General features: G+C 37.7%; 1 protein-coding gene across 8 annotated transcripts; it reads right to left on the reverse strand.

Annotated features, from left to right (window-relative positions):
• Positions 1–19,160: 19,160 nt before the first annotated feature.
• SH3GLB1 (SH3 domain containing GRB2 like, endophilin B1) lies at positions 19,161–59,471 on the reverse strand. 8 transcript variants are annotated; one of them, XM_039255733.1, is made up of 11 exons: positions 59,100–59,471; positions 47,503–47,644; positions 44,524–44,652; positions 42,289–42,422; positions 40,852–40,944; positions 37,255–37,341; positions 35,630–35,653; positions 31,442–31,531; positions 30,959–31,062; positions 24,145–24,370; positions 19,161–23,796 (listed from the first exon to the last, which is right to left on the reverse strand). In XM_039255733.1, the coding sequence occupies exons 1-11, from the start codon at positions 59,169–59,171 to the stop codon at positions 23,689–23,691; spliced, it is 1,209 nt and encodes a 402-aa protein (XP_039111664.1). In that variant the 5' UTR covers positions 59,172–59,471; the 3' UTR covers positions 19,161–23,688. The 8 variants fall into 8 exon arrangements, with proteins under 8 accessions (XP_039111664.1, XP_039111668.1, XP_039111665.1 ...); XM_039255737.1 differs by having other exon boundaries at positions 37,303–37,341; positions 59,100–59,468; XM_039255734.1 differs by having other exon boundaries at positions 30,962–31,062; positions 59,100–59,465.
• Positions 59,472–71,017: the final 11,546 nt, after the last annotated feature.

A 71,017-nucleotide genomic window follows, 5' to 3' on the forward strand; every position in this document is an offset into this window, starting at 1 on the left:
CTGACAGTACAGGAGCCAGATGTCACTTAGATTATGACCAGGAATTTGGTAACAAGGTTGGGCATCTTGAGCCACCAGAAAAGTAGATGCCCACCTACATGGTGTGATTTAGGGCTCCTGAAGTGATCCTTCTCACAAATACTTTCCCCAGAGCTTGCTAAGGAGCTCCAGATGCTACCCTTACCTTCTCCTTTAGCCTAGGGCAGAATTTCCTGAACTTTCTCAGTTCATGGTACATTTATTATTTTTTGTCATGGTTCTCCTAGGTCAAAAGAAATATATAACAGTTTTATTTATTAAGTAGTTAACATGAAATACTGTTACCTAATTTGTAGTCATTCCTGCAGAGTCTGGAAATGTCTCTATGTTTCCCTCCGGAATTTAAAATATCCCACAGTACCCCTGTGAGTTCACCGTGGAAAACTTGGTACATGTTTGTCATTATAGACTCAATGCACTGAAAGTCCCTGTTAAGATATAAATCATCCTATCAACCCTGAAAGCCAAATGTGTCTCTCTGGTTTGTTGGAGAGGGGTCTGAACCTAAAGAGAGGGAACACAGAATGGTTCAATTTGGATGAAGGGAATAGGAGATAAAGGCCAGGATATAAAGGGCTATGGGAGTCAGGAGTCAGACTTGTGAGGGGAAAAGGCTGCCTGCCCCGAGGAGAAAGAGAAAACAGTGAGTGTCCCACAAAGAGAGCCTACAGGGCCACAGGAGGTGAAGGCAAGGAGGCAGGTCATGAAGTAGATGCAAGTTATCTACCTCTTGGGGGGTCTGCAGCCCCCTGTGTGTGCCCAGTCAAGTGAGAGCCTCTCCCTGGTGGGAGAAGTCACTCTGAAGGGCTGGCTCACCCTCTTGAGGTGGACCAGTAATTTAGTGTTCCTGACATTCCAAAGTTGCCCCTCCTGGGTGTGCCTCCCCCATTCCTATGTAAGCTTCCAGGACAGGTAGGAGACACCATCTTGGTGTCCCATTCATTTTGTTTCCTTAAAGGAACATTTACCAGGGCGTTACCTTGAGTAAATGCTCAGGTGTTAGCGATGAATGAAATGTAATTTCTAATTTTATGAGCTTAGAGTTCCAACATCCATCTGGAAGACCTTTGGATCTTCCCTGTCTTCTTCCCTTTTGGCTGGGAGTATTTAGATTCACCAGGTGTTGGGAAAGTATGGGTCTCTTGACTAGCTCTGCTCCACATATTCTCTTTGCATTTTACCAATTGATTTCCAGATTCCATAGGGAGCACCTAAGAGAGAGCTACCAAATTCCAAAGGCTCTAAAATGGCAATTCCAAGATGCCCCCAATATTTATGTATCTCTAAGATAGAAAAGAATACTCTTAATTATAGTTGTCAGATTTCATTGATTTTAAGATATATCTTGTCTTTAGAAATGTTAAAATATTACAGAAAAGGTATGTGTCAGAGTAGAGAAAATATAGTAACATTGAGTAAGCATCTATCATGGTTAGGGACTCACCTACACACTCTTTATATATTATCTCATTTAATCCCTGCTTTCTGCAGGTAGAGACTCAATGACCAATCTCTGAATAACTAAGGCATATTCAGGTGGGTCTTTTTTGTTTGTTTTTTGTTTTTGCTATATTACTAATAGCTTGATCTCTTAAGTTTCTCAGAAAGTCAAGCATTTAGATAGGAATCTACTTATTTGGGAAATGATTCCAAATAATTCCCTGAGGGAGCTTGGAGAGTGCACGAGGAGAAGGAGAAACTCAATCAGGTGTGCGTTATCAACCTTGTATGGCAGGTTGTATTTTCCAAAGACAGCTGTAACAAGATCTTTTGCTCTGCATGTCCTTCTTATGATGTGACTTTTAAACTCAGGAGGTAGATACTATGCTTTTCCCTTTGAATCTGGGTGGGTTTATGATGTTAGAATAAGTGATATTATTAAAATTCTTAGACTAAGTCATTGAAGGTAATGCAACAAGGAGCGACTCAAACAGGTATGTGCACACTCATGTTCATACCAGCATCATCTGCAAGAGCTGAGAGGCAGAAGCAACCAAAGTGTCCATCAACTAATGAAGAGCTAAACAAAACACGGTATATATACAGCCTTAAGAAAGAAAGGAAATTCTGACACATGCTACAACATGAATGAATCTTGAGGACATTATGCTAAGTGGAATAAGCCAATCACAAAAAGGATAAATCTTTCTAATTCCACTTATATGGGGGTTCCTGGAGTAGTCAGATTCACAGCAACGAAAGTAGAATAGTGGTTGCCAGGGGCTGGAGAGTGGGGGAAAATAAGGAGTGATTAAGTGAGTGCAGAACTCATTTTTTTTTTGAGTTTTTTGAGTTTTGCAAGATGAGAATGTTCTAGAGATTGGTTAATAACAATGTAAATATATACTACTAAACTGTACACTCAAGAATGGTTAAGATGGAAAATTTTACATGTTTTTCTAACCACAACTAAAAAAAAAAAGTGTGATGTAGTTTCTGCCTTGTTTACTGGAAAACTTGCATTAGAGTATTGAGCCACCATGGAAACGGTCTAACTACTCAGAGGCCACCATGCGGTGAGGAAGTCCAAACTTGCTTATGTAGATATACCACATGAAGTTACCTGGCCAGTTCTGGCTTCTCCAGCCACCAGCTGACTGCAAGCTAAGAGGCCTTGAACCAGAGATGCCCAGCTAGGATCTTCCCAAATGCCTGACCTCTAGGAACCTTGACAGATATTAAAATAATTGTCCTTTTAAGCCATTAAATTTTGGCATAGTTTGTCTAATCAGACAATTTGCTTCAATCTCTCAGGTCAATACTGACTAGAGGCCGAAAGGGATCAAATAGTTCCTGCCCAATGCTGTGCCATGTCTGATGGTGTGGCCATGTAGAGGCAGAGCTCTTTGAGAGAAGGCCTATGTGTCCATCACTATAGTACTTAAAGCTCTCTGCCCCATCAAATATTTATGAACTATGACCTATAGGCTGGAGACTGTGCTAGAACTACATGATGTCTAAAATACATTCTTCACTCTCATGGAGTGTAATCTAGTGGAAGAGACAGCATTCAAAAAATGAATTATGGTAAGTTTGACAAAGCAAAAGAAGCAGGTGTATTTAGAAAGAATTAACAGAGAGACATAATTTAGACTGCAGGAGAGTCAGGGCAGGGTCTTTGAGAAAACGACATTAAAGTTGAGATTGGAAGGATGAGAAGACAATCATCTTCTACTGGAAGAATACAGTGAAGAGTAATCCAGGCATAGGAGACAGCACTTGTGAAGGTTTTGAAGCCCAAAGAAGTTACTGTGTATAATATATTCAATATATGTGTGTTTGCCTGGGCCTGCTCAGAGCTATAGGTGTGGTCTAGGTCTGCTCCACGAGTCTCCTCTCATCCTGTTTGAACTAATGCTAGCAGGGTGGGCTCTTCTCATGCTGACAAAAGCCCAAGAAGGCATACCTAACTGTGCAAACATATTATAAGCCACTGATTACGTGCTTTAAGCATCCCATTCGACAAAGCAGTTCACATGACCAAGCCCAGCATCATTGGGGCATCCATGGAGGAGAGGGAAAGGGGTACATCAACTTTTGGGGACAATCCTCTACATTTGTCAAATTCCCTGTATCCTCACCTATTATGACTATTGCCTGGGCTCTCCCTTTTGATCTATGAATGCTAATAATTTTATAGATTGTACTGACACCAACTAGACTTCTTCCTGACACTTCCAGGTAGGTCATGTCCCCTCTCCTGGCCCCTCCACCCATCTATCATAGCTCATGCCAATGCCTTGCTTGATTTTCCATCCTCATCAGTCTGCCCCACTCTGCAGCATTTAACTGTCTGTACCAGCTGCGTCCGGCTATGACAAGAAAATCTGATGAAAATGTAGGGTGCTGGCAAAAACCATTTCATGTAGATAAATTAAAATAAAATTGCCTAGGCTGATTAAAACCCTGAAGAAGAATTGAATTGGAACAGGGTAATAAAACTCACTTATCTTAGAGAGATGCCATGAAAATTAGCTAGTCAGTATTCATGATTTGAACACAAAAGAAAAATTGTTATTGATTTACATATAATGTCTCTGTTCTGTCTTCCAAAAGCCTCTTCAACTAATATATAACGGGATGGCAAAACCAAATGTTAAGCTTAGGACCCATTCATCATGGCTTTCTTTCTTTTTTTTTTTTTTTTCTCTTTTGGTCAATCAAAGAATACCATTAGCAGAGTCAAAGATAGCAGCTCTCTCGGCAGTGGGTGGAAAAAGGACAGAGAGCTGGCTCTGGACCTCGACATTTTAAAGAACTGCAGAGGAGATCATAAAACACCATTACATTCATAAAGTATGGTTCATTAGATTTTTGATGAAAAACTTCAAGAGGCATCTGTTTTCCCTTCTCTGTTCTCGCCCCACCCCCATCACCATTAGGGACCATTTTGGAGTAAATTATGGCCTCTTCCCAGGCCTGATTATTCTGGGCCTGCTTGGCTTGGCTGCTTTCTTTTTCCTGCCAAACAGCGTTCCTCCATCTCACAGCTTCTTAGCCTTAACCTCTGAGAGCACAGAAACAGAAATAAAGAGGAGGGACTCCTGCCAATCCATTATGCCTCTTGGTGGTGGTGCTGGTAAGAGGTTTGCTGGGAAAGGAGACTGGAATTATGGCCCTCATTAACAGACCACGCGGGGTGGGCCCTGCACTGCTGTTCAGCCCTATGTCACAGTTTAGGGGTAAAACCTCCTTCCTTCAAGCTTGTCTTACCAATGTCTACTGAGAAGGACTTTCCAGTAGGTTTTGGCTTTTTTTCAGAGTCTAATGATATTATGTTACAATGATAATGGTTATAATTATAAGAAGACATGTTCAGTTAGGCGCTGTGCAGAGTATTTCCGGTGTATTATCTCAATTAATGCCCATAAAGACCTAGAGTGAGAACTGTTATGGTGCTTATTTTATAGAGCAATAGCCAACTTGCCCGAGACCATGGCTCAGAGCAGCCATAGAAACTGTGAAGAAAAGAGAAAACTGTTTGTCCCAAGCCACTTCGTCATCTCTTACAGCTGTCCCACTGTCACCCTCTGTCCCTGAGGCACGAAAGCTAGTGTGGATGTAACACTCTTTCCCACCTTTGTGGAGGGATTCACCAGGGTTCCCTCCCAGCCACTCCCCACCTGCTTGCTTGTGTGACTTCCCTGCGCACATCATGGCAGCTGTCTGCATGATAGAGCCTCCATGGGTTTTCTCCCCAACCTTCAGACAGCAAATAAAGGCCCACTGAGGTAATGCAGCATACTTGTTAGTCTCACTGGTTTGGGATCCAGACTCCTGGGCTCCATTCTTGCCTCTATTACTGATCCCTTCTGTGAATTTGGGAAGTCATTTAGCTTCTCTGTGCCTCAGTTTGCTGAGGCTAATAATCATGCTTACTGTCTAAAGCTGCTCTGAGGGTCAAATGCATGTAATTTTAAGCACTTGGCAAGTGCTCAATAAATTCTAGCTGTTATTATGTCCTACTATATACTGTCCTAGGATTAAAGAGGCATGAAAAAAAAAATTGGGCTCAGATAAATTTCGGGGTCTTCAGCAACCTTACATTTTTCTGGACTGCTCTAGCTGTTAATACTATTTTAGGCACTTTTTTTGGTTAAATAGATTTTGGTGCACTGACTCGGAAGCCTTGTCACCATTTATTTTATTTATTTAAAAAAATTTTTTTAATGTTTTATTTATTTCTAAGAGAGAGAGAGAGACAGTGTGAGCAGGGGAGGGTCAGAGAGAGAGGGAGACACCGAATGCGAAACAGGCTCCAGGCTCTGAGCTAACCGTCAGCACAGAGCCCGAGGCGGGGCTCGAACCCACGAACCGTGAGATCATGACCTGAGCCGAAGTCGGATGCTTATCTGACTGAGCCACACAGGTGCCTCACCTTGTCACCATTTATAACATATCAGTGTGCTCTGAGTTTGAACAACTAACTTTCAAAGAGCCTTGGGAAAACTTACTTACTGGGATGACTGAGTAGACTGGAGAAGAGGCACCCATTTCCTAGGCTAATGATGAGGCTAGGAAGGGTTCCTGATGAAGAGACGAGCATTCCCAACCAGCTGCTGCATGTTCCAAAATGGTGGGCACCACAATGGGTTAAGAAACAAGAGGAAAGAGAAACCATTTCTTGGAATAGCATCCAACAGGCAGGAACCATCAAATTGTGGTTGAGTAGTATGTTTAGCTGCGTTTGAGAAGCCGCACTCTACCTTGCTCTTAGAATAAGTGTCTGCTCCTGCGCATTTTAAACATTGGTTAGGTTTAATGGTATAATAGTTGACTGGGGGGAATGAACCCTCAGTGTAGAAATTGAGTGCAAGGCTTTTGGAATCAGGGAGACTTGGGTCAAGTCCCAGGCTCTCTATTCTACCAGCTGGGTGATTTAAGAGCCTTTATTTCCCTTTTTGTAAAACAGAGATAAGAGTGGTACCCACCTCACATGTTAGAATGAGATAATGGGTGCAAGTCACTTTGAGCCCAGTGTCTGGCCTGCAGGAAGTGCTTAAATCATTGCAGCTATTATTATGTCATTGTTTTCTTAAGTTGCAAGGTCTCTGTTGATAGGACATTTGGGAGAGAGGAAGCGGGGAAGGGGGCAGGAAAGACCAGCAAAGGAATCCCCGCCCACTCCCAATCATGACTGTGGTTCCTGTGACCGCGATATGAAGCCACCACGAATGAAGCAAGTAACCACAGATGGAGGATCTCCCTACTGCAGCCAGATTGGTTTCTAAGATAGACACCTGGCTGCTAAGGGCTTAACAGGTTTCTGGGTCACTACCAATGTTTGTCCATTACTAACCTAAGGGGATATTTTTGCATTATTGCATTGGAATGTATGCACTATTGGTGGATCTATGTTCTCTAATCTAGGAAAATATGGATGTGACCAGAGGCCTCTCCGACTCTGAAGTAGTGAGCAGGCAGCCATGGCATGTCTGCAAACCCTGAAGTGTGGCATTATCACAGTAGTGAAGAAGTCACTATTCCAGCAAAACAACACACAAAGTTATCCAAGCCATCTAAAAATTTGTATACTAATTATTTTGCTGTATGATAGTGAAGCAGATACAGTAAGCTATTTAAAAAAAAAAAAAAACCCCAAAGCCAAAGAATAAAATGAAAAACAGCCTTGAAAATCCCCCAAGCAGACAAAACCAGTTTAGTTCTACAAGCGAAGCTTAATTTAGCTTACTTGGTAAGACAAACTTGACCTGGGTTATTTCTTGCTTGTGCCTCTGAAAATCATAAAAAAAGCTTAAACCATCTCCAAGGTTAATAAGAGGTAACCACGGACAGATTCCCTATCACTTAAGAAAATTCTAGTGGCACCTGAGAGGCTCAGTCAGTTAAGTGTCATACTCGATCTTGGCTTGGGTCATGAGCTCATGGTTCGTGAGTTGAGCTCCATGTCAGGCTCCTTGACATAGAGCCTGCTTGGAATTCTCTCTCCCTCTTTCTCTATTCCTATCCCACTTGTGCTTACTTTTTCTCTCTCACAAAATAAATAAATAAACTTAAAAAAATAAAGACAAAATAACTTTTTTATAGTTTATTTATTTTTGAGACAGAGACAGAGCATGAGTGGGGGAGGGGCAGAGAGAGGGAGACACAGAATCTGAAGCAGGCTCCAGGCTCTGAGCTGTCAGCACAGAGCCCGACGCAGGGCTTGAACCCACGAACCATGAGATTGTGACCTGAGCCGAAGTCAGAGGCTTAATCGACTGAGCCACCCAGGTGCCCTGACAAAATAAAAAGGAAAAAAAAATTCTCATATTATGACTAATCACTGTGAAGAATAAAAGTCCCTTCTTCCTCACTGTGTACGTTGCTTTATAATAATATACATTTCAGCCTCATTCCATGTTTTGGTTTGTGTCCCTCTGGCTTGCAAACTGCCTTTTTGTTGTGTGGGCACACTAAACTTTTACTAACTACTGACTTCCTCAGCGATTACTTGGCTTTACTACTGTTATTTCTGAACTTTTGACACTTTCCATGATTTCCATAGGGACCAATCATAGTTTTAGTTGTTCTCTTTGCTAGTTGCTTAGTATCTCTCTGTTCAGGATCACTGTTGACATAGTTTCCCACATTCTAGAAGTCATGCCTCCTGCTGCTACTGCTATTTCTCCTTTCGCCTCCCAGGAGGTATTCCCATCCCCCCCCCCGCCCCCCCTCCCCTCTCCTTGCCCAACACCATGAGCTCATGAGCTCCTGGGTGTCAGCTGTCTGGGAGCTGCAGGGCTAGAGTTTGCAGAAATTGGCCTTAAAATCAGCCACAACGGGCATCATGTTGGGAGTGAGAGAAAACGTGGAAATGGGCTGAGAAGAAAGACCTCGAGCACAGGCCCCAGTGCTTGACAGCCTCGGGAGTGAAGGAGCGGAGGGCTAGCTGGCATTACAGAGGGAGAAGAGAGAGGAGCTACAGTTTAAGGAAATGTACCGTCTCTGGAGACTCCGGACCTTGAAATAAGCACAGCAGGTTCACACTTAATGTTTCTAGTGAAGCTTCAGTGTTGTCACCTGCAGAGTGAGGACAGCAAGCCCCTCCGTCACAGTGCTGTTTCAGGAGTGAAGTCAGAGAATGCGTGCGAAGCACCCCACACGGTGACCAGCTTACTGTAAACGCCGATGAATGGCACCTGTTGTTTTCAGTAATGGCTTCTTGTCCTGCCAAATAGGGCATATGAGCCCCGTTGTGGAAGATAAGACTCTGACTAGAAAGAATAATGAGGATTATGTAGATTTGTTACCTTGATAAATGACAAATTTATAGAATAGATTCCATTATGGCTAAGTTTTGGAATAAACAACTTTAGTCCATGGGCTCTTTCCCCTGTTCTGATTATATTCTGAGCATTTTCACTTGCTCACCAAAAATAGTCTATTTAATTGATAGAGTAGGTAAAGTGGTATTACATTTCAGCTTAATTTAATAACTTAGAGTAACATGGGGGGCTGTCATTACTTTTTTTTTTTTTTACTGTTTCTGCAGATCAGTCAGCTTTAAGGCAAAAAACAGAAAGGCAGTTTTAGTTCTGCTTTATTTACATCAGTGGTTCTCAAACATGTGCATGAGAATCACCTGGAGAGCTCATTGAAACACTAGATGGCTAGGTGTTACCTGCAGATTCTGAGGCCTGTACTTTGAGAATTCCTGATTTAAGTCCAGGCTGATTTTTCTGCACTTTTAGCCTTGATGGTTAATGAAAGATCCCCACTTGGCTTGATGAACTTCATAGATATTTTTTTCATTGGTTAAGAATCAAAAGCCAAGAAAAGTGACTAGTCCCAGGAGGAAGGCAGGAAATAATAGGTCAGTGACCATATTTGGGGACACATATAAAAGATGGTTTTGGGGCCACTGGCTGGCTCAGTCAGTAGAGTTGCTGCTCTTGATCTTGGGGATGTGAGGTAAAGCCCCACATTGGGTATAGTAATTACTTAAAAAATAAAGTCTTTTAAAAAATTTAAAATAGGGGCACCTGGGTGGCTCTGTCGGTTGAGTGTCTGACTTCAGCTTAGGTCATGATCTCACAGTTTGCGGGTTCGAGCCCCATGTCGGGCTCTGTGCTGACAGCTAGCTCAGAGCCTGGAGCCTGCTTCGGATTCTGTCTCCCTCTCTCTCTGACCCTCCCCTGCTCACACTGTCTCTCTCTCTCTCTCAGAAATAAATAAAACATTAAAAATTAAAAAACAATTTTAAAATAAAATAATTGAAAAATGGTGTCCATATTATACACTGATTACGAGCTTGGGTTTTGGGATGGGAAGATGAGGAATGAGGCCCAGTTCTCCCACTCTCTGGTTCTGTGGCTCCCCAAACTTTGTTTCCTTGTCTGTAAAAATGGGGCCAAGGATATTTAGCTTCTTGCCAGGTTTAAAGAAGGAAATGCACATAAACGATTCAATAAATATTAGCAATTTTTTTCAAAGCAATGTAAAAATGCAACAATGGCCAAGACTGTGAGTGCCACTGGTCATGACGTGAGGGCTAGTTAGGCTCTGTCAGTCTACGTGGAGAGGGATTTTCAAAGGAATATGTCTCAAGTTGTCATTCAGTCTTTTCTAGCAAATTCACACTAAAGAGTTTTGTTTTCTTTATTAAATATTAATAAAACAACCCCATTGATTATCTGCCAATAGGTTGTGCATGATGTTTGAGTTAATTAATAAGTTGGGATTCAGCATCAGTTACTACTAAAACATGAACAGCTTTGCCTTTTTTAGAGTATCTTAGGATGCAAGAGCTAGGATGATAGAGTTCACCAGGCTCAATACTTTCATTTTACAGATAAGAAACATGTGGGTCGGGCTAGTTAAGTGAATGATTTGCCTGAGGGTACATAACCACAAACATAATTGTTACCAGACTTCCTATCTAAATGCTCTCAGAAGGAATAGCTAATGATGAATTCTTCTAAAACCACAAGTATTTTAGTCTCTTGCAATATGTAATTGGTTTATACCCACACACCCTGAGTGGAAGGTAAATCCATTTAGTTTCACAGGGTGACATTATGAAACAAATTTATCTTGACATTTCTCAGGAAGTTACATGGAATAAAGTTAGTCATTTTATGATTACATCATTGAAACTCGGAACTGCAACATGCAACTGGTAACACGTGCTTTCAGACATTTCAGGTCAAAAACGTCATGGGTCCTGGCTGTATTTGATGATAAAGAGCATTGGAACTTCAACATCTCCCTTTTCCATTCGCATATTTACACACTGGATTGTTTTCTGAGAAAAATCTTGACCCTTCCTCCAGTTGCTCCTTTTTGCATAGATGGAATGATATTCTGTACTTTCAGTTGGTTAATTTTTGGTAGAAATAAGTTCAACTCATTTTCTACACAATTGGTTAATGTTTAGGAATTTGTATTCCCTTTTCTCATCAGAGAACTTAACTTCAAACGTCAGCTGTCAAATCCTTATGAAAAGTTTGGTAATGAATAAAATATATGGAATTTTGTGTGATGGGTACACGTGTAGTTCATTCATTACTTTAGAAATTCTGAGAGTGATGATAATAATAGTAATAATAATAGACATTATTTATCATGTGCCAACTACCATGTGCCATGGCTCAAGCTTTTCATGCACTGTTTTTTTTTCTTTTTAAGTTTATTTGTTTTTGAGAGAGAGAGAGAGAGAGAGGGTGCACAAGCTGGGGAGGGACAGAGCAGGGAAGACACAGAATCCAAAGCAGGCTCCAGGCTCTGGGCTGTTAATACAGAGCCCCCAGTGCAGGGCTCAAACCCACGAACCACAAGATCATGAACTGCGTTGAAGTCAGATGCTTACCAACTGAACCACCCAGGCGCCCCTTTCATGCACTGTTCTATTTGATCCTTAGAATCAGTGGTTCTTCAACTTCAGCATGCACCAAATCACCAGAGGGCTTGTTAGAACACAAATTGTTTCTGATTCATTTGGAGTCTGAGAATTTGCATTTCTAATAAATTCCTAGGTGATGCTCATGTTCTTAGTTTGGGGATTATGTTTTGAGAACTACTGCTTGCTATTCACCTAAGAGGTATGTATTTCAATCTGTGTTTTACAGATGAAGAAACAAGAATTGAGGTTATGGAACTTGCTCTACACACAGCTAATAACGTGCAGAGGTGGGATTTGAAAATTTGCCTCTTTGATTCCAAAGTCTATATATAGTCTTCATTTCTGTGCTGTGGTTTTGCAATAAGACATTCTGTCTAGGAAGATCAGTATAGGACTCTATTGCTCCCAATACTGAGGTTCAAATACAGGCACACGTCAGACATTTTGCAGGGTTGGTTCTAGACCACTGTAATAAAGCAAATACTGTAATAAAGCAAGTTAAATAAATATTTTCATTTCCCAGTGCATATAAAAGTTATATTTACACTATGCTGTAGTCTAATAAGTGTGCAATAGCATTGTGTCTAAAAAATGTACTTACTTTAATTAAAAAGTACTTTGTTGCTAAAAAATGCTAACCATCACCTGAGCTTGCGACAAGTCATAACCTTTTTTTGCTGGTGGAGAGTCTTGCCTCCATGTTGATGGCTGCTGACTGATCAGGATGGTGGTTGCTGAACGCTGGGGTGACTGGGGTGATATCTGCAAATTAGACAACAGTGAATCTGCCATATTGACTGAGTGCTCCTTTCAAGAACAAGTTTTCTGTGGCACGTGGTGCTGCTTGATCGTATTTTAGCACAGTGGAGCTTGTTTCCAAATTAGAGCCAGTTCTCTTGCCGGACTCCTGCTTTGTCAACTAAGTTGATGTCATATTCTCAACGCTTTGTTGTCATTCCAACAATCTTCACAGCATCCGCGCCAGGAGTAGATTCCATCTCAGGAAACCACTGTCTTTGCTCATCCGTAAGAAGCAGCTCCTCGTCCGTTGGTTTTGATCATGAGACTGCAGCCGTTCAGGCACATGTTCAGGCTCCACTTCCCGTTCTAGTGCTCTTGCTGTTTCCACCACACCTGCTGCTACTTCCTCCACTGAAGTCCGGAGCCCCTCCAAGTCGTCCGTGAGGGCTGGAATCAGCTTCTTCCAAACTTCTCTTTGTATTGATACAGTGAACTTTCCCCATGAATCACCAATGATATTAATGACATCTAGAATGGTGAATCCTGTCCAGAATGTTTTCCATTTATGTTGCCCAGATACAACAGAGGAATCACTATCTATTACAGTGATAGCCTTATGAAATATATTTCCTAAGTGATGAGACTTGAAAATTAAAATGACTCCTTCATCCACGGGCTGCCGAACAGATGTTGTGTTAGCAGGCATAAAAACATTAATTTTGGGGTGTCTGATTGGCTCAGCTGGTTGAGCATCTGACTTTGGCTCAGGTCATGATCTCATGGATCGTGAATTCGAGTCCTGCGACGGGCTCTGTGCTGACAGCTTAGAGCCTGGAGCCTGCTTTGGATTCTGTGTCTCCTACTCTCTCTGCCCCTCCCCTGCTCAAGCTCTGCCTGTCTGTCTATCTTTCTCTCCCAAAATATAAAATGTTAAAAAAATGTTTTAAAACCCAAAAAACAACATTAATCTTGTTGTACTTCTCCAGCTCATAGGTGACCAGGTATATTGTTAATGAGCAGAGAGATTTTGAAAGGAATCTTTCTGAGCAGCAGATCTCAACAATGGGCTTAAAATATTCAGGAAACTATGTTGTAAACAGATGCGCCCTCACCCAGGGTGCTGTTCCATTTCTAGAGCACAGGGAGAATAGATTTAGCATATTTCATAAGGGCCTTAGGATTTTCAGAATGGTTCATGAGCCTTGGCTTCAGCTTAAAGTCATTGGCTGCATTAGCTCCTAACAGCAGCATCAGCCATTCCTTTAAACTTTAAAGCTGGGAATTGACCTCTCCTCTCTAGTGATGAAAGTCCTGGGTGGCATCTTGTTCCAATAGAAGGCTGTTTTGACTACGTTAAAAATCTGTTGTGTGGTGCAGCCACCTCCATGAATTCTCTTAGCTGGATCTTTGGGATAACTTACTGCAGCTTCTACATTAGCACTTCTTGCTTCACCTTGCACTTTCTGTTCAAGAGACAGCTTCTTTCCTTAAGCCTCATAAACCAACCTCTGCTAGCGTCCAACTTTTCTGCAGCATCTTCACCTCTTCCCACCTTCACAGAAAGGAAGAGCGTTAGGGCCTTGCTCTGGATCGATCACGCTTTGGCTTAACAGAATGTTGTGGCTGGTTTGATCTTTCATCCAGACCATCAAACTTTCTCCCTACCAGCAATAGCCTCTTATTTTTTTCAACATGTATTCTCTGGAGGAGCACTTCTGATTACTTTCAATAACTTTTCCTTTACATTCACAACTTGGCTAAGTGGCACAAAAGGCCTAGCTTTAAGCCTTCGCTGGTTTTCAACATACCTTCCTCACTATGCTTAATCATTTCTAGCTTTCAATTCAAAGTGGGAGATGTGTGACTCTGCCTTTTACTTGAACACTTAGAGGTTGATTTAGGGTTATTAACTGGCCTAATTTTAATATTGTGTGTCTCAGCGAATAGGGGAGCCTGAGGAGAGGGAGAAAGACAGGAGTGGCTCATTGGTAGAGAAGTCAGAACAAATGCAACATTTACTAATTAATTTCCCCATCTTATATGAGTGCAATTCGTGGTGCCCCAAACCAATTACAATAGTAACATCAGAGATCACTGCTCACAAACTGATAGTTGCCAGAGGGGAGGGTGGTGGTGGGACAAGCAAAATGGGTGAAAGGGAGTGGGAGACACAGGCTTCCAGTTATGGAGTGAATAAGTCACAAGAATAAAGGACACAGCCTAGAGAATATAATCAGAAATATTGTAATAATTCTGTAATAGTGACAGGAGGCAGTGACACTTGTGGTGCAACTAGCGTAACTTACAAACTTGACGAATCACTATGTGGACCCCTGGAACCAATACAGCATTGTGTGTCAACTATACCCAAATCACACACTTTTTTAAAAAGTAAAAAAAAAAAAAAAATCACTGATTACAGATTACCATAACAAATGTAATAATAATGAAAAAGTCTGGAGATATTGCATGACTACCAAACTATGACAGAGACAAGATGAGAGCAGATGTTGTTGGTAAAATGGCACGGATAGACTTGTTCGATGCAGGGTTGCTGCAGACCTTCAATCTGTAAAAAAATCCAATAGCTGTGAAGCATTCTAAAGGGAAGCACAAAAGAAGGGATGCCTGAAGGCTGGTGAGCAGCCTTCCTCCCCCAACGGCTATGGGATGAGGCTAGTCTTGGCTCCAGGTGGACACTGCAAAGTGTACGATAGTGGGATTTGTCTTCACCAGCCATCCTCGTTGGGGCTTGTCCCCAAAAGAATTGGCTACATGTGTATAAACTGAAAGAACTCTTTTCAACTTAGGGAGCTGTGCTTTAAGAGGCCTCAGGTGAGCATAGTAAGGAGGAAGAAATGGCTTATGGTGCATAGTGCTCTGATTTCCACCTCTGTCTAAGGAAGCAGTGAACCTGGCATGGGGCGCTGTAGTTAGCACTGAAAAAGGGGGTAGATTAAGGTTAACAAGAAGCACAGGTGACTGGGTAAGACATGTATTGTCAAGGCAGTGCACCCCCATGAGTTGTACAGGGGAGGGGAAAAGCTCTGTCATGTAACAGCTATAAGACTTTGAGTCATGATGAGCAACTTTATTGCTTACAATTAAATTATATTAATCAAAACAGCATTCCCTGCTCAGTTCTGTAGAATGTTACATTAGAGACCAATGGTGACCTTCCAGTTTTACCAATGTAACCCCTGCATCATTGAGTGCAGCCAGTTATTGAGGCAACTGGAATGTGGGGTGTGGAAGATGGGGTGGAGGGCCACAGCTGTCCTAGAATGAGGCAGGAGGGTGTCCCTGAATCTTTTCTGCACCAGCAGGTAGAAAGGAGAAGATTGATCTGTGGTCATTAAGTGTCCCTGGAGATTGTTAGAAATATGTAGGGAAGGGGAGTCCTTGACAGGTGAAGGCTGAGAGTCATTGTATTTCAGGGTGTTAAATGAATCATTGTGTGCTCATTTACTTATTTATTTATTTTAACTTTTTAAAAATTTAATTTTTTTTTTTAAATTACATCTAAGTTAGTTAGCATGTAGTGCAACAATGATTTCAGGAGTAGATTCCTTAGTGCCCCTCACCCATTTAGCTCATCCCCCCTCCCACCACCCCTCCAGTAACCCTCTGTTTGTTCTCCATAGTTAAGAGTCTCTTATGTTTTATCCCCCTCCCTGTTTTTATATTATTTTTTCTTCCCTTCCAATTTCTTCATCTGTTTTGTATCTTAACGTCCTCTTGTGAGTGAAGTCATATGATACTTGTCTTTCCCTGACTGACTAATTTCACTTAGCATAATACTCTCTAGTTCCAACCATGTAGTTGCAAATGGGAAGATTTCATTCTTTTTGATTTCCGAGTAATACTCCATTGTATATATATACCACATCTTCTTTATCTGTTCATCCATCGATGGACATTTGGGCTCTTTCCATATTTTGGCTATTGTCGATAGTGCTGCTGTAAACATTGGGGTGCATGTGTCCTTTCGAAACAGCACACCTGTATCCCTTGGATAAACACTTAGTAGTGCAATCGTTGGGTCATAGGTAGGTCTATTTTTAATTTTTTGAGGAACCTCCATACTGTTTTCCAGAGTGGTCGTGCCAGTTGGCATTTCCAACTGCATGCTCATTTATACTCCCAGGCTGAGGAAACCTACAATATAGCAGTTAGGTAACATTTAATCCCTGAATCAGGGCAAGAGCTTTGGTCTCTTTATTTACCTCTGCTTTGCTGCTTGATATTGTCTTTGGTGCCACCCCTGTGAGTGGCCTTTGGAGCACCAGCATGTTTCTATAGGTGAATCGTTGATATGAAGTTCCATCCCACTTCCTTCTTTTTTTTGGCTGCTAAAATCTGAGTCAGATTTGCCGCTCAGGAATAGCAATTGAACAAAATCAATCATACATTTTTTTCCTATTTGACCATTTTTCTTTTGTACATTTATTTACTTTTTTCCTGTTATGTGGTTTACATTCTCCTAACCATCTAGTCTTTCTGAAAGAAGGGAAAGGGAGTATGCACAGAAATAGGAAAAAAAAGTAGGATGAAAAAAGAGGTAAAGGAGAGGAGACAGGAAGGAAAGTTAATCCATTTTACAGAGGCTATTTACATGGAAAAGCTAATGACCTAAATAGCCCAGTCTTCACTTAACTGAGATGACTAATCCTAAATTTAACTTGAAGTTAGCTTTAACCAGCAAAAAACCTCCATTCCCTAATAAATTACAGTTTTGCAAAATACAAGTTAGTGATGGCAATTGTTTAAAGTGGATTAGAATCAACAGGAAGTAATCATGATAGATTCTGGAGTTTATTCTCAAAGAAAGGTGGACATCATTTTCTATGATATTGATGTGCAGAAGGAGCAACGTTTCTTAGGGCAGACATACATTTAATACCACCAAGTCTGAATCATTAATAGATCTTTAATAGAAATTAGAATGCTGGAAGCAGCTATGGGGGGAGAGGGGCTGCTGAAAGTTAGGTTTAGGTGAGCTAAGAATTAGGGGACACAGGGTCCCTGTCCTTGAGCTCAGCTATGTTAGCAAGCAATTGCAATTCAAGGCAATAAATGCTATAGGTGAGTTACATGTATATATATGGATACTTAATCCTGCCTAAGGGAGCCCAGAATATCTTCGTAGAGGAGGGAGCCTTTGCACTTGCTCTTAACAAATGAGGGTCTTCAGGCAGGCTGAACAGAGGAAACTACACAGAAAGGAAGCAGCCATCAGAATGTGCGGTTGCTGGGGATTACCTAAACCCACTCCAGTTTCAGACACTGTGACTAGAACGTGAGATTGGGCAGAAACATGTGCACTGAACCCCAGTGCATCAGGCTTCCAAGTATTTGCTGTAATAATAGCCCATTTTCTTTTACCTTATAATCATTTAATCTCTGCTTTGTTCTCACAAATCTGAAGCCTCCTCTATAGGCTTTCTCACTTACATCCCTCTTTAGTTTTCTTATGACTCACTTTTTATTGGCTGAGTAGTTCCCAGTTATAATCAACAAACTAGAGGCTAATTTAAACTTACTGGGGTTCATCCAAATGTGATGAGTTGGTTTCCGGGGTTTTGTTTGCTATGATTACTGTAGCTGTTAACCCTGAGACATCTATCTTTTGGAAACACTGCCGAGCAACTTTCAGAATTCAGATACCTCTCCAAATTTCTTCCATGATGGATGGATCAACTCCCTGTCATCTAGCTCTGGAGGTGCTATTGGGATGTAGCTAATTACCATTACCTTTATATTGAGGTGAGCCCTCTGTGCCAAGTTCTCACAGACTAGCGTGGGGCAGTCTCAGTTAGAAGGGGAAGTTTGGCATGGTTGGCATGTCCAGCTCACCATTTTAGAATAATATGATCACCACTTTGTTACCCGGCCATAAAAGCATAGTAGTTGAAATCTTCTGTTACACCTTGACTGAGAGTTTTATTCTGGTTAGGTACTCGAATTCCTAAGTGTGCAAAAATTAGGCAGTTTTTTAAAGAAGATTTTGTAGGTATAGCAGGATATACCAGGCAATATCTTTTGTTATGACAGCTTCCAGGAAGATTTTACTTGGCAACGGCAGTGATATTCCCTCCACTGAGGTTGATAACAGCAACTACTGTAACACACTCAGCTGGAAATCCTAATAAATTATTATCTACTGGGTGCCAGGCACTTTGTCTGTAACATGTAATCATTTCAACCCTACAAGAAAGGTCTATATTACTCTCATTCTGGAGTTGAGCAAACAGGCTCAAAGATGTTGACTGACACAGAGCTAGGAAACCAAGTGGGAGAGCCAGTGTTCTAGTTACTTTTCAGTTTTTACTTCTCTTTTTACAGCTAAGCTTTCTAAAACTTAACTACAAGCCTGAACTAGAATTACCACAAGAGGGGCGCCTGCATGGATCAGTCGGTTAAGGGTCTGACTCTTGATTTTTGGCTCAGGTCATGGTCTCCTGGTTTATGGAATCGAGCCCCGTGTCGGGCTCTGCACTGTCAGAGCCTCCTTCGAATTCTCTCTGCATCTCCCCCCTCTGTCTCTTTCTCTCTCTCAAGTAGACATTAAAAAAAAAAAAGTACCACAATGTTCCACTCAAGATTGTTCTCCTACCATTTCAGCAAAGTCAGAAAGGTGATTGTGCTTCCAGGAGACTGAATTAAAGCAAGGAGCAAGCTAGTACTACAAACATTCCCAAAGGATCCCAAAACACATAATAGAAAGTAGAACAGTAAATGATGTCACATTGGAATAAGTTAAGACTGATCCTGTCTTAACTTTGTAGGGTCATTTTATCTTCCTCTGACACCTCAGTTTTAAACCAAAGGACTTAAGAATGTTTAGTTGGAAGCCCTCCAAACAGAAAGTGTTCTTTTATATACTACCGGCAAAACTATAAATTGGTGAGTTTTCTAGGGGCCAAAGTGGCAGTAACAAAACCTTTTAAAAACTGGCATTTTCTCTCCACTAGCAATTTCAAGTATTCATCTTAAGGAAATATTAAGAGCACATAAAAGATCTAGCAACACAATGTTCTTTAAAGCAGTTTATTAGTGAAAAATTGGAAACAACCTAAAAGTCAACAATAGTTTAATAAAATGTGGCACATATGATGGCATACTGTGTAGCCATTAGAAAAGATGTAGAAATAGATTCGACACAGCAGGATAGTTATGGTATTGTCAAGTGAAAAAAAGTTACAAAACAATATGTACAACTTGGTTCAACTTTTTAAAAAATGTCTAAATGCACAGAAGAGTCTGGAAGGCTATATACCTAAGTCACAGTTCTCCCAGATGGTGGGAGGATAGGTGATTTTTATCTTTCAAACTAAATTTTCATTTTTTTCCTTTTCATCAACACGCCTATGACTTGTATTATTAAAAAAGCATTAACAATTCTTAAAAAGTCTCCTGTGAAGAAAGAATGAGAGCAGAGCTTAGCAACCTGAGGCACAGGGATGTAAACATTAGTCTCAAACTGCTTTAATGGGTTGTCAGGGTGCTCTGATGTCAAATTGTCACTGTGTTAAGTGGAAATGTGGGTGGTTGTAGTGCTTCTTCAAACTAAGGGATCCATTCCTAAGAAACCTTCCACAGCAACCCAGTAATGGCATTCCAAGCAAGATTTCCCTTGCGTACACTAAGCATACCTTTGTACCCTCACACCCACTGGTAACAGAGCCCAGCAAGGTGCCTCCATCCTTGGAAGAGCAGTGCTGGGTGACAGTATAGAAGACTGGGACAATTTCTCAAGTGATGTCAAATAGTACCTGAAGGTGAAAGGCAAGTTTTTTGTTCTACTGAGGTGGTTCTCAAACTTATAAAAACAGATTGCTGGGCCTTACCCCCTGAGTTTAATTCAGTAGATCTCGGATAAGGCTTACGAATTGCCTCTCCCCCACCCTTTCATTTCACGAGTATTTATTGAGTACATAAAACGTGCTAGGTCTTGTATTAAGAGTTGGGAATTTGTGATCAAAAGAATTATAGCCTCTATCTCAGGGAGCCTATATTATAGATGGACAGATATAAACAAATTATAAAAGTATATATAATTAAAATTATGGTAGTGCTAGCATAAAGATCGGAAGACAATTTTTGTCTTAAACTGTTTTTTTAAATGTTACATGAAAGAACTAAGACTAGTTCTATAGCCCCCTCAAGACAAAAAATTAAGATACAGATATAAAGTACTTGGAAATACAAATTAGCATTTGAAACAAGTCCGTAGGTGATGGCGCAGGGTCTCACACTGAGAACCGCTGCCCTGAGTAGATTTTCTGATTAGGATAATGTGGGAGAAAGGGCACAGGGTAAGAGGCATTTAATCATCTGGGGGAGCGGTTGAGGCAAAGCTAGTGCTTATGGCTCCTTGCTCAGGCTGCAAGTGCTACATACTAGGCAACACGTATTTCACAATTTTAAGCATTTGGGAGGTAGGGAAGAGATTTTTGAGGAATCCTGTCAACAAAGCATGGAGGTGAGCTGAGGCTCTCTGGGTAAATGATGCTGTTGCTTCTTGTCCTGCTCTTGTCCCCCCTCCCACAGTATCTCAGAAATGCACTCCATACCAGCTCCTCCATTCACAGTCTGTTCCTTTGTCCTGGTGGGTAACAACAGACTGTGTGGATGGACTTGAACCCCCTGGTGACTCTAGCCTCAAGTTTCTTATTTCTTCTGTTACTCAGAATGAGGCACATTCCCATTTCTGGGACCTACTGTCCTACAATATCAATTTTTCTGATTTAGCACCATAAAAAAAGATTTAACACCATGATCTTTTAGGTTAGATTACTTTGAGGACAGATGTAGAGATACTTCAGTAATTTTTTTCAGTCTGTAAAAGAACCTACAATTATTTCCAAGTTTATTATTTTATTCATATGTGCGTCCTTCACATGTTACTATACCTTTAAGCTCCGGGCCACAGAGCTTAAATAATTTAAAATTGCACCGTGAATTATTAGGCTTCCCAAGCTTTTCTTCCATGCCTAAGAACCTTATGGGCTTTTACCTGAGTAAAAATTAAACTATGACTTCATAAGTCAAAGCCAAAATAAAAAAACCCCAGAAAACACAAAACCAAAAAAACTCCCAAACCACCAAACAAAACCCCTTTAAAATAAAAAGCAATGAACGTAAGAACAGGCCCATATATTACGGTGGATTTGTGGTAGACAAAGGCACTAGAAGCCTTTGGACCCTAACATCAGTGAAGGCTGCTACACATTACTGGGTTACTATAAGCAACATTCATTTGACGGAAAACAAAAGGTTCTGATAAAACTTATGCTGTGGTGAAGTTAAACCTAGACCTAGGTCTGACTTAAAAGTGTGGGTGTGGGTGGGTAAAGTAGAACAGAGCATGGATATAAAAGGTATCCTGGTACACAGTCATAAACAAGGCCTACAGTCTGGATTGGTCAGGAAGCCAGGGTGGCTAACAAAGGGAACCTGGTATTTACAGAATGTTTCTATTATGTGTCAAACTTTTCTCTAAAAATGACTTACCACACAATTTAACTTTGCTACATAATCCTCACAAGAACCTTAAAGTGGCATAATTATTATCCCTATTTTACTAACAAGGAAGCAACAGTTTCTATAATAGTGAAGCTCAAAGAGCACAGGATATGAGGAAGACTGGATTTGAACCCAGGGCAGTTTCACTCCAGTACGGGTACTTTTTCTCCTTTACTACTCTACTTCCCTTAAACCTAACTTACAGTTGCTGTTTCAGTTGACCTGGATTTTTTTATGATCTCCTAAATCCTAACCTGGACTGATGTAACATAAAAGACGGCACTCTCGGCTGGCTACAGGACTTCCTTTGAGGGGAAAGAAAAAGCTCACTCACTTGGCTGGTGCTATAGCTAACTAACCAGCTTGAACAGCTCTTAGGGTTAAGTGTCTGGTGATTCACGGTGTGAATCAAAGTGTCTTTGTACAATTATAAAATTGCAGAGAATGTGTCTCAGCACCGAAATAAAAGGGTAACAACTGTTAAACTCTAGACTGTGGACTAAATTATTATCAACATGTTGATAAAGCTCTGATTAAGAGCTCTTAAATACATTTAAAAATACTTCTTGTTATGTGTTCATTTTTTAAAGTACCAAAAAATGTTTCAATACATTAACATTCCCTGAAGAAACGAACTACATCTTTGCACTTCACGAGTAGGCCACACTGAACTACTACTTTCAACTGTCAAAACATGCCACATTCTCTCGGCTCGAGGCCCGGCACATCTTTTTCCCTCTGCCTGGAACACTTCCTCTCCATACCATCTCCTACTCCCCAAATCTGAACCTGGAGACTCCCAAAGCTCTCAGACATAGCACCCTGTGATCCTTCTCTCATGACATGGATTCTGTTATATGGCAACTGCCAATTTATTTAGTTAAGGTCTGCAGGGGGAAGGACCGTGCACCTTCTGCAGGGTAGTATCCCCAGCTGATCAGCATAGTGCCTGGCCCTCAACGCATGTTTGATGAATGAACAAATGAGAATGAATATAGAAGTCCTAACATGGAAACGATGTGCTGAATCATAACAATGGTCCAAATAGCAATTTTCTGACTGCAAGTGTGTTTCACAACTGGAGATCTTGATCAAGATAACCTACGTTCATTAATAAATATTAAAATTTTTATTAGTAAACAGTAACAAAAATGTATTGTTTGTGTGCATTTTCCTCTATGAGTGTAGTTGCATTAATCCATATTTTAATAAGGATTTGTTCCATAAGAACAAATTCTCTCTACTGAAGTATGTTCTTAACAGATCTAATTCTGATAATGCATTAAATTGTGCCAATTAAACAATCTTAAACACGTTGTTTAGCAAACTGAACTTGTTCCAGATGTTTTAGAACTTTAACTAAAAATATACCAGAGAAACATGGTATTCCCTTTCAAGGGCTACTTGTTCTTAAATTTAAAAGAAATCATTCAGTAGTGTTTAATACCCCCCTCCCACCTCCAAAATAAACCACTGAGATACAATATTGAAATCACTCAATTTCTGTTGGAAAACAAGGTAAACATGGTATAATATTTATGGAAACATTCAGAAATATATTTTTCACAAAAGAGGCTTATATCCTAGAGCACTTTTTAAACCAACAGTTTAAAACAAACTTTAATTTTATTCTTTGGCTATTAAATTATACCTAATAAATGAGTCACTGGTATCAATTCACAATAAATTTATTTTACATAAAAGAAAAAGCTTGCCATTAATGAAAAAATTCAGTAGAAAACAGTTCTTCTGCTTTAAGTTGGAGCTCAAAAGTAGAAGCTGCTTGTTAGTGAAACCTCAGTAGAAAGAGAATTTTGTAAGAAAACATTCTTGGCAATGAAAGCACTAACATAAATTCTGTAATGAAATATTTACCATGCAATTTTACTGGCAGAAAGGCTGGTTTCTGATGGCTGGTATTTCTTTTCAGTCTCCTAAGAACATTAACATGGAAGATACTTAAACCTGCTTTGTTTAGAGTTAATTGTATATAAATACTGGTGTCATGATGGGTAATTTTTCCATAGTCCACCTATTTAATTGAGCAGTTCTAAGTAGGTAATTGGCACCCTGCCCTTCTGATTTCCCCTTTCCCCCATTAGCCAGTCTGAATCCATTCCAACGACACTGAACACAGTGATCACCTACAAAATAAAATATTTCCAGTTATTAACTATGTTAGGAAATAAACATTTGTAACTTGTTTAAGCTACTCATTACCAAAGTTATTTAAGCAGTATTAATTTTGCTGAAAGATAAAGGATTTTATTAGAGGCAGTTTTAGAAATCTTCTAGTTATTTAGCAGTTAAAAGCTTTAAATCTGCTATTCTATTTTGTTAAAATTTCTATAAAATGTTGATACAACCATCTTAAATCTACAAAAGCATTCACGATACACTATTTCCAAAGTAATAAGGAATTTGCATTTTATTATGCTACGAGAAGATATGTCGATCTATGATACAGTTTTCTTATACCGTATATTACTCACCTCATCCGCCAGAAGTGATAATTCACTACTGTTTGCAGCATCATAGTCATACAGAACCCTGGCCTTCCTGCTGCCACCGCACTCCTTAAGGTCAATGAGGTTGGAAGGGGAGGTGATTACCAGACCACTTGTTGAAGTCAAGGCAGAAGAACCAATCACATTCGATGAAGCAGATGGTACAGGTGCCACAGAAGTCTGATTGTTGTTACAATAATTGGATGGAAAACTGTTGGGGAAAAATGGCCAATTATCAATTTCCAAGTGACTAAAGCTTCTGAATACCACCACTTGGTGGCAGTGTTTACTTTCTACCAACTTCCATTTTGGCTTAAGATTTACAGATGTAATATTTTAATAGCAAAGTATGCCTCTTAGCCAATTATACTAGAGAAAATGCAGAAGAAAAAATATTTTTAATGTTTATTTATTTTAGAGAGAAAGAGAGAGACAAAGACAGACAGAGCACAAGCAGGGGAGGGGCAGAGAGAGAGGAAGACACAGAATCCGAAGTAGGCTCCAGGCTCTGAGCTGTCAGCATAGAGCCTGATGTGGGGCTTGAACTCACGAACCGTGAGATCATGACCTGAGCCAAAGTGGCACACTTAACAAACTGAGCCACGCAGGAGCCCCATGCAGGTGGTTTTCAAATACAAGTACTTGAAAGTTTTTTCTTCAAAGCTGTCTTTACAATTATAAATTTGAAGCTTAAAAAAAACAAAAAAACCCCAAACATGCTTGCTATTTCCAGAAAAAAGTGAATTTATTCTTAAAAACACTTCCAGAAAACTTCTACTACTATGTTTTACTAATCTTTTCTTGCCTTTATGAATTGTTAAATAAAAGTATCAATGAACTACTACTTCTATCTATACTAGATACTATCACAAGAGTGAAGTCTTCTCAAGTTAATCCTTTGAGAAATATTTGAATAACCAAGCTCTTTTTACAAAACTGATCCAATCACACTTTTCTATTCAGTCAAATGACAAATATTTATGGAGTATCTACATGTCCAGCATCATCCCAAGCTAAAGACACAAGGAGGAAACAACACCATTCCTTTATGGACATATACACAGGTGAGGACATGGGCATTCAAATACTATGAGTAATAACTATAATGAAGACTCAATGGGAGAATAGGGCAAATTTCATAAGTTCATTCTGTCTTGTATTTTTTGTAGGGGAAGTAGGGGGCAAAAAATAAAAGTTTTATTAGAAATTAGTGAAATCTCTTTGACAAATATTATAAACATTTTTTAAATGTTTTATTTATTTCTGAGAGAGAGAGAGAGAGGGAGGGAACAGGAGAGGGTCAGAGAGAGGGAGACACAGAATCTGAAACAGTCTCTAGGCTCTGAGCTAGCTGTCAGCAGAGAGCCCCATGTGGGGCTTGAACCCACGAACCGTGAGATTATGACCTGAGTCAAAGTCGGATGTTTAGCCGACTGAGCCACCCAGGCACCCCAGATATTGTAAATATTTTAAAGGTAATTAAAATTTTCAATTTACTGCAAAGCTACTGTTTCTCCAATACTAAATGGAAAAGAGCATAAAATGGTTGGCCTATATTCATTCTCATCCAGCCATTTCTAAGGTTGAAAATTCCTCATGAAAATTCATATTTAAATCTTAATAAATATAAAAGATCTTATCTGGTAAGGTGGGTGAAACTCATCCATAAATAAAATACAATTTCCTTCTTCTCTTTATGACCACTGTGCCATCTGGAAATCACAGCCAGCCAGCAAAATTTCCATTAGTCTCACAACCTCTTCTCTAAACCTTCCTTCACCCTCTTATGCTTGTATTTATCTTTCATACTCACGGAGCCTACAAGTGGATGGAGTAGGAGCTGCATGGTCCTCATTATCATTTTTACACTCTTCTAACCAATCTTGCCCAATCTTAGAATTTCAGGTTATCTGACGATTTACTACCCATCATCTCTTGTTGCCATCATCTATGGATATTTCATTCCCTTCTCTTCATTTCTACAAGATTTTAGCTCCTGGCTCACTGATACTGTCTCTTACTTGGTGATTATAATATCCATATGGACAATTCTTCTATATGAAGACAATTCTTCACTTTGGTTTGTCAGATCCATGATATCTTCTCTTTCTGTGCCTGACCCTGTAGTTCAGCCACCCATTTCTACTGCCTCATCTACATCTCATCAATTCTAAAAACTATAACCCTTGCAATAATAATTTCCAACATCTCAGGGTCTGACCATCATCTTTTTTTCCCCAGTACTCTCCAACAAGCCTACAGTGGATCTACGGTCCTCCTAATACATCCCTCATGGCCATGGTAATTACTATCATCACTCCCTTGCATAGCCTTCTCCTATACGCCTCACTTCAAATTACTCATTTGGTAAAATCTATTAACCTACTCAGTATCCGTGTATTTATTCTTGAGAGGAGAAAAGTATGACCGTTTTGTCTAGTCTTTCCCTCAGTTTATGAGTAGGAACTTCAAGTGGGTCCACAATCAATGCTGCTTAGCAAATACTATACATTTCTCTAAGTCCATTCACTTTCCATTCTTTAATGAATATTTCATACACCTTCATCCATCCTCAAAATTCTAGCAATTTCTCCCTTAACCTTTATACTCAGTTGATGAGTTGTTTCCTTTTTAACTGAGAGGAAAAAGAACAATCAGGAAACATCTATGCTTTTGTGGTCATCTCCTCTCTTACTACAGATGAGCTGTCTATGCTTCTGTGGCTAATTTCTCCACCTCTGCACAAAATCTCATCTTCTTTTTCCTCTCAAGGATATCACACTACCAATTCTTCCCTTTTTTTCCCCCGTGTTATCTTATTTCTCCATGTACTGTATCATTCTCATCAGCTCGCAAACATGCTCTTATTTCTCCTATCTTAAAAAACAAAAAAATCTGCTAGATCCACTTTCTCCTCTGGCTACTGCTGCATTTTTCTGTTCCTCTTTCTACTAGAGCTCCTCTCAAAGATTTACCTAAACTCCCCATCACAGTCCCTCCTCTTCTGTCGTCTTAGACTGTAGACATGATTTGCCCCTATTGTTTCACCAAAACTATTCACCAAGGTCAGCAATGACTTCAATGTTCTAAATCCAATGGTCTATCGACATTCTTCATTTCACTTGGCCTATCTAGTGATCACAGTGGATCCTTTCTCTCTGCTTACCTGTACCTTCTTCACTCTTCCAGGCCACACTCTTGGTTTATATCTTACCTCACTGTTCATCCCTTACCACTGCTTCCTTAGCTCTCTGTGTCGCAGTACTTCAGGGTTTAGCCTTTAGCCCTCCTCTTTTCTCTACCTTTCATCTAGTCTCAGATTTAAATATCCTTGATATGCTGACCACTTTCTAACTTAAATCTCTAATTTAGGTCCCAAACTGTAGCCTGCATATCCTAAAACTGGGCATCTCCACTTAGATGTTTAATAGACATTTCAAACTTCATTATGTCTAAAACTGGGCTTCTGGTATAAAACTGGGGTGATCTACCACCCCAACCTCCTCCTCCTGTGACATTCCCCATTTTAGTTAACTACAGCTCCATTCTTTCAGTTGTACAGGCCAAACACCTGCAGTAACTCTTGACTCCTCTAAGCCCTATATAAATGAAGTGTGTCAGCAAATTCTGCTGGTTCTACCTTTAAAATATATCCAGGATTTGATCATTTTTTTTACCACATCTATCACAATCACCATGATCCAAGCCACCAATACCTCCTGAATGGATTGGCTAAAATTTTACAATCAGCTCTAAACAGATCTGTTAGCTTCCACTCAGGCCCTCTAACATTTACCTTTAACAGAGCAGCAAGGATAGTCCTATTAGAGGCTAATTGAATCTGCCACTCCTCAGGGTAAAACCCTCAAAGGCTTCTCATCTCTGAGTAAAGGTTAAAGCCCTACGTGTCCCGGCTTCCCATTTCCTCGATTCATCTCCAGCCGAGTCCTCCTTACTGTTGCTTGCACATTACAGCTATGTTCCTCCTTCAGGGTTTTTTTTTTTTTTTTTTTTTTGCTGTACCCTCTCCTGGAGCATTTTTTCTCAGATGGCTATATGTTTTGCTTCCTCTCATTTTTCAAATCTGTCTTCTCTAACTAGTGCAAACCTCTACTCCTAACCAAGGCACTTCTCTGCTTATTTTTCTTTGTAGCATTTATCACCTTCTAATATACTATGTAATTCACATCCATATTGATTTTCTACTTCCCTCTGCTCCCAAATAGATGCAGGCTCAACAAAGAGAGGGATCTGGCCTGTTTTGTTTACACGGTTTCTTCATGCCTGCCTGGAATACTGCATTTTTAAAAATTACAAGCAAATGTTTCTCTGATGGGTAACAGTGTTCTAATGACAAAAAGATCTAATTCTAATTCAGGTTCTACTCTAAAGTTAGGAACATATTTCCTAGCATCTGTTCCTCAGTGAACTCAGTTCCTCAGCATTGATTAAATATATATATTTCTGAAGATTAAAAAATATAATTTCTCTTTCCCCACATAAGTGTTTTTAAACACAACACATGTGTTTTTAAAGTCTCTAACCATGGAATTTTATTTTCAAGTTTATTAGTATAATTAACCTTTGTTTACCACTGACATCTACCTATGTCAGTTTGGGGAAATTAAGGGTAAAAAGAAAAACAACCTGTCCCCTCCCAACCAAACAACAACAACAAAAACCCTGAAAAGACCAATATTAACTTCTGAGAACACTTTAAAAACTATAGACTTTCTGCCACTGTAGCTTGATGTATTAAAACCTTCTAATTATTTAAAAATAAAATACATGTACTAGCTTTGTGACTGGTACTTCTGTTTCCTCATCTGTAAAAGGCAGATAATAGTACTTAAACTCACAGGTGTGAGGATTATAACATTACATATGAGGTATCTAGAGGGGTGCCTGGGGACAACTAGAGCCCTTCCTAAGTGACTAGTGTTTTTCAGTTGTTACCACCACCACCACCACCACTATTTTAACCTGGTTCTACCTCTCAGAAATAGCTTCTGAATTAGCATGGGATTGGATGATTTGTCAGGTTCTGCATTTAAATACAGTTCTATTCACTCTTAAAAAGCATAACCTGCAATATTAAATACCTATTAAATACCTCAAACTTGCCTCCCCCCCCCCCTTGCTCCCCATCCCACTCTTTATTACTGGTCCTTACCAGTAATCTAAGTCTTTGAGGGCAGAGAGACAACCGGACTTTCCTCCCTAGAACAGCACCATTCATTTCACTGTAATGTCTGAGCTTACCCTAAAGTACAATAACTAGCATTTTGTTTGAATGGTAGAGTTCCAAGCATTTGTGTGGCTTTAAGCAGAGTTCAAGTATGAAAGGTAACAACAGCAACCCCTCTGCTCTACTCCCAGAGTATAGGACACAATGAAAAGAAAGGACTAGGGCTTCTTGGGCTTAAAATAGCTGTAATGAGGTAGGGACAAAGTGGTCTGCTTTTGGGTATTTTACGTCACTAACAAAACTGTAAATATATACAAGTGTCAATATTCTATAAACCCTATTGAAATAACCAATGGTATCAGGCTAAAATTCATTTTTAAGACCTAAAATTGGTTTTGTGGATGTGCCTAATTTTACTCCTGGTCTATTTTTTTTTTTTTTTTTTTTAAGTATTTTTTTTTTTTTTAATTTCTTTCTAGGAGAGAGAGAGAGAGAGAGAGACAGCGTGAGCAAGGGAGAGTCAGAGAGAGAGGGAGACACAGACTCTGAAAAAGGCTCCAGGCTCTGAGCTGGCAGTCAGCACAGAGCCCGACGCGGGGATCGAACCCATGAACCGCGAGATCATGACCTAAGAGAAAGTCGGACGCTTAACCGACTAAGCCACCCAGGCGCCCCAACTCCTGGTCTAGTTTTAAAGGATTATGCAGAAAAGAATATCGAAGTGACTAAAAAAAAAAACAAACAAAAAAGAAAACCACAAAAAAAAACCTTATTCCTTAAAATAACCTCTCTTGATACTTCTCCATCAAATATTACATATTTGATGCACTCCCTGCTTCAATGACTTCTTGCTATATAAATCCCAAACTCCTTACTATAACTTACTTTACAGGCCCACTTGAGTCACAGTTAGATGTCCCTTGCAGGAACCTGCACTTCCACCTTTCCACTTGCCACCTGGCCTGTCCACCAATGGCGTTTATTTCTAGCTAGATTTAAATACCTAGGTATTTCTATCTAGATCTCATAGAGACCATATTTGTCTTATACATCATTTTATTTCTAGTGTCATCTAAAAATGAGCTCCATAAGGGTATGCAATTTTGCCTGTTCTGTTTGCTGATATAATCCTAGAGAATAGAACAGTGCTTGGTATATGACAGGTGTTCAATAAATATGTGATAAATGAATGACTCGGCTATTGTTTTGCTTTAAAGTATATTAAAATATAGTTTTTAATAATAACATCAATGGGCTTGAGGTTACAGACTATTCTAAAACCCTTTTTATAAGCAATAAACGAGTAATGAATAAGTATAAATTAGCTGATCCCTAATGGCAAATAAGTGTCAATGTAACTAGTTAATCTTCCTTAATTAAACCAAAGGTATTCCAGAGAAAAGTGAACTTCAAACACTTTTGGGTGCCAGGAGAGTTCAAAATGTTTTTGTTACCTCACAAGTCTGACAATTAATTCCCTTAAAAAATCTGATTTCAAGTAAGCCAACAAAAGCCTTTAATTCTTTGAATCTGCACCTCTATCATAAGTTCACATGCAAAAATCTGAATTTATTCTCTTATCAGGAGTTTCATGTGTGAAAAGGATATTACCACCTTCCCAGTTGTTTCTGGAGGTCTAACATGTACTGGTAACATTGTGCATAGTAGGTCATCTGGGCTTCCACAAAGTCATTCAGACAGCGGAGATGATGGGCCTGTAAAGGAACGTTACAGTTATTTCTCAGCTCTCTAGTCTACTTCAAAGTGTTAAATTCCAAGGGTCAACAAAACAACATATACTCATGGAGAAACACCAGTAACTAGCATTCTATGACAAGGCTTACCGAGACTGACCTCGGTCAACAGTGTAAGAACAAACTGTGTAGCCAGTAAAGACCAACAAATGGATGTGATGAGTGAGAGAACTAGGTGATAGGTATAACAAAAATTTAAAATATTTCTCCATATATTTGGAAAGTACCACAATTTAAATTTCCTTGATAAGTGGCTGAAAAAGAAGTTCAGTTTTTCCCCCTCAAAGTGCCTTAGGACCATCAAAATCTTCAAATAAATTTCCAGTTAATGAAGACTCACGTGCGTACTGCTGATTCCCTCTAACAGAAGTCTCGTAATCTCTGCTTGACGATCAAATTCACTTTGGGTTATTCTCAATTCCTGTTCAGACTTAAATTGGAACATAGTTTTAGAATTTTGATGACTTAGTCTGACTTATGTACATTTGTTTAGATAGTTTAAAAATCTTCCAAGTAAACCCCAAATGATGAGCTGGCAATTCTCTCATTCTGCTTTGACTTTAAACAGGTCCTGATCTCTACACCTCAGCTTTTCTATATTACTCAATCTAGATAGAATGTAGTCCTTACCGGCACTTGGACTCAAAAGAATCTATTAATGTCATAGCTTCATGATATACACATAAAAGCCTAGAAACACTACTATGGGACAGTATTGTCATATGTTTTGTCATGTCAATATAAAATGTCATAACATTTTATAAAATCTTAAAAATACTAATTTATATGTATAATATTTGAAAAAATTCTCAATTATTACTATAGTTAATTTACTTTGAAGTTAAAGATTGCCTTTAATCTCAAATGAAAAAACTTAAGAGCGAAGTCATAAGATTTTAACTTTTTTTTTTTAATGTTTATTTTTGAGAGAGAACACACGAGGGAGGATGGGGCACAGAGGGAGGGAGGCAGAGGAGCAGAAGCAGGCTCTGAGCTGAGAGCGCAGACTGACGTGAGACTCGAACTCATGACCTTATGACCTGAAACTCAAGAGATCATGAGCTGAGCTGAAGTTAGACACTTAACTGACTGAGCCACCCAGGTGCCCCAGATTTTAACCTCTTATGCTTAGTTACTAAACATATTGTTTCTAGGCATATAGTTCTTAGGTTCTTTCTAAGGACTCTTTTTGCATGAGGGGTGAATTTCTTTTTAGTTTTCTTTTCAAACTTTGCATACAATATGGCTTAAGAATCACTATTATCTACAAGATGTAGATAATACATCTTGTATTTTCTGCAAGTTATGGGTGACCTTTAATCAGTCGTGTGCCGGTAAACTGGCTGGGGCTGGTGGGGAGAGTTCTAATGTGCTGATTTTCATGGTAATAAATACCCCAACCACAGCTCATTTCAAGCTGCCAAGGTGAAGTCATTGACTTCTGGGTTGGAAAGAGGTGTATATAATACCATGCCACTACTACTAGCTTCAATCCTCTGATATAGGTTCAGTGCTGGGACAAAATAGTTCACTAAAAAATCAATATTACCTAAAAAAAGTAAATACTCCATAAAAAACATCTTAAGATTTTAGTCAGAGTTGGCTGGTATTAAGTGAGGAGGAGAAAAATAAAATCTCACAGCTCACTCAAAATAGTTAGCTTATCCCACACTGGGAATCATGATTGGTGATAATACCATTAATACTGATAATGTTCTACTACCTCTCCAGGATAAATAGTTCCCCCACCCATCCAAGTAATATTTCTAAGACTGTAGTAAGTATAACAACTAGGTCTAAACTATTTCCTTATCCATCCCATCTCTCTCTCTCCATCAGCCTTTGGTGGTAATTATTAAACTAGTGAACCAGTCAACAAGGAAGCAAAACAGATAATCAGTTGCTGTAATCATTTTCATCCCATTGGCAACAGACCTGGCAGAGGTGACTAAGAAGTGACCACTAGATTGGATTTATGGAAATAAGTTTGAATTATTCAATAATTCAAGAGTGAAAATTAAATTTTACTTGACTGAAACTAGAATGCATAGTGCTTTCATAACAGAGCTGAAGTTACAAGTTTCATCTAGAGGCTGGTATGAAGCAGAAAACAGTCCTAGGAGAAGAAAAGTATCAGTGTTCTTTCTAAGTAAAGTGTTAAGGAAAACTGATCACTTCAGAGTTACACTTGCATTATTTACTCTTTTGCTTGGTTGGATACAAAAAGGTTTTAACAGAAGTTACAATAATAAACCCAAAATAAATGAAATTCAGAAGTAAACAAGACTAGTGAAAGTACAATTTGATTTAATGCTTTAAGAAGAAATGGCAGAAAAGCCTACTAAATGGCAATATTTCTACACAAGGTATAAGCAAGTGGGCTAGATAATAGAGTAAGTAACTGGGAAGTCTGAGTATGAAATGGAAGTGTTTTTAGTTAAGAAAACTGAATTTAAAAAAGTTATAAGATGATCTCACAAAGGATAAGAGATCAGTCTTCCATGTTTAAGCAAAATTTAAGTACTTAATTATGAAGAAAGGCACCATGTTACAAAGCCTAGGAAGTCATTCCTTGAACAATTTAGATTTTGTATTTAGGAAAGATAAATGACAGGAAGGAAATGAATCCCATTTCTTGAACAAGTTTCAGTGTATGCCTGGGGTAGCTGCAGTCAAATGTCCTAAACCATCTCTACCTCTGACAAATATTAAGATGATAATAATTAATCTGAAAGGCTGAGTACCTGAAACAGGTTTGGCATAGGCAATTTTCTTAGGAATGATCCATATTAAAAAGATAGAATGATCCATATTAAAAAGATAGATAAAAAGCGTTTAAAGAAAGACAGTGAATTTAAAGGGTTTTTATTCTGTCTTCCATAAGACCTCATTCCCTGACTAATTTTACAATTAAGACATAGAGTTCTATAGAAAAGACCTTTCCTGCCAGAGCATATGACAGTGCAACTTGGGTTAGGAAGCAAGAATTCTTTTAGGATGTAACTTTGGAAAAGGGCAAGAATTTCTTGATCTGTGATATCAGGGATGGGTAACTCTAAGCTAGAAATTTTGGTCATGCTTTTGAGGCATTTGCTGTGAAATTTTGTTCAGTGGTATTTTTTCTATAGGCTTAAATCGTAAAACATTTGAAGAATACGAAGTTTTAAAATTATGTATTTTTTAAATGATAAAAATGAAAGAAGTGAGTATGGAAGAAAAAAAATCTCTCTAAATCCATCTTGGTATAATTTTCTTAAGTTTTACACATACACACACAGTAAATATTTGCTTCCTGACTTTCTTCCAGTTATATATAATCACGTTTCCCAAACTTACAGAGACTGCAGAATCAGACTTTTTTTGGTGCTAACCAGACTGGAAGAGATCTTGGTTTTATTGTTTGACTTATATTTTCTTCCATGTTATTCTGCCCTCTTTTCATGCTAGAGGTTCAGGAATAGCCAGAGGCCAAGACAGAACCATAACTAAGTTGACAAATGGATTCCACAATGGGGGATGAGAGTAGAATCAAGCATTTCATACTGGATTTCCAATTCAGAGAGTAAAAAACCCCATAACTTATGCAGGGAACAGACTGTATAGTCAGCATTCCTACAGAGTCAAAAATAAAAAGTTAAAATTTGAAAGAAAAAAAATGGTCAGGGGGCACAATGATCACCTGCCCTCCATCCCCAGCACTGTCCTCGTCTGGAGGTCAAATTTTGGTAGGCCTGAACATGAGGAGTAAATTAAAAAATGCCTCTGAAGACTTTAAATAGCATTTGAAACAAATCTGCACTAAAGTCATAATTTTATTCCTTAAATTCTTGCTTATTTTATTTCCCAACCTAGATAAAAATGAAAAATGGAAGTACAGAAAGAGGGACTACTAATAGCAGTCATATGGACCACTTCTAAGTGACAGTCCAGCACTGAGGGAGTAGACAACAACTTCAAAAACAAACAACAGATCTAATTGTTATACAGTACAATAATGTACATTCATAATAATAGCTCTAAAAACTGTAAATAAAATTAAATATATGCTATCCTGTATTTATTTCATGGAGCAGTAAAATACTATTTTACAACTATTTTCAACTAAAGTGATAGAAGACTTAGCTCTGGTGGAGGAACAAGCTTCAGTTAGCTAGGAAATTGTGTGACATATGATACATTCAATCTATGAATATACAAGTCATGGTGTAAAGTATATTTTACATAATTGTCACGTAAGTAAACCAAGTATTTAAACTGTCTCCTGGCAAGCACTGTAAATATTACTACTTAATGTAGCACGTATCTAGTATTTATCAGAGTGTATGCAAAGTACATCTCTGTAGTACTGTTCTATTGCTCTGTGGAGCTACTACCAGCCAAAGAAATCTGAGCTTTCTAGAATAATTTTTAGATTTTATAAGTAACAAAGATGGTCACTGACCCTATGGCTACTGTCCAAGAAATATTTACTGAATGAATGACAATTAAATTCTCGTTTCATAATTCTGTAGTTTAATAATTTACTTACTTTTGTCACTTCCTCTGCCCAAATCTAGCCAGCATTAAAAATTAGAGAAAAATATACAGAATGAAAGAAAGTTGGAATTTAACATTTTTTACAACTTAGTTTAGAAAAATGTAATTATTTTAAATTCAAAGGGCATACTCTCCTTTTCCAGAATCACATTAACACAATAGTAAGTAAATCAGTATAGTTTAATATACTGTGAAAGTATGCCTTCATATGTATCAATACTATTAATTTTTGAATCTTATTCTAATTTTATAAATTAATAAGAATAATAGTTTTCTCAAACTGGGGCTATTCAGCCCCTCTTAGTTGTAGTTTTCTAATCTGTAAAATGAGAGGTTTGGACTAAACAATTTCTAATTTCTCACTTAGGTCTAAAATTCTCAAATTTTAGGAAACTAAAATGAAGCAAGGATAAACAGACAGTGAACACTGATATAGCCACTGGTGGGGCACAAAAAAAGAGAAATAATGAGTTTAAAATTATCAGAGTTAAACACATCTTACTAAAAGTCGGTGACATCAGTAGTAAAATAAATGCCTAACAAATGGAACATAGACTTGCTAATTGTTTAGGATACTTTTACCTAAAATTTAAAAAACCTATGATTTATACATGATTACCAATGACTGAAATAGTCTCACACTTTTCATTCACCTACAGATAGGACAATGGAAATAAATGAATGCATTCTCTTGCTATGTAAGGAGAGCCCTGATGTAGCCAGGGCTTCAATAATCATAGTAGTTTAAAACAACAAAAATGCATTTTAAATATTCTCTACATATATTATCTCTCCATCAGCTCAATGCTAATGGAATAAAAACAACTGACTGTGAATTTATTATAAGCTGTACTATAGATTCCATGCCACTTCTATGGAAGTAATTTATCTAGGAGTATCATGCTGAACACTATATCTATAAATCTTTATTGGCTAATGTTTATCAGTTTTGGGGATATATTCAAATTTTATGAATTTCTATTTTGTTAAAAATTAAAAATTACTTATATCTCAAAAATGTCCTCAAATCAAGCTCAACATACATAGAACATATATAGAACAATCCTCATTCCCAATTCGTGCCTAAGGCTATTAATATCCTGCAATATTCTTAAGTAAATTAGCACTGGAAGGGGAATGGGCCTTGCTATTACAAAAATACCTTAAACTATCAGGGGGAGGTGGGTGTCTTGGTCTGAAACTGAAGAAATTCATTGTCGAGTTTCAGTGAAAGTTAAGGTAAACATCAAAGATACGGAGAAACAAAGTAAATCTGTATAGCTTACACCTTTCTGTAAGTAAATTGTTAATTTTTTTTGTTAAAAATAAAAACGCAAAGTGTCAGCCAAATTAGTGTCTTAGTTACTAAGTATAAAAGGCACTATATATTTATATATAAATTCATATTCTAAAATCTGAATTTGGCATAGATAATAATATTTGGCAATTAGAATACAATTTCTTTTCTTCGTTCCAGTATTACTTCAGCTAGTATTCCCTGTGATTTTTGCCGGACTAATGAATTCATGGCTTCAACTACTTTAGACTTTTACATGCAGATAATAGCAAGAGAAGGCACTTTATTTAAGATGTAGAAAACACAGTAGGCCAACAAACCTTCAGCCATTTTACATGCAGGAAGTTGAGCATGTAAGAGAAATTTACCATAATGTTATCTCCTTCAAGGCGAGCTGAGTTTAGTTGCTTAAGTGCATAGGTAAGAGACAAAGAACACATTATACCAATGAACACAGTGAAACAAATTACTTCTTCACAATAAAGGACAAACAAGTATTAAGAGAGCCGAAAAAATGGTTTCCTATTTAATAAAAAAAAACCCACAATAAACTATATTGCTCTATGGAATGTCACATAGTGGTGCCTATTCAAAATTTTCCAGAAGATACAAATTTTTAAAGACAAAAAACAGGGTTGACGCTTGATTTTAAATTAGAATCATTTAAGGAAAATGTCACTTTAAAAACTGCCACAGTTACCTACAATTTTTATTAAATTTTCACCTATGAAAGCCCTTCTGCCTACCCACATTTTTCCTATTCAAAGATCATTTCTATTTTATGAATATATGATGCCTTTAACCACATTTTCTTTTCAATCAGCCTCAGCCAGGTCTTGGCATACCCTAAGGAAATATGAAAGGTATGTCAATCCTTATATTTTCAATAAGCTTTAAATTCTCATATGTGTACATTAAGGTTAAAGTAATATGATGGTGCTCAGTTTACAGATTAAAGATTTAGACATCTGTGGAAATAAATGCTTAAGCAGGCAGAGGGACATTCATAAATCTGTGTTATCTGAAGATGTATATTCTGTATTTGTATACCTAAAAGAAAGGTCTAAGTCTCTAAATATTAGCTTTGAAACCAGATGAATTTTTCTTCCCATTAGCAGAAGTCTAAAATAATTTTAAAAAACTTATACAGGACTAAATAAAGCTAGGTTAATGAATGTCAGTGCCTTATAATTTTAAATGTAGAAATTTTGTCTTTGCTTCTTATGACAGAAGTTTTATAGTATTTTCAAAACTGTGTTTTTGTTCATTGTGAAACATTCAAGTAGGTTTTCTTTCTGCTCAACTGGTATATTTTTGAGAAATGCTTTAGATGCTGCATTACTTCAACATGCTAACTAATAAAATAAAAGTTAGTAAAGTAGCAATACTGGATACAGGAATAAGTATTTTATTGATAGGGCTAACATCATCAGAAAGTTCAATCTAGTGTCCTAGATTGTGAACTGAGGGCAGCAGAAATTTTGCATTATTTATCTCTGAACTCCTCAGCAAAACATATTGTACAAAATAAGCATTTGATAAATACAGAATTGAAAAAGAGGTCACAAGAAGCCAGTAAATGAGTTAAAAAAAAAAAAAAAAAAAAGTCCTGATGTACACAGGTCCCAAACCTTATTTGCAGAGAAATAACTACTCAGAAAACAATATATGGAAATTTATAAAGTGAAATCAAAGAAATTCTGAGATTAGAGTAACCTCTTCAAGCTGCCAACTAGGAATGAAGAAATGTGTCAAAGAAGGAAAAAAAAGCAAACACAAATTTCTAGTGGTTTCTATTTTTTTATATTCTTCAAGTAAACAGAAGAGAAATACAGAAAATAAATACCACCAGAGATCACAAAATATAGGCATGCCTCAAGGTTTTATGTAGTAACAAACTAAGAGGACTTTTCCTTTCTAAAGTATTTCAGACTTACTGCTATAAAGTTTGAAGAAAAACGAGTTGGTTATCTAGGGGAAAAAAACACAACTAAAATCAGGAAATGGGAATTTTTCTTTGGACTAACATTTTAAATATTTGGCTATAGTAAATTTGTTTTACGCAATATATAAATTATAGAAAAGTTGTTAAAAATAAAGTTGTTCAAGCAAGTCATTTGTATACTCTTTCATTTTTATTTTAAATGTAGATTCTCATGGAAAAAATTCTGCCCTCAACAATACTCAGCAAAGAAAAATTGTCAAGATCTTTTCTGGATATATCAAAAGCAAACACCTCTCAAAGTTTGTCTACTATTATATTTAGTTCTTACAAACTTTAATAGAAATGGTAAAATAATTTAGAATAAGCAAAGGACCTTTACAGTGTCAAATCTGAGTTTTCTGGAACTTTTTCAGGTACAAAGGTAGACATAGTCATTATCCTGTAATAGTGCTTGTTAAAGAAAGTTTTGTACTGAGACTTGACAATGGTATTCTTCTCATTCCACAATCATTATTGGGCACATATAGGCATTTTGAATAAAGAGATTTTATTTTGGTTCAAATACTTATTTCCAAATAATCCTTATTTATCTTAATACTTTTTTTTTCCTGATTATGAAATCAGTATCTTAAAAAATCAATTTATACTTTACCACATAAATCTATTATTAGCAACTAGAAAATAATCCTAATTTGGAGTCTCTTGTCACCTACAATGTTCAATTTTAAAGTTCTTATTCTGCAAAAAGCCCATTTTGGGAAGTTAGGGTGTTCTTGATGATGACATCATAATAAATTCTGAGGTGAAAGAGCCAGTGAATTTGGATTCAATGTCTTGTCAAAGACAGCTCCCCAGCAGTAACTGATACAGTTTCTTCCATAGGGAAGCTGTCTAGAAAAAATATTTCTAGAAAAAAATTATTCTGCTCATATAAGGTTTGGGGGAAATTTTATAAGACATAACAACCCAAAACCAATTTTACCAGTTTTAAATTTCACTGTAAAGCAAGTCTCAACCTCTTCTTTCCCAAAACAAGAGCGCCACAGTCAACTTTCACCAGCACTGTGGTGGATGTTCCTTAAGGCAAGGGTTCTTGATGAGGACAACGGGAGTGAGTTGGGATCAGAAGGCAGGGGGAGCGTCATGCTTCTTAACAAAACATATCCCTTAGTACATGTTAAGAATTATTTTGTTATGCTCTTCTAATAAATTCAGACTTGTTTATACTGTACTATCTTAAAGGCTTAAATCTCAAATCTGATTAAGGTCTTCAATCTTTGGAATGGAAATATAAACAGTATACATACTAGATTAAATAAGCTTATAAGTAAAACCTCTTAATATAGTTATAAATATATGTATATATGTAAATAATTACATTGTTACATTTAATATATATCCACTGTATTTAAAAAGACTAATCTGAGGTTGATTTTAAGGAAAATATACAAGAACTTATGTATCCAAATGGGTTTCCTCCCCTGCAAAACAGTCATCTGGGAGTCCATGCTGTCACTGTTTGAATGGTTTTGGAATTCTTGGTGACAACTCCTTTAGTCAGTTTGACTCACATGTGGAAAGGGAGTCAAGTTTAGTTTTTAAGTCACACACAAGCAATCTCAAATTTGATTCATTCTCCTATTACTATTTTTTCTAATTCAAATACAATAAACCTATCTCCAAAAGTGTATTTTCTAACATCACAGATGATATTTAAAGAACATGATACAGCTTTAGGAGCTCTCACATTTTTATTTTTTAGCAACAGATATATTGCTGAAATAATACTGCCTGTTGATATGACTATTTTGCACTGATTTGGATGCATTAAGCTCTGATTTGTTTAAAAACACAAGAAGTCATATTCTAGTCTTAAAAACTGACCATAGCTTGCATGGTATAGGAGTAAAACATTTTACAAATTTTAAAGTTATCAACCTAGAATGTTTTTCTATTAAAAAATACTACTTACTGAAGCTCTAGTTTCTGCAGCTTTTGCCTTTTTTAGTCTGGTTTTCGCAGCATCCAAATCCAGTCTCTTATTTTGTAATAGTTTCCTTTCTTTCTATAAATATGGAAAAAAAAAAAAAAGGCTAATGATGCTAAAATCCATTAAAAAGCATACACATTTAAAGGATTATTCTCCATTAAATATATGAATCATCTGCTAAAGATCTATAATTACAAAATTGGCTATGAAGTGACACTTGACTCCTTTTTCCTATGGTTTTCAATTTTAAAATAATGGAGACATTCTAGATGCTTGAAAAATCTGGGAAAGATGGCGGGTGATGGCAGAAACAAAGGAGTCTTAATTTTAATATTTTGTGGTTTCGCTCCCCAGGTAATGTTTCACTCTATCTTTTTGGTTGTCACAACTGGGGGTGGGGGTGTGTTATTGGGTAGAAGCCAGGATGCTGCTAAATATCCTACAATGCAGTATGGCTCCCACAACAAAGACTTATTTGACTCAGAAAGTTAGTATTGTCCAGGTTGAGAAACTGTTTCACACAGATTATCTAGGAAATGCCTATGATAAAGGAGATACGAGCCTAGGGCAAAGTTTTCTGATATCTTAAGTGATCTACTGTAAGAACTAGGCAGCTTCACTTAATGAATAGTGAATAGCAGTGAATACAGTTCTACTACTCCAAAATGGAATTTCAGATTTCATATATTAAATTTCATCCTATTGACAATCTAATCTTTTAAATCATATTTTAACTTGGTAGCTTTTCTTTTGTCTCAGGTGAAATACTTTTTACCCAGAAACAAATTCAGTGTAAACATACTGAGTTTCTGTAATAATTTGTAATAAGAAAGCAGCAAATTAAAGTTTAAAATATTATTTACAATAAAGAATAATCTTGCAAAAATCTTAGGAAAAAAATCCACCTAGATCTCCATTCTCCATCACTGTAAATAACAAACAAAAAATAATATTAGGCTTGGCAAGGTGATATTTACTTCTTTGGCAATAAAACACAGCTGTATGAAGAGAAGATAAGAGGCTTCCAGGGATGCAAAAAAATAGGAAGTCAAACAACCAGAAATATAAGCTTCTAGAAATTACATTTTTGGCTCCCAGTTTAAATGAATAGTTACATGGCTATACTATCATGATATTCTATACCATATTTTTATAATTCCAGGAACTTAGTACTGGTAATGAACAAGAATCAATGCAAAGTAATCTCAATAACACTACAGGGACACAAACATAGAGTACATATCATCAATAGTCTTTTATGTTGGTCAGTTTTGTTTTCTGCTAGATATGCATCTGGCTAGGCTATTTAAATTTTCTAATCTGATACATCTACATGATCAAGAGGGCAAAATATTCATTAAAAACCGGAATTATATATCTAAATATTTTACTAAAAATAGGGAACATTTTCCAACTCACAGCAATTGTTTTGTAATCTCCTTCTATAAAGTTTCTTAAAGGAGTGAGAAAATTTAAGGCTGATGTTTGAATCAGTTCTCTGTCTGCTGTTCCAATTCGTTTTTGTGTTTCTCCACATTTAATAAGGGCATTACCTGCAAAGGAAAAAAATGTTATTTGTTTTTTATTTTTTACCATTTTCTGGTAATGTCAGAAAATAAAATCAGCAATTTGTTCTGCTTTAAAGTTAGCCATCATTTCTTTACTTAAGTAAAAATAAAATAGAATTAACTGTAGCTAGTTTCATTTTAAAGATAAATTTAAGATGATAAATATCTGAATAAAAATGACAAAGGTGAAGTCCTTATCATACCATAGTTAATTGTACCAATTCAACCAATGGAACACAAGAGAATAAATATGCTAAAAATTAGTGTTTATGGTCATAGCTCAAACAGCAGAGATGTTTAGAAAAGCATAATGCTTAAAATATTTTCATAAGTCAAAATTTGTCTTCTGTTTCTATATTTATGCATGGGCTTCAAGTATCTTTAAATAATAGTATAAATTTGTATCTTAAGTTAAAAGAAAAATCCATGTTTTGCAACACATATACCTTAATGTTTAAAGAGGACAAGTAGAGTGGAAAATAGAGCAAAAGAAAGGGAACTCACAAGACCAAGGTTATACTCCCAAGTCTACCCCTAATAAGTTTTAATTCTGTGGATCTTAATTCCTCCATGTTAGGATGAGATTAGATCTGATTGGCGAGGACGATAATACAACACAGTAGTTAAGATCTCCATGTCTGGATACAGATCTCCATTTGAATTATTAGCTGTAGGATTATGGATGAATTATGTAACCTAAGACTCAGTTTCCTTGTCTTCAAAATGGAGATAATTATACTGTAAGTAGGATATAAGTGAAGATTTATTGAATATATATGTTGTGTAATGTTAAGCCCAATGCCTGAAATACTCAATTGTTAGCTACTATCAATTACTAGTAAATAGATTCACAAAGCCCAATTCCAATAATCAGGGTAGAGTCAATAACAGAATTATTATAGGTGAAAACAGACTAAACAGTGGATTAAAAAAGGAAAAAATTTATAAGCCTTTTGAATGTTTATGCCCCACTGGGCCTTCAGCTTGATGAAGATAAGGGCTCGGTGCCCTTTATGTACCTTTATGACCACCCCCCACCCCCAGCATCTAATTGCATCTGACACAAAAAGGCACAAAAAAATGTTTGTGTAAAAATTTTCTAAAATAGTTAATATTTAGAAATAAAACTATAAAAATTTTAAGCATATTTAGACTTCTGAAAGAAGTACATTTGAAGACCACAATGTGAAAGTTTCAGTTGCATATCTAACATCCACTCAATGGATTAATGCCATTCATTATATAGTATTTAGGATACTTCCTTCTGACATAAGGTAACTACTAAAACTTCAAGTTCATTGTGTTTCAGAATTTAGGAACTATTTTATAAATCAGTAATATATGAAGAAAACCATTTACCTACCATTTCATACCCACATAAAGACCAATTTCTTGCAGAAGTCTTAATAAAGAGCATTTTTAGTCATGAACAATAGGAAAAGAAGTTATAGAAATCTTAAATAGCCTTATATTCTGAGAAAATTAGATTTGAGCTTCAGAGTTATATATTTAAAAAGTCAGTACAGTAACTAACAAAGCTGGCACAACTGAAAGCATGATTACAGAAAACTTGAATTACATGAATAAAATAAACATAATCCAAACATCCAGAGATTACCATTGTCAACATTTTTGTGGTACCAACATCATTGTGTAATGAAAGCACTAGTGATGTGTTCAAACACTATGTGCCAGGCATTTTAATATAAAAATAAATAAGCTCTCAAGAAAGCTTTAAAAAAATCTAGAGGAGACATATGTAATCAAATTTACAATGTATCACAAGAAGTAATGTATCAGAGGTTGCAAGATTCAATGGGAGTACCAGTGAAGAATTCATTTAACTTTTCAGATCTAAAAAGATTAATGTGAATTCACATTATATTATATACTTAAATATATTACACTGAACTGTACATATTTACTGGCTACCTGTATTTCTCACTTTATCCAAAAATTTAGACATAAAAAATTTGAAGTTAAAATCGATTCTACGAAAATTAGGTAACTGTTAATGATGTCTCAAAGTAGTAAAAATCTAAAAGTAAAGTTATTAACTTGGTAGATCTTTTTACCCTTTGCTTACCATAAGCTGTTCCTGGGCCAAACTCAGTCCCTGCATCAATCATATATTGTCCCAAAAGTTCTGGGTTGTTTATACGACTTGGAGCTTTTCTATCCAGTTTCTCATAAACAAATTCTTCTATCCTGGCATCTAGGAGAAAGGTTTAAACTTTCAATGATTTCAAAAAAGCAAAACTACTTATAAGACTGTGTTTTTCCCTCTCTGAGCCATTTATCATTCTGTAAAATAAACATGAAGTTGGCATGCTTCTAAGTACATGTCTTAGGAGAGAATTTTTAATTTTTATGTTACAGTATTACACAGCTCTAAGAAACTTTTACTTTAGAAATCTGATAAAATGTTTTGGCACAAAAATATTAACTTAAAGTAAGACTATTACGAATATTCTCTGAGATTTTAAGAGAGTTGGTTATTCACTTAGTATCTAATGAAGTTGCCTTTGTCCCATTCATACACAGCCTAAGTTTTAACTTTGAACACATTCATTTCAATTTCAAAACCAGGGATTTCTAGCTATGAAAATGTAGATATAAGGTACCTATAAGAACTAGAGAGTCACATACTTCCAATACCCTTTTCATGCTTTTGCTTGCTCACATGCTCTCTCTCCTTCCTAGAATCTAAATATAGGTATGGGAATTTAAGGAATAGAACAATCCAGGCATAGGACAGTCAAAGACAGAGATTAGCAATATGATCTCCTGGCTTAATTGTATTTAATTTTGTTTAAAGTACAAGATGTATCTCTCAGCATGTATGCACCTTAATATTAACAAGAGGCTTAAGATACAAAATAGGTTAAAAGCAAAAATGGAAGGCTAGTATACATGGAGAGGAAAAAAATCAGTAAAATCTGAATATTAAGACTCAGCGTAATGTAAGAGATATTCACACTTACACTGCCACCCAATAGTGAGGTATTTTAGAGACAAATGAGAAAAAGTCAGTTTCAAGAAAAAATGATAAACTAAGAATCAAAATTATAATCCAAAGAGAAGCTAAAATAAATAGGTTCCTTCTAAGCTCCTCAGGTAATCCCTCCACAAGTGGAAGCTTCACACAGTACACTGAAAACTTAAAAAATGAACCGAACAAGTAAAAGAAACACTTCAGGAGCCACCACAAGCATTAATTATAATACATAAAATAGGCTGCTGGAAAAATACTTGCTTTTGTGGTAGACTTTGGAGCAGGATCAGAAGTTTTTAAGGACTTTTAAAACCTTTAAATTAGTTAAAACTATAATGAGTGAGTCCAAAACATAACCATTTAAAAAAATGTTAACTGCATTTCAGAATTTCATTTTCTGACTGTGAGAAGGCTTCTTAGCTTTGTTGCATTTCTACCTATTTGGTCAAAAGTTCAAAGTTGAACCTTAGGTTGATTTCATTCAGTTAATAAAACATTTGGTATATTTAAACTAAATGTTAATTTCATTAGGACATTAATAGATCATAATACAATCTTAAAAAAATATGTGGGCAACACTGCTATAATGAAATATGTATTTCTGGAAAATATAGGTTCTGGAAAACTGTACCCCAAAAATAACAGAGTTTAGAGGAAAATGAAGTTTGGGCCTGACCACTCCTAATCTATATAACTTTATAATCAGAGTGCAAACAAAAAACTCAATTTTGTTTACTACTTCAGATTTAAAACACTAATGTAAAATTGTACTATATAAGCCACTGTAACTTTATGCTGATGAAACTCCCGTTTCTCAGGTGTGTATGAGTTTGTCTGCCATTCAGAAAAAAATATAGAACAGACTACTTATGTGAGAAGCTCTGGACAGGGCAAGGAACTAAAAGAAAAATGCCTACTACTTTTTTAAGGTGCCGTGGTATATAATTTAAGTAGCCTTAAATAAGAAATACCACATAGTGTTCAAAGACAACAGGATTCAAAGTATAAAAGGCCTATTTCAGAAAGTCACCACAATAGTACAAAATTTTGGGGGCGCTTGGGTGGCTCAGTCAGGTAAGCATCCAACTTCAGCTCAGGTCATGGTCTTGCAGACTGTGAGTTCGAGCCCCGCGTCAGGCTCTGTATAGACAGCTCAGAGCCTGGAGCCTGCTTCTAATTCTTCTCTCTCTCTTTCCCTCTGCTCCTCCCCTGCTCACACTCTGTTTATCTCTCTCTCAAAAATAAACATTAAAAAAATAAATAAAATGTACAAAATCACTAACACTTTGTGTAGTGCTTCAGGTTCACAGAATAGCAACAAAGTTTAAAGCCTGGAAGTTAATACCTAAAAGTAAGCTTATGGCATTTCCAACATGGTCACAATACTGGGGCAAATGGGAATGAAAGCATTTGCTGCTTTGTTCTTCAGTTTTGATGTATAAAGCTCAACAGTGAAAAGACTGGGTGTTAATACACCAGTTCAAGTTCAATTTCCACTTCTAATTGGCTAAGCTACATTGTATAAAATGCTAACTTGTGACTTGCAATTACTAAACAATTGTTGTGTACTTTATTTGAAATTTATTGCAATAGATGGGTCATCTGAAAAACCTTACAGAGTTGTCTGAAAATCAAATAGAATAATTTATGTAAAACTTAACATAACCATAAATAATTGTAACTATGTAAGTGTTCATGTAATTTTTCCTTAATTATTTAGGGACAATCTCCCCATATGTAAGAAAAATGTTAATTTATTTTCACAGCTCTTTCTAACTCATAAAAGTAAAAGTCACTCCCTGATATTGAGTTTTCAAGAGCATTCTACAAAGGCATAAAAAACACTATCAGTCAATTTGTCAGAGGGTACACAAAGAGGTGTTTATCACCCTCTTCTTCACCAAAAGCACACACACACAAACCCAACAGACCCTACAGCCACAAACCAAAAACTTTTGTTTTCCAATAGCTATCAAAATCTTTTTTGTTTTGTTTTTTTACATAGAAAAACCCTACTAACAGTACCCTTTAATAGATTAGTCAATAACATAAAGGTAAAAAGTTTCTTACTTGGATTTGGCTGCAATAACACTTCAGTTTGTTTCATTATTTTTTCTGTCCATATTTTGGTACATTCAGCTTTGCTAAGAAGGTTCTCTAAGTGAGCATCCAATTCTGTCTTCTCTGCCTGGCCAAGCTTTTCTTCTGTGAACTGTTATTAATTATAAAAAAAATTAAATATACCTCAAACACATCTTAAGAACCTATATCAATAATTAAAAACTCAAATCCACACAGTCCCAAACATACAAATAATTGTTTGCAAACCATTGCACTGAATGCTTTTTTTGTCCTTATGGAAAGTTATCCATACCTCTGAATCTGGACCCTTTCCAGGGTCCAGGATATTAAGGTATATCCTTAGTTCTGCTAAAATGTACAGTGTGAATTCTAGAGAAAATCTAGTGTACTGCCTGGTATATAAATATTTCTTACATATAAAGGTAGGATGGCATAGTGGTAAGGAGTAAGAATTTTGAGTTCATTGTGCTCAATTCAAATTTTGGCTGCACTGCTAACTGCGTGAACTAAGCAAGCTTTTGAATATTTTTTCTTAGGTATCTTCTATGATAAAAGAGAGAGGATACATATCGTACAGTGCTTGAGAATTAAGTAAAAGTATTATGTAGATCACTTTGTTCAGTGTCTGGTAATTATTATTTTGAATTTAAAAAAGGCTGCTTATGTTTAACGTGGCTTTGTATTAATGGCATTTGAATCACCCCTAGTTAAATATGCTTTTATGGGATGTTCTGGGAAACTATCATTTAAGTTGTTTCTTCAGGATATGTTACAACAATTAATTTATAGACTAACTTTTGGGGCATATCCTATTCATATTGAGGAGGCATTTTTTAAAGATCATAAAATGTAGTTAAATATACTCAGCATATCAATTTTTATTATCTTGAATGTGTTAGTTTTGGAGGAAAGGCAGCATTGCCCATTCAAGAACAAAGAGGTAAAAAGATTTCCATGTGGATTTTATGGAGATTCCTGAAGACTTTCAATTAAACACTAGCAATGATGACTCCGGAAAAAAAAAAAAAAAAAAAAGTGATGACTCAAGGTGTTTATCATGTATAATTTTTCTCTAGAATATATGGCTTTCTCTCATCCTAACACAGGCATATCACTAGCACTAATTCTATACTCATTAGTCATGACTCACTTCTGGGCAATAGAATATAATGTTTACCTTGCTTTTTTCCCTCCTTTTCATTTCTTAAAATATCTTCTGCTGCTCCATTTTTCTGAGTTTTACTATCTGTTTCTTTCAGCATTCCTATTGGTCTAATACTTTCCATTGATGATCAGTTAACATTTTTAGCTAAAGGTCCTCTAGAATGTTATTCTTAGAGTCTGGTGTTAGCTCCCCACTGAAGCTCAGGAGGTCGAAATAAAAGCTTTAATAGCTTTTGTACAGCCTTACGTTTTTTTGAGACTGGCTTACAGACAAGCCCTGACCCAGTGAGTGCAACTGAAAATAGAAGTTCCAAAGCTATTGCCTAAGCCCACAACCTTGCAGTGTACTGTAACTGAGGATGGGAACAGGAGATGCATTGGGCAAAAGATCAAAACCCTGATGCCAAAGTCAGTTTGATAACTACTGTAATTTCACTCTTAGGAGCGAACTCTGGTATTCTCTCTACAGATCCCTAAAGATTCTAGGCTACAGGCCTCCTACAGAGGTTAGAACTTTACATGTTCAAGGTCTACTTCTAATGGTTAAATAGGTTATCTCCCAGATAAAGCAATCAACAGAAGGCACAGAAAGGGGGGAATACATACAGGTTAACATCATCTATATAGGCTGATCTACCAATAGAGAAAAATTCTTAACTTAGCACCTTAAGAAGCATACATATTTCTTTTTTCCATTCATTTCTTCAACAAATATTAAGCACCTTAATATGTGCAATGCCCTATTCTAAGCATATGGGTTTAAGCAGCCAGAACAGACAAGGTTTCTGTTCTTAGGAAGCTTATATTTTATGGAACATACAATAAACAACAATTTGATAAACAGGATACAAAAAGACAATGGCTAGAGGACTGACAAAGTTGGTCCTATTATATCTTGAGTAACTGAACAATTAAATGAGTGAATTAATGAATTTGAGTGTAGAAGAAGGAAGAATTTATTCTGCAGGTAAAGGGGGAAACAGAAGAATCAGGTAAGGCTTCAAAGGAGAGGAATATGCAACCTGGGCCTGGATTGGAATAGGAGTTTGAAAACTGAGGGATGTGGGCGGTTAGGGAAACAGCTGTTCTGAGCCGATAACAACTGACCTAAGAGAAAATGGTAAGAAATGAGCTATGTAAAGATCTAAGGGAAGGATATAGAGTCCTTTGATGACTGATCTTCAAGTTGCATTTCTAGAAGATTCATTAGCATTGCCTTTATACATGTTAGTTTTTTATACAAGTCCTTAACAGGGGCACCTGGGTGGTTCAGCCAGTTGGGCATCTGACTTCGGCTCAGGTCATGATCTCACAGTTCATGAGTTCGATCCCCAGATCGGGCTCTATGCTAGAGCTCAGAGCTTGGAGCCTGCTTTGGATTCTGTGTCTCCCTCTCTCTCTCTGCCCCTCCCCTGCTCATGCTCTGTCTCTCTCTCTCAGAAATAAACAAACGTTAAAAAAAAATTAAAAAGTCCTTAACATATTTAACAACCAAGAACACATTAAAACAATCCACAGATCCATAATTTAAAAAATCACTATTTATTGGGTCAGTTTTTGTGCAAGGCACTCTACTAAGAACTAGAACACATGCTCACCATTACAGGAGAACTAAATGAAAAACATCTAAATAATATAAATGTACAGGCCTATTTTCTTCAGTATATAAAATCATGTTAAGCTTTATCTAACAGATGTTTTAGAAACACTGGTATTAAAGGTACAGGCTAGAAATTATTAGAAAATGTTTATAAATAGTGATTAAAGGAACAGTCACTAAGTTTATCTGACACAAGTTAGGTTTCAGGGCAAGTTTTCTCCCAATAATATTTCAGAGAACCAACAATTAGAAAGTTGATTATTTGGAAAATAAAATATTTCAGAGTTTAGGTCAAAATATCTGTTTGCTTAATTATGTAGTATTTTCTTTATGATTCTCATTATACTATCATATAGTATCTTTCATTAAATATTTGTCTTTTTCATTGAAAGAATATATTGACTGAAAGATACTGAGTGTGAAAGTATAATAGAGCACAAACCATGAGAGACTCTTGAATGCTGACAAAAACTGAGAACTGATGGGTGTAGGGGGGAGGGGGGATGGGCATGGAGGAGGGCACTCGTGGGGATGAGCACTGGGTGTTGTGTGGAAACTAATTTGACAATAAACTATTTGTAAAAAAAAAAAAAAAAGCAAGTGGAAAAAAAAAAGAAAGTATAATAGAGTAAAGCTGAGTCATTTTCATAAGAGTCTGAGAAAGAGATAACGAAAATATAAAAACTAACTTACAAAAGAAGATCCTAAAAACACAGGTTTTTATTATTTTAGTTCAAAAGCATAAAAAAGCCAAAAAATATAATGAATGCTGAACTATAGGTGAGATAAAGTACGATCAGAGAAAATCAGTTTAGAAAATAGCAGTTCTGTAGGAATGCTCACATGAGCGGTGTATGTTGGTGCCAATAATAAATTCTGATGTTTATTTGCATTTTCTGAGAGTAAAAACAGTTATTCTTTACCTACATCTAGGCTTTAAATTCCAGTATGTTATATGTGGTCTTGTTTTATTTTCTAACTTGTTTTTAATGTTTTCTTTTCTCAATAAGATCATTTGTAAGTACTTTTTTTTTTTTTTATACTTCTGTATTTTTAACAGTGTCAGGGCTTAGGATAAAGTAGAAATGCCATATACTAAGCTGTGCATTTTATACCAAATATTAAAAAAAAATTCAAAAACCAAAACAAACCCTTTTAACACATAGATAAGAATCATAACTGTAGTGATGAACATTTTGCCCAATGTGTCAGTACTGCGATTCAGTTTCACATCTGTTTAAAATAGTCTCTTTTTAAGACTTCCAGTAAATAGTTGCTGATTTAAAAAAATTAGTTTTTACTACCATTATACTAAGATATTGTTTTTCCTTGCCCTTTTGTTTTTGTTCACAGCACTCTGGTCAGCTGTATCCTATAGCCTACCTTTGCTTCCTACATGATATCCAATAGCTATCAACTTAAGGTTAACTTTAACCCTATCTAGAATGAAGAACAACAACAAAGAAAGATGCAGGTATAGAAAAACACTGAAAATGTTATCATATATTTAGGTTGAAATTCTACATTTATATTTTATGACTCAAATTTATAATTGTAAAAGGCGAAGTATCTCCCAGTTTACTATGGGGGTTTAAGGATTTTTTTCTATCATTAATCTGAAGGTATGACATATTAAGTTAATGATACAGTATATTTAACACATATATTTTTCTCTGAAACGTTTTTAAGAAAGTATATAGAAAATGAGTTATATCAACTAAATTTAGGAAATTTAAGTTGTTAATAAAAATATTTGTGGGGTATATATTTTCTTCTATTAGAAGTGAGATGAATAATCAGCACAAGACATGGTTCTTGCCATCAAGGATTTTATGATCTTAAGAATACCAGTTAAACTTGACAATAAACTATTAAAAAAAAAAGAATACTGGTTAAACAGAAACATAAAATTTTAATAATGGCACCCTTCTGAGAAAGACAGAAGACCTTTTCTTCCTTTAAAAAAAAATCCTAGATGTCTGGGTGGCTCAGTCGATTAGAGGTCTGACTTTGGCTCAGGTCATGATCTCATGGATTGTTGTAGCCCTGTGTTCAGCTCTGTGCTGACAGCTTAGAGCCCAGCATCTGCTTTGCATTGTCTCTCTCTGTTCCTCCTCAGCTCACTCTCTCTCAGAATACATAAATATTTTTAAAAAATTCTTTTCCTAATCACAAAAAATTTAAAATTTTACTTAAAAAATTTTTCATTTTCAACATATATAAGTTCAAAATCATTACTAAGTTTGAAGTCTTCTAATGATCACCAGTTGTTAGTTAAAAATAATAGTTGAGGGGCGCCTGGGTGGCTAAATAGGTTATGCGTGTGACTCTTCATTTCAGCTCAGATCATGATGGTGAGATTTAGCCGGGCAACAGGCTCAGTGCTGAGTATGGAGCCTGCTTAAGGTTCTCTCTTTCCTTCTCCCTCTGGTCCTCCCCCACATACACGCACATGCTCTCTCTCTCAAAACAAAACAAAAAACACCCACAAAAGACCCCTATAGTTGATTTTAAGCGTTTTAATGAACTTTAGCAGTACCATTTAATAAAAACTTTTGTGAAAACAACCTACAATGAAAGTCAGAATATGTCATAGAAGTCCAAATCCAATGTTCTCTAAAATGCAATTTGATATACAATTTTCTCATAATGATTTCATTAGGAATACAGTAAAATGACACGAGAACAGAAAGCTTAATAATCCCCTTCTCTTTATATATTTTTCTTTTTAAAATTTTTTTAATGTTTTATTTATTTCTAGGAGAGAGAGAGAGACAGTGTGAGCAGGGGAGGGTCAGAGAGAGAGGGAGTCACAGACTCTGAAACAGGCTCCAGGCTCTGAGCCAGCAGTCAGCACAGAGCCCGATGCGGGGCTCAAACCCACGAACCGCGAGATCATGACCTAAGCGAAAGTGGGACGCTTAACCGACTAAGCCACCCAGGCGCCCCCTTTTTAATTTTTTTTAATGTTTTATTTATTTCTAGGCGGGGGAGAGAGAGAGAGAGAGAGAGAGAGAGAGAGATAGCGTGAGCAGGGGAGGGTCAGAGAAGGAGGGTTTTTTTTTAAAATTTTTTTTTAATGTTTTATATATTTTTCGTTAAATACTGCTTTAAGGAAAGGACGGTCTTTGAGTCAGCCACATTATGCCAGGCACTGTGATCCTTTCTTTACTACAGGCTAGGCATCTAGAGTACAGGATTCCATATCATGCTTTACTAGGCAGAGAAAAACACAACAAGTAAAAAGGCGATGTGATGAAAGACACCTATTTAGTATCAATTCTTTTAGTGGGTAAAGTAATATTCTAAAAGTTATCTAAACTTCTTAGGGTAAAATATATAACACAAATTTGGAATATAATGAATTAGCAAACTGTAAAGTAGATCCTTCTCAACTTATTCTCAATTTTGGCTGCTCTTTGGAATTACCTGGGCAATCTTTCAAAAACAATGATGACAAATCCAACCCCAAGGATTCTTCCTTAACTAGACTGAGATGCAGCCTGTAAAGATTCCACAGGTAATTTTAAGTGCAACTAAGTCTGAGAACTACTGTTCTAAGCGCATAGGTGGTTATTTTAACACCAGGTTAACAAATCGTCTTCTATCTAGCAGTTAACTAAATTAACACCAATAGCACCAAAGGACGTGAAAAGTTTTGGGTAACACTAAATATGTAAAGTTTTTACATAAGGAGAAAATGTATGGACTTTGAATGTGACATGTTTTATTTAGTAGAATTTAAGAGACAAGGTGAAGTTGTTGCAGTTTAAATTCCACAGAAGAAACAGGATTTCAAAAGGGCTTGGGTGAGTGTTTGGTCACATTAGAATTCCATCCAGATAGGATCTGAAAGAAGTTAGTTGAGGGCAGCAGCATATTCATTTTTACCTCTAGGCTTAGACACACCATCGTTTGCTAAATTAAACTGGAGATGAAAGCCAAGCTTGCAACTAAATTTTAAAGACTTCCCCCCCGCCTAAGAAAATAGCTGGCATTCATGAAGTTTATACTGTAACTTCAGTAGGCAGTTCAAAGGAAATATTAGAAAAGTAAAACAAAACTCCTAAGTAATTTAAGTTGAAAATCTATTTTTTAGAAAGGATATGGTCTTATTTTAAAGACGTGCAAAGTTTTGCTTCACTATCAATTCTGAAGTAAAAATGTGTCCACTTGAAACATTTATCAATTGAAGTAACAGAATAGTACTTCACAAAATGGATATTTACTACAAAGAATAAAATATTTAATTATGATAAATTGGGGCTAGACTATGAAGTCTATGAGGGCAGTGACCAAGTCTCTGCTATCTTTGAAGGTACTTAACTAGAAGGTACTTAATACAGGTTGAATTAAACAGTTTAAAAGTTTAGACTGGTCTTAGTCAACTTTAACTTCAGCAGATTTAATGTTAGAAAAATATTAATAAAAACAACAAATTACTTACCATACTAAATGACTCAAAGAGTAAACTTTGCATATGGATATCCGGCCTGACTAAAATGATATAATTTTTTCTTCCTTTTTTTTTTTTTTAAATTTGAGAGGGAGAGCACAAGCAGGAGGGAGGGACAGAGGGAGTGAGAATTTTAAGCAGGCTCCATGCTGAGTGGAGGATCTCGACCCTGGGACCACGAGCTGAGCCAAAATCAAGAATTGGAGGCTCAACCAACTGAGCCACCCAGGTACCCCTTAAAATTATACAAATAAAAGAACGATGTTGGATAGTGAGAGGGGAATGAGAAACAGTTGATTCCTTAAGATATACAAACTTAATAAAGATGTGAAAGCCAGAGTAATAGAATTTTATAGCTCCAAGGACCTTCATTAGAAGAAAAACACCATATGATCATACAGAATTGAAAAATGACACAAGTTTTCACATCCAAGCTCTTGTGGTCTGAGATGGACTGAAGTTTCATCCAGAGGGAAGGAAAGACTACACAGAGAGAGGGTGGAGGGTACTGAAGAGGAATTTAACTGTATGAATAAAAGTCTACAGTTAGAAAAGTGCAAGATATTTTGGAAATTAAAAAATAATTTGATAGGAATATAGTGTTTATACATGAGTGAGAGAAAAGACAAGGCCGGAAAGGAGTATGTAATACTCAACTAAAGAGTCCGGACAGAAAAGACAGATACTAAGAATAAATGGCTTTTTAAGACCCTAATAATTTATGGAGAATACATTACCTGATGGTTTTGTATTCTCTATTATTTTGAAGGAGTTAAGAATAACAAAAGCACCCAAATGGATTGTTAATATTTTACCTTAATATTCTTTCAAAGTGGCAAGGCATATAAATAGAGCCCGACGAAGGGCCTTAACTCACAAACTGCTGAGATCACGACCTAAGCTGAAACGAAAAGTCAGATGCTTAACTGACTGAGCCACCCCTGCATCCCCATATAAACAGATTTTATAAGAGAATAGAGTGATGAAACCTATTTGTATGTTTAATAGTTTCTTTTTTAAAATAGGGAATGTTTACTTTTTAACCTAAAAACTTTTAAGTAAAATGAAAAAAGATATGGCAGTTGGCCACCAAGAGAATGGCCTATTCCTTAAGGTATAATTTGATTTGAATAGAAATTATTATTTAGAAATGTGAAAGCTGAATTCCATTCCTACTGTTCTTATTGCTTATAATGAGTAACTGGCATAGCTCTTACCCTATTCTTAGCATGAAACTTGGCACCTGGCACTATACTGATGTCAAGTCAATTTAGACTGAGTGTTCAGTTATTAACACTAAAATGACAAAGCAGTGTTTTTGTTAAAAATTACTACACAGCATTCCAAATTTCACATGTTGCATTTTGGAATCATCTTTTTCTTCTTACATAATTAAAAAAAATAGTGCTGTGTAAAAGGTCAAACATTCAAAAGTATAATAGTATACTGAAACTCAGCTTCATAAGTGAACATTCTGCCATTGTTTCAACTACTCCCTTTTTCTCTTCTAGAATATTTTAAAGCAATCCTCAGATATAATATAGCATATACATAAATATTTCACAATCTATTTCTAACAAATACAGACTTAATATAAAAAGATATACTGAAAGAGTCCTGAAATTTTTCCCTTCTCAGTAAATAGCCCAAGCCCAAGCCTCACTGTCATCCATAACACAGCTTTCTCCCCTACCCAAAAGCCAGCTGAAGCAATACTGAATAGATTCTGAATCGTCCCTCCTACCACTGTCGCCTAAGTCATATCACCTCTTGCCTATCCTATGGCCACAGCTCCCTAACTGATGACCCCAGTAACCCAGAACCTCAGGGTCTTCAAACCTTTCCCCTCTGCCTAGAATGCTTTTCCTCCCCAAAACTGGAATTGTCACTTCCTTGAGGTCTCTCAGAAGTTGATCCTGTTGGAAAGACTTGCCCTGATCATTATACAACCTGGCAAAACCCACCACCCCCGCCATTAACCTATCACCTCTGGCCTTTTTCTTCATCACAGCCTGATGTATTTACTAATTTGTCTTCTCTTGCTAGATTATAAACTCCAGGAAGGCAGAGGTCTTGCTGATTTTATTCACCAGTATATCACCAGGGTCCAAAATAGTAGTGTTAAGACAGACATGGCAACAGGCGTTAAGTATTTAGTACTGAAAATAATTTGATAGCTAAAAGATTAGGACAGAATTTAAAAACTAAAGAATTTGAAACAATGAGTAATTAAAATTCATCCAAAAAGTACAACTTTTGAGAGCTTTGCTAGATTTTTTAAATCAAGTCTTCACAATTTAAATCAAATTCTAAAAATAAATAAATAAGTAAATCAGCTTCTAGTACATGTGTCCTATTTAAGCACTGTGGATTCTATACCTGAAAATATATCTCTGGCAAATAAAATCTTTGGGTATCAGCAATAAAAAATACCAAAAGCCTCTTTTCAGTTAACATTAAGTCTCACAAAATCAAATCATTTCAGACCCTCAACCATTCACTCTCCTTCCACTTGTCTTCTATTAGAAGCTAATTTAAATTAAGAAATCATTTTAACCATACAGTTCAATGTCTTTACAATATAGTTTATATTTTATGTTTTTAAATGTTTATTTTTGATAGAGAGCAAACAGGGGTAGGGCAGAAAGAAGGGAAGACAGAGGATCCGAAGCAGCCTCCAAGCTGACGGTAGAGCCCTATGAGGGGCTCGAAGTCACCAACCTTGAGATCATGACATGAGATGAAGTCAAATGCTTAACCAAACCATCCAGGCGTAACGAACCATCTATAGCTTATATTTTAATGAAGGAGGAGGAGATAAGGGTTAAGGCAGCTAGCTTATTACTCACCATGCAGATTTTGTTAAACCTAGAAATTAAGATCTAAAAGGAATTTCCCATGCCTTAAGTATTGTCTGTTTAAGTGTTATTGACATGCTCAGATTGTACCAGATGATCTTTAAAGTCTCTCCAGTCTGTGACATTCTATAATTCTATATATGCAATGCCTATGCTGGAAGAGAGAAGCAGCTTGCAATGAGTAGTAGATCAGGCAGCAAATGACTATTTACTAGCCACCCACGAAACGTTAAACAAGTAACTTCTATGGGGCTGCTTCCTCATATATAAGAGGGGTTAACAGCATCTATCTGGCAAAGTTACAGAAAAGGACAGTAAATAATCTGTCAAATGCCTTGCAAATGTTTCACAGGTTTTTCACAATAAAGGCAGCTATTGCCTAGATCTATTTCTACCATTCTCTTGCCAAGAATAATGCGATGTTAAGATCAATTCCACCAATAAAACTGGGGTAAAGGAGACAAGTGAAGTAGTAGGCGGTGCAACTGGTTTACATTTCAGTACCAGTTTGGCATGCGTACTAGAAAATTATTTTTGTTTTCTCTTTACAAAGGGGGATGTTGTGGCTACTATCACTATGCCATGAATTTAAACACCAGATTGTTTACAACTCGTGTTGTGGTGAAATTTACATCTGCTCATAGCTCTAACCGGGTTGACAGAACGTGGGTGACGGCTGTGGAAAACTGTCCAAGTTCCCGAGGACGGACACTTCCGTGACTGCGGAATGCCGCGGGACGGCTACATGTCCCCCTTAAAGTGTATCTGAAACATTACAACTCTGACAACAGGCGTAACACCAATCTTCCCCTCCCCCCTTCTCCTGTCCTACTGCCGACGCTTCCCATTTTGAGAAGGAGGTGGGAACCCCCAAACTCCAGGCTTCCCAAGGCCTTGGCTGAGGTACGGAGGCCAACTGACGATCTCCACTTCGCCCGCGGACCGCCCTAAGCCCGGCGGCCGTCCTTTCAGGGAGAGAGAGGGCTGGAAGGAACCGTGCTGGCAGCTCTTTGGGTTCAGGGGCAGGAAAAGGAAACTTCCTTCTTGGACTCGGCGGGGAGAGGGAGAGAGACGAAAGGAAAGGGTGGGGGTGGTGCAAGAAAGGTCCGTCTCTCTCGTCACCGCGCCGGACTAGCAGGGCCTCTGCCCTCCCCGGGAGGGCGGCCACACCGGCACCAGCGTTGTGGGGCCAGAAAGGCGGGCGGTGCGGTCTCTCGGCCCGGAGCCGAATTCAAGGTGTCCTCCCGGAGCGGGGGAAGCTCCGACGCCGTCCCCAGCCCGTCTCCCTTCCGGGGAAGCGGCGGTTGAACCCGAGGCGGGCAGAAAACTGCCGCCGAGCCCGGAGGGGCCACCAGGCCGCGCCCATCACCCAGGCCTCCGGCCGCGGGCCTGCCAGCCGGTCCGTGTGGCCGGGTACGGGGAGCGCCGCCCCTCGCGCGGCCCCCTCCATGGCCCTCTCGGGCGCCACCACTCTGCCCCCCACCCCGACCCCCCACCACCGCCGTACCTGCACAGCACGACTGAGGAAGGTGCCCGCGTCCGCCGCCAGCTTCTTCACGTTGAAGTCCATGATGTTCATCCTGCGCGGCGGCGGGGCGGAGCTGCCGGCTGACCGAGCGGGGTGGCGCCGCGGCCGGGCAGGGGCGCGGGGCGCGAGCGGCGGAGGCAGACGTGGTAGGTGGAGAGAGGCGGCGCCAGCCCCGCCGCAGCAGCTGTCGTTTCCGTGAGGGGGAAGCGAGAGGGTGGGGCGAGGGGAGAGAACGAGCGGGGCGGGCCGCGCGCCCGGGTGGCGGCGGCGACGGCGGCCGACCCGCTGGGCCTGCTCCGCCGGGAGTCTGGCGCTGGCGTCGGCACTAGCCGCCGAGGGCGTGAAGGAGACTGGAGGACCGGTGATCAGCCGTGTGGCACCGGGTTCGGGACGCAGGAAGCCAGCGCCGGCCGCGGGGTGGAGCCTTTTCAGAGATTGTCGCGGGAACAGCGACCCCTTCTGGATCTCCGCGGCGCAGTCGCGGGGCGCGCCGGAAGCTCGGCCAGCTCCACCGGAGGGAGGGTCACGTTAGCTCCGAGGAGGGGGTCGTGGGGGGTCGTAGTTTGCAGGTAAGCCCCTGAGAATTGCGAGCAGAGACAACCCAAATCCCCCTTTTTGTTTCAAGAGAAAATATGAAAATCGTAGCACAGAATTACAGTGTCTGTCAAATTACTACCGACAGCTCCCTAACATCTTGTAGCAGCCACGCCCCGCGGATCCCTGACGCCTGTTGGCTCTCGGCTAACGTTTGCTGGGTAGGGCTGAGATGCCACCGAGTGTGTTGTTCATTAGGATTACTGAGAATCTTCCGTGTACCAGGACTGAATCAGGTTCTGACATACCATACTGAACAAGACTGCCCGTGGCCTCAAGGTACTCTCAATTAGGTTCCTTGACAACCTGCGGGGCCTTCACCCCTACCCGAAGCTGTTAACTATTTGCTGCCACAGGGGCTTTGATTACCTTAAGGCGCATGCTGGATTGTTCGAGCAACACAAGCTGCCTACTGTGTGCAAAGTGCAGTGATGGGGGACACAAAGTGCCAGGTGGAAGACACAAGGAAGTATAAAATGGTGAGTGAGATAGACTAACTCTTAACCCTTAACATTCAGCGTGGGGAATTTTAGTAACAAATGAGAATACCCTGTGAAATCTGTTCAAAAGCCCATAATTCCAAGAAACTTCCAAAGCAGCTCTCACGATACGACCTATGCTTGAACCAAGTTAAAACTGGCGATAGCACAGAGGGAGAGACGGTATTTCAAGAATAAAACACTCCGTGTTATTTTTTGTCACTGTATCCTTTTGTTACATTAGGACTGGGAAAATGCAGGCCCAGCAGGCAATGAAATGAGCTCATGTTCGTGCTTCAGTGTTTTACTGAAGCAGCAGAGAAGCAGTAGCTGTTGTTAATGGCTGGAAGATTAGTTCCTGAAAACATAAAGAACAGCAGATTCATATAAATATTTGTATTCTTTTATTCTTTGTGGTGGTGACAGAAACCACCACTTCTTTCTCAGGTAACTCCAAAAGAATGAGTCCCCAAGACCAAAATTACTCCATGTGTCTTTCATCTCAACCTGTTTTCCCAGAACTATGGAAAAGGAAATATGTCATCAGGAATCCTGTTTTTCATTTATTGTCTATTTCAGAGTTTTATGTGGAAATGCACTTTCTCTCTTTCCAGATGTCTGTCTTCACAATAAATATATTTGCCATCAGTTATGGTCCATTCTATTTTAGGATCACAAAACTGTGTCCACCATTAAAGGAAAAAACTCTGAAGGAATCGTGTCCTCAAGCATGTAGATCTTCCTAACTTGAAAAAAAGATATCACTTCTTTTCGTTGAGCCCTTGAGAGCTTTAATACTGTTTCTCTTGTTTCACAGTCATAAAACTAGTATGTTGCCTCTGTTAACTTACTGTTTCCTGCCTAATTCCATGCAGCGGACCTCCATTTCTGTAACTATACCTAAACAGCATTCTTAAGGTTGCCAGTTACGATCATGATAGAGTCATCGGCCTTTTGTCAGACTTCCACAGTGACTGTTCACTGCCTTCCCAGCAAAACAACCCTTTCTAGGCCCTCATTGTTTCCTGGCTTTCCCAGTACCTCCTAGACTTTCCCATTCCACTATGCTGGCACTTTTGATGGCTTAAATGCAGGCATTCCTTAATATGCAACACTTTTTTTGTTCTCTTTTCTCCCCCCTCCCTTCTTTTTAATTGTTTATTTATTTTTGAGAGAGAAAGTGAGCACAAGCAGGGGAGGGGCAGAAAGACACAGAGTCCAAAGCAGGCTCCAGGCTCTGAGCTGTCAGGGCAGAGCGCAACACAGAGCCAAACCAATGAACAGTGAGATCATGACCTGAGCTGAAGTTGGGAGCTTAACCGACTGAACCTCCCAGGTGCCCTGTTCTCTTTTCTTTTATTAGTTTCTTAATCAGTACTTCACTTATACCACTTCATTCTTTTATGCGTTCATTGAGTAATACTTTTTGGATATCTACTATGTGTTGCATGGCATTATTCTTGTGGCTAGGAATATAGCAGGCAAGAAGACAGACAGCCTTTGCTCTCATGGGAGTTTATAATTAATTCCTAAGACAGAAACTGAGTATGTAAAATGTGATGAAATGCCACGGAGGAATCCAGAGTGGTCTTAAGTGCTCACTTCCGGCCTGTACCTAGTAACCTGAATTCTAATTTGGATTGTTGGCCTTTCTGTAAGAGATCTAGATCACCTGTTTATGCTTTCCTTTTCTGTCCCCTATAGTAACTTTGTATTCCAATATAAAGTATTATGAAAGCGGTATTTTTAAGATCATACAAAGTGCTGAATACCTGAAATCTTCCCCCAAATTTTAAGCTTAAAAAATAAATAAAATCTTTATTAAAATGGTATTGTAGGTAGTATGATATGCATTTTAATTTCCTTTTTTTTTTTTTTGCTAGTGGCTGACAAGATGTTCATTACCTCATATCTAGACCAGTGACATATAAAGTGGTGGTTTATATGTACCTTATTGGGGTGTGCAATATGATCCCCTGCGGTGCAGGAAAAATATTGGAAGTTTGGTTTGTATTTTATCTAACAAACAGGAAAAAATTTTGTTCACTAATTTTTAAAAAAATATAGATTGACACTGGTGTTCTCACTTTGCATTTATCAGATAGACCCATGTCGCAGATAGTAAATGAGGTATCTTAAGGGAAGAATGGGAATTACCCAACTTGGAAGAGTTGAAATTAGTAATTTCCTTTGATTATTTGCATTAGCTTATGGTAATTTAATACAGTGTGGCTGATTAAGTGTATTTGTAGATTACATTATCTATCTTGTTTTAACTAAATAAACCTTCACAAAAATGGGCAAGTAGCCTAAAGAATTTCCCCAAAGAAACCGTCATGAAAAGTAAGTAAACAAGAAATGCCAGAATCAAATATATTGGGAAGGTTGTTGAAATATGGATTAAAAGATGATTTGTAAAGTAAAACACAGTGTGAAAACTATAAACAATAAAAGTTTGTATAGCTTGGGTGAGAGTGAGAGGAAGAGGGTATTAACTAATAGGATAGGGGAGGTGATAATTAAGACTTAGGCTGGCTTTTGATTGAATTCATCTGGAAGACTGAGGTTTGATGGTGGGGAGAGATGATCAGACTTAATCTGTAACATGCTTTGCAGTGTGGATAATCAACTGGGGAGGGACAAGACAGGTAGGAAGACCAATTTGGATTCTGTTATCAAAACTTCCCCTGTACTCTGCTGTCTTGAAATCTTAAATTTAGAAATCTCATTTCAGCCACAATTTCCTCTCATTTGATCTCTCTGATTCCTTTACTCATTTAGTGTGTTGTTACTATCATCAAGGGCTACAGTCCCATGATTCATTACTATTGTACCGATTTTTAATTCACACTAGAACTTGCAGTTCCCTCTATCCTTCTGGCCCATCAACCTACATTCCCAGATGAATGTTTTCTCTGTTCATGCTCTCAAACTGTCAAGCATTGTTAGGGGAAAATTGCACAACATTGTAGGTGGATGCTACTACCAATGCATGATTGCCTATTTCCATTGAACCCTTATAACTGCCTAGAAATGCTTTTACTTCTTCCTAATCAACTCCTTTTCACACTCTCTGCAGATCCTACTGCAAAACTTCGGCACTCTTCTTAAGATTCCTATTCTCGGATACCCTTACTCTCAGCCTTTGATACTTTTTCTTTACAGAGAAACTATATATCATCAAGCTATTTGGCAGGAGCTCCTTCAATCAAATTCTCTTATTTCCACCTTTTATCCTTTCCACCCCCACCCCATGCGTGCTCATTATTATTACCAAATGCTTCGAAGGAAAATGTATCCCAGGTGTTCTTTCTGAGTCAAGCTACTGCTCTCTTAATCTTGTCTGTGCATTGGTAACACCTGGAGAGTTTTTGCAACCACTGATGCCTCATCCCCTCCCCCAGAGTGTGGACTGGGCATTGGGATGTTTAGAAGCTCCTCCAGGTGATTCTAATGTGTGCTCAAGGTTGCGAATGAATCCATCATCCTCTGGGAACTTGCTCCCCTCAGTCTCTATCCTTTGCTAACAGGCAGATTCCATTTCTCTTACTGGATTGAATTCCTCAAGGGCAGCAGCCATTTCTTATTAATTTTTATCCTTTTATCGTCTACATTCCCAGCAACACAGTGGATTTTCAATTTGTTAAATGAATAATCAAATCAAGATGTATACAGTTTTTTTTTTGTACCCCTCCTCTCTTATCTATAGGTCCAACTACAGATTAAATATTTCCAGTGCTGAGTTTCCTTTTCTTAAATGTTAATTTTCTTTTTGGATTTCCTGTAATGGTAAATTGAATTATACGCACCAAGTCACCTAAGCTAAAAATCTCAGTCCCCTATGATTATTTCCTCTTCTTTATCACATCCAACTGATCAGGTCCTGACAATTTTTTTCTCTGTACTATTTCTCATCTTCATCTTCCTTTTCTTTATTTTTTATATTGAGGTATAATTGACATACAACATTACATTAGTCTCAAGTGTACAACATAATGGTTCGTTATTTGTATACATTGCAAAATGAATACCAAAGTAAGTCTAGTTAACATCCAATACCATATGTAAAGCTACAAAATTTTTTTTCCTTCCTGCCCCCCACCATGTTATAAACCACAGGAGACTTAATGATAGAGACCAAACTAAGGGGTGATGGAGGGAGGTGGATGGGGGGATGGGCTAGATGGGTGATGGGTGTTAAGGAGGGGAATTGTTATGATGAGCACTGGGTGTTGTATGTGATGAATCACTGAATTCTAATCCTGAAATCAATATTGCATTGTATGTTAACTAAAATAAAAAAAGAAAAAGTAGTAAAATTTTTTGTATGTGTGATGAGAATTTTTAAGATCTATTCTCTTAGCAACTTACAAATATGCAATATAGTATTGCTAACTATAGTCACCATGCTGTACATTACATCCCCATTACTTATTTATTTTATAATTGGATGCTTGTGCCTTTTGACCACTCTCACTCATTTCTTCCCCCAAGCCCCCTCTGGCAATCACCAGTAAGTTCCTTGTGTCTGTCAGCTTGGGTTTTGTTGTTGTTTTCAGATTTCACATATAAGTGAGATCATATAGTATTTGTCTTTCTCTGACTTATTTCACTTCTGATAAAAGTCCATCTATATAGTCACAAATGGCAAGATTTTATTCTCTTTATGGCTGAATAGATATCTTGGCTATTATAAATAATACTGTAATGAAGGAACATGGGGGTGTGGATTTGAGTTAATACTTTCATTTTTCTTATTTTTGGATAAATACCCAGGAGTGTAATTGCTGGATCATATAAGAGTTCTATTTTTAAGTTTTGGAGACTCTCCATATTATTTTCTAGAGTAGCTGCACCAGTTTACAGTTGCACCAACAGTGCACATTGGTTCTCTTTTATCCACATCCTTGCCAACGCTTCTTGTTTCCTGATTTTTGAAAATAGCCATTCTAACAGGTGTGAAGTAATGGTTTTGATTTGCATTTCCCTGATGATTAATGATGTTGAGCATCTTTTCATGTACATGTTGGCTATCAGTATGTTCTCTTTGGAAAAATACCTACTCAGATTTTCTGCTCATTTTTTAATTGGATTTTTTTTTTGCTATTGAATTGTTGAGTTCTTTATATATTTTTGATGTTAACCCTTATTGGACATATGACTTACAAATATTTTCTTCCATTCAGTATTTTCATTTTGTTGACGTTTTCCTTGCTATGTAGAAGCTTTTTAGTTTGATATAGTCCCACTTGTTTATTTTTGCTTTTGTTGTTTTTCGGTCAAAAACATCATCACCAACACCTGTGTCAAAGAACTTACTGCCTATGTTTTCTTCTAGGAGTGTTATGGTACAGGTCTTCTGTATAAGTCCTTATTCCATTTGAGTTAATTTTTATTTATGGCGTAGTATAGTAGTCCAGTTTCATTCTGTTGCAGGTAGCTGCCCAATTTTACTATCACTGTTTATTGAAAATACTATTTCTCCATGTTATTGGCTCCTTTTTCATAAATTAATAGACCATATATGTATGTGTTTCTTTCTAGGCTATCTGTTCTGTTCCATTGATCTATGTGTTTGTTATTTGACAATACCATACTGTTTTGATTACTATAGCTTTGTGATATAGTTTTAAATCAGAACATGCCTCCAGCTTTGTTATTCTTCTCAAGATTGCATTGGCTATTCAGGGTCTTTTGTGTTCTATATGCTTCTTAGAATTGTCTGTTCCAGTTCTGTGCAAAATGCCACTGGAATTTTGATAGAGATTGCATTGAATCTGTACATTGCTTTAGGTAGTATATACATATTAATAATTTGATTATTTTTTTAATGTTTATTTATACTGTGTGTGTGGGGAGGAGCAGAGAGAGAGGGAGTGAGGGAATCTCAAGTAGGCTCCATGTTCAGTGTGCAGCCCGACATGGGACTCAATCCCATGCTTGGGAGATCAGAACCTAAGAGGATATCAAGAATCAGATGTTCAGCTGACTGAGCCACCTAGGTGCCCCTAACAATACTGATTCTTCCAATCCATGAGTACAGAACATCTTTCTATTTATCTGTGTCTTCTTCAGTATCTTTTGTTAATTTCATGTATTTTTCAATATACAGATCTTTCACCTCTTTGGTTAAATTTATCCCCAGATATTTTATTCTTTTTGATGCAATTGTAAATGGGGTGGTTTTCTTAATTTCTATTTTTGTCAGTTCATCATTATTGTATCTGTACACAACAGATTTTTGTATATTGATTTTGTGTCCTGAATTTCTACTGAGTTTTTTTATTTTAACAGTTTTTTGGTGGTCTTTAGGGTTTCTATATGTAATATTATGTCATTTGTAAATAGTGACTGTTTTACTTCTTCCTTTCCAATTTGGATGTCTTTCATTTCTTTATGTTGTCTGATTGCTGTGGCTAGGACTTTCAGGACTATGTTGAATTAAGTGGTGAGAGGGGACATCCTTGTTCCTGATCTTAGGGAAAAACTCAAGTTTTCACCATTGAGTATGATGTTAGCAGTAGGTTTTTCATATATGGCCTTTATTACATTGTGATATGTTCCCTGCAAACCTATTTTGTTGAGAATTTTAATCATGAATGGATGTTGAAGTTTGTCACATATGTTTTTTGCATCCATTGAGGTGATCATATGATTTTTACACTTCATTTTGTTAATGTAGTGTATCACATTGATGAATTTGAACAAATTGAACCATCCATGCACTGGAGGAATAAATCCCACTTGAACATGGTATATGATCCTTAATGTATTGTTGAATTTGGTTTGCTAATTTTTATTGAGAACTTTTGCATCTATGTTCATTAGGGATATTGACCTGTAATCTTCTTTTCTTGTGGTGTCTTTGTGTGGTTTTGGTATCAAGGTAACACTGGCCTTGTAAATGAGTTTGGAAGCATTCTCTCTTTTATTTCTTGGAAGAATTTTGAGAAGAGTTAGTATTAACTCTTCTTTGAACGTTTGATAGAATTTTCCAGTGAATTTGTGTATTTCTGGACTTTGTTTGTTGGGAGGTTTTACTGAATCTATCTCCTTACAAGTAATTAGTGTGCAGGTGCTCTGTTTCTTCATGATTTGGTTTTGGTAGGTTGTATGTTTCTATGAATGTATTTATTTCTTCTGGGTTGTCCAATTTGTTGGCATATAATTGTTCATGGTAGTCTCTCATGATCCTTTGTATTTCCGTGATATTAGTCATGCATCTTCTCTTTCATTTCTGACTTTTGTTATTTGAGTCTTCTGTCTTTTTTTCTTGGTAAGTCTGGCCAAAGGTTTCTCAATTTTGTTTATCTTATCAAAGAACCAGCTCTTAGTTTCATTGATCTATTCTATTGTCTTTTTAGTCTCTATTTCCACTCTGATCTTTATTTCCTTTCTTCTACTAACTTTGGGTTTTGTTTTTATTTTTGTAGTTCCTAGAAGTGTAAAGTTAGATTGTTTGAGATTTTTCTTTTTTTCGGGGGGGGGGGTAATACATTTATTGCTATGAACTTCCCTGTGAGAACTCTTTTTGTTGCATCCCATAAATTTTGGTCTGTTGTATTTCCACTTTCATTTATCCCAGGCACTTTTTGATATCTCCTTTGAATTCTTCTTTGACCAATTGGTTGTTTAACAGCATTTTGTTTAATCTCCACATGTTTGCGAGTTTTCCAATATTCTTTTTGTAGTGGATTTTTAGTTTCATACCACTGTGTTCAGAAAAAAATACTTGATATAATTTCAGTCTTTGTAAACTTATTAAGACTGGTTTTGCAGCCTAAATATGATCTGTCCTGGGGAATGTCCCATGTCTACTTGAGAAGAATATGTATTCTCACATTCCTTTACTTTTGGGTGGAATGTTTTATGTTAATATGTTAAACCCATCAGGTCTAATATGTCATTTAGGCCAATGTTTCCCTTAGTGATTTTCTGTCTGGATTATTCACTGATGTAAATGGGGAAAGTCCCCAAATAATGGTGTACTGCTGTCTATTTCTCCCTTTAGGTCTATTAATATTTGCTTTATATATTTAGGTGCTCCTATATTGGATGCATAATTATATATAAATGTTAAAATCTCTTGTTGGATTGACCCCTGGATCATTATGTAATGCCCTTTGTCTCCTATTAGAGTGTTTGTTTTAAAGTCTAATTTGCCTTATATAAATAGAGCTACCCCAGTTTGTTTTGTTGTTGTTGTTTTGTTTTCATTTGCATGGAATTCCCTTTTCATCCTTTCACCTTCAGTCTGTATGTGTCCTTACTCTGAAGTCTCCTGTAGACAGCGTATTTATAGGTCTTATTTTGTTACATTTAACTATTCTATATCTTTTAGTTAAGAGAATTCAATCCATATACATTTAAAGTAGTTGTTGTAGTTATGTACTTAATTGACATTTTGTTAATTGTTTTCTGGCTGTTTGGTAGTTCCCCTCTGTTCCTTTTTTTCTTTTCTTGCTCTTTTTACTGGTGGTTTGATGATTTTCTTTAGTGGTATACATAGATTGTGTTCTCTTTATTTTTTGTGCATCTACTATAGGATTTTCCTTTGTGGTTATCGTGTGATTACATGTAACAACCTATATACCTTTAGCAGTCTATTTTAAGTTGATAACAACTTAAGTTTGATTGCATTCTAAAGCTCTACATTTTATTTTGTTCCTCTACCTCCTTGTTTTAGGTATTTGATGTCACATTTTATTTCTTTTTACTCTGTGTATCCTGTAACTAAGTATTTTAGTCATAGTTATTTTTATTTTTGTTTTTTAACTTTCATACTAGCTTTATGTATGCTTACACCATTACCTTCACTATGTATTTACCTTTCCAGTGAGATTTATTCTTTCATATTATTATATTTTTAATAGCTCCCAGTAGTTGAGGGTGTGCCAAAACCCGTCAGTGTCCCAGAGGTGAGGATCTCAATCAGCACCTAGATTCAGGCTTATTTGGATGATAGACCTTCAGGCAGCAAATATACACAGTCCTTTGGGATTTTCTAGCATAAGCCCTGCTGGCCAGCAGAGCCAGGCAATCTGGAGGTGTCTTCTAGTCAGTAGTCACAAAATTTGGAGCTCTAGACAAATATGTAAGGTCTTTTCTGAGTGATGCTGGCAAACTGTAGTGAGGCAGAGGGAGAATGCAAAGATGGCATCCACGGGATTAGTTCCCTGGGGCCTCCGTAGGTGCATGCCACACCTGAAGCCTGTCCTTCAGGCTGAAACTCCAGGTTAAGTAATACACTTCTTTTGTAGAAAGACTGGAGATGTGCTTCAGTGTGTTGTCTGTGCACCCACCACCCTTGGGGTAGTATCTTACCAAGAACCATCTCTTTGATTGTTATAGCCTCATGGGACCCAGGAATGCAAGCTCCCCTGGGCTTCAGAACCAGGCAATCAAGGAGCATCCCCTGGATAGCGGAGGCACAAATCAGAGCCCCAGACGTGTAAAAACTATCGGGAGTTACTGATATGCTAGTGTATGACAGTATAGTGCGAAGATGGTGCTCACTAGCTGTAGCATGGGAGAAGGGGAATGTAAAGATGGCACCCACTAGAAAAAGTAAAAGAGAAATTGTGACTGTTGGCTAGGGCAAGGCAGTGGGAGAGCCCAAGGATGACGCCCACTAGCTAGTGCAAGATGAGAGGAACATAAATATGGTGCTTGTTGGAAAAAAAAAAAATGTGGGCACCTGTTGGCTGGAGCAAGGCTGAAGGACAGTGTGACGATGGTGCCCGTCAGGCTCTGTCCCCAGAGAGGGTTTCAGCAGGTTCTTATGTGTGTGTGTCAAATTAGATGTTTGCCCCTCAGGCGAATGCTTTCATATAAGCAGGTGAGCCTCTTTTACTTAAAGTCTGAGTGCTGTTAGCTGCTTCTGAGCTGGGCCCTGGGACGAGCCCAAGCATGTGAGCCCTTTGAGAGCTGTTTCTTAGATTGCTACAGTCTTGTGTCATGAGCCCCATTGGTTTTCAAAGCTATATGTTTTGGGGCTCTTCTCTCAGGTGTACGTCTTAAAAGTTGGGATGCTGAATATGGGATTCAAACCCTTTGCTTTTAAAGAACATGCTCCAGGTTATGAATTTTCCTCTTTACTTTTCTTAAATAGTTTATTGTCAAGTTGATTTCCATATCACACCCAGTGCTCATCCCCACAAGTGTCCTCCCCCATGCTCATCACCCCCGTCCCCCCTTCCACACCCCCATCAGCCCTCAGTTTGTTCTCAGTATTCAAGAGTCTCTCATGGTTTGCCTCCCTCCCTCTCCCCAACTATTTTCCCCCTTCTTCTCCCCCACGGTCCTCTGTTAAGTTCCTCTTAATCCACCTGTACGTGCAAACATGGTGTCTGTCCTTCTCTGCCTGACTTATTTTGCTCAGGATAACACCCTCAAGTTCCATCCATGATGCTACACATGGCCAGATTTCATTCTTTCTCATTACCATGTAGTATTCCATTGTATAGATAAACCATATCTTCTTGATCCATTCGTCAGTTGATGGACACTAGGGCTTTTTCCATGTTTTGGCTATTGTTGAGAGTGCTCCTCTGAACATTGGGGTACATGTACCCCTATGCATCAGCACTCCTGTATCCCTTGGGTAAATTCCTAGCAGTGCTACTGCTGGGTCATAGGGGAGTTCTACTGTTAATTCTTTGAGGAACCTCCACACTGTTTTCCAGAGGGGCTGTACAACTTTACATTCTCACCAACAGTGTAGGAGGTGCCCGTTTCTCCACATCCTCGCCAGCATCTAGAGTCTTCTGATTTGTTCATTTTAGCCACTCTGAACAGCGTGAGGTGGTATCTCAGTGTGGTTTT

Source organism: Hyaena hyaena, unplaced genomic scaffold, assembly GCF_003009895.1.
Source record: "Hyaena hyaena isolate Hyena2069 unplaced genomic scaffold, ASM300989v1 scaffold_544, whole genome shotgun sequence".
Classification (NCBI taxonomy): Eukaryota; Metazoa; Chordata; class Mammalia; order Carnivora; family Hyaenidae; genus Hyaena; species Hyaena hyaena.

What these genes read in the sequence shown, in the direction of transcription:
- SH3GLB1 (XM_039255733.1), bottom strand. Translation starts at nt 59,171, where the DNA reads ATGAACATCATGGACTTCAACGTGAAGAAGCTGGCGGCGGACGCGGGC. An exon ending in TCCTCAGTCGTGCTGTGCAG is followed by an intron (nt 47,645 to 59,099) that starts GTACGGCGGTGG and finishes AATTAATAACAG; the next exon opens with TTCACAGAAGAAAAGCTTGG. An exon ending in TATCACTTCTGGCGGATGAG is followed by an intron (nt 23,797 to 24,144) that starts GTGAGTAATATA and finishes TTTATTTTGTAG; the next exon opens with GTGATCACTGTGTTCAGTGT.